General features: G+C 43.6%; 2 protein-coding genes across 2 annotated transcripts; both read left to right on the top strand.

Moving 5' to 3' along the window:
* The first annotated feature begins 23,585 nt into the window (after positions 1–23,585).
* On the top strand, positions 23,586–24,494 carry LOC146041480 (N-formyl peptide receptor 3-like). The gene has a single exon (XM_083161454.1). It carries the CDS (start codon positions 23,586–23,588, stop codon positions 24,492–24,494), a length of 909 nt encoding a protein of 302 aa, XP_083017580.1.
* Positions 24,495–25,444: 950 nt separating this feature from the next.
* On the top strand, positions 25,445–38,393 carry LOC146041479 (N-formyl peptide receptor 3-like). The gene is made up of 2 exons (XM_083161453.1): positions 25,445–25,489; positions 37,710–38,393. The coding sequence occupies exons 1-2, from the start codon at positions 25,445–25,447 to the stop codon at positions 38,391–38,393; spliced, it is 729 nt and encodes a 242-aa protein (XP_083017579.1).
* The last annotated feature ends 33,696 nt before the right edge of the window (positions 38,394–72,089 follow it).

Raw genomic sequence — 72,089 nt, 5'->3', positions numbered from 1 at the left:
TTACTATCTGTTGGGGGACTTATGTGCTGTATTATTATCTGGGGGACGCCGACTTATATGCTATATTAATTTCTGTGGGGACCTACAGTATGTGCTGTATTATTATCTTTGGGGGATGACACTACCTATATGTTTTATTATCTTGGGAGGGGCAACGTCTATGTGTTATTATCTATGTTAATATAGCCACAAACTGTCCCCGAAGCAGTTTGGCTTGAAGTCTTGTAACCATGCATTGTTATTTATTATTTATTAACAGTTTCTTATATAGCGCACACATATTCCGCAGCGCTTTACAGAGAATATTGGAACATTCACATCAGTCCCTGCCCCAGTGGAGCTTACAATCTATGTTCCCTATCACTTGTACACGCACACAGACATTCTAGGGTTGATTTTTTTTTTATGGGAGCCAATTAGCCTACCAATATATTTTTGGATTGTGTGTGGAAACCCGAGTACCCGGAGTAAACCCACGCAAGTACGGAGAGAATATACAAACTCTGCACAGTTAGAGCCATGGTGGGAATAGAACCCATGACCTCTGTCCTGTGAGGCAGTAATGCTAACCATTACACCATCAATACTGCCCTGTTGTTCTTGCAGTGTGACATGGGACTGATGTACACTAAGAGTGGGAATTTTCAAGGGGTATTAATCATGAAAGAAAATACAGCGCTATATATTGTTTGAGGGATGGGGGCCCCGAGCCTGTATCTTGCCAAAGGGCCCTATGAGATCTAAATCCGGTGCCGGCTCCATTGCCCCTGCAGTTCAGGCCCCGTTTCCACACACGTTACTGCACCCTGTGTGATGCGATGTTGTCACATCATGCGCACGGCCACCCAAGGTGCCACACCTCACGCCAACTTGCCGAGTAGGAGCTAGTCAGTGTTCCTCTTAGGAGAACTAAACTACAGACGCAGCCTGTGAAGTTGGATCATTTTTTAGGCAAACAGTTAAGATGGAAATAAAAATAGAATTATTAAATAAATGTGACTGACACTGACTTTACTATGGTGGGCAGGGCAGCCAAAAGCAGTCACTGAGTGCCTACTGCAGGTGGCCTGTTTGGGGGGGGGGGGGGGGGCATGTAATATATAGTTATTCCATAGTAAACCATTCATTTTTCAATACATTTGCATTGATGCCCGGTAGGTGTGATAGACACGCCCAGTAGGCGGTGATAGACACGCCCAGTAGGCAGTGATAGACACACCCCCTCCAATTGTGCACCCTCTAATAAAATGGGCTGCGCACGCCTATGCTGTCTGCTGCTATCTGTCCAGATACAAATCTACAGATATAATCTGTAAGAACTACAGCAGCTGTTTCTTTGATAGATAATAATTCCCATGGTTAGAACCGTCATAAAATCTTAGAACAGAATCTCCCATCTGTACCACACAATTATGAACGCTGAAGTTTTGGAGAAAACAGAACTGTGAAAGTTACAAGGATTGTGAGGAGATAGAGAGGTAAGAACATTAGTACGGGTTATACAGGTGGGTCCTAATATATACTGTAGGTGGCCTCATCTATAGCCAGGAGGAAGGTCAGCAGCAGGGAGCTCTCACTCAGCTGGACGCACCCTGTGATACATGAGTATTATGCTTCTGTTTTCATGCATGGAAATTACTAGCTGTTTGTGTAGTTGTAGTTCTTCAATTGTGTGGGGCAATTAGATACCATCTAATATATTCTAGATGAAGGTGCTATATAAATATGAAGTACATTCTGGTTGGTTGCCCATAGCAACATCTCATCTTTCCCCCTGTGTGTTCCATTTCACACTTTCCACAACAATATACTGTACAGCAGAGACTGAGGGGAAAATATACAGAACCTTCTAAAAATGAAGAGGTGATGTTGCCCATAGGAACAATCAGATTCTGTGTATAATTTCTCTATTGCATCCTAGAATAGGATAGGCAGAATCTGATTGGTTGCTAAGGGCAACATCACCTCTTCATTTATAGAAGCGTTAGTAAATGTACTCCTGAATATGTATAGCTAAAGGTCACCGTTACTGGGATACCATTTTTCTTGCATGTCCCATTTTTCTTGCATGTTAATTAGCCAATGGTCCATCTGATTTTCTTTCTATCCAACTCCTACAAATAGGTAAAATGCATATACTGTCCCTGTCCCCAACATTCTAAAAGGCCACAGTAACAAAAATAAGTGTATATAATAACGCTAATTGGGGTGGGTATACTGTATCACTGCATCTTGTGTCTGATGTACAGTACGAGTGCATTTACTAAGATGGGAGTTCTGTAGAAGATGGGATATTGCCCATACCAACCAATCTGATTCTTTCTTTTATCTTCTAGAAGGTGCTAAATAAAAAAGAAGTATTTTCTGATTGGTTGCTACATCTCATCCTCAGTAGAAATCCCATCTTGGATTCGTTTTCTGCATTAGCCACCTCTGCGGTGCAATATGTTCAGTTGAGCTGCAAGGGGGGCACCTATGGGAATTATTGTGCAGGGGAGGGGGGGGGGATGGATTAACCCTTTGAGTGCCAATGTTGCTGTGAGATAAAAATGCCAGCGCCGCTCACGGCGACTGTTCTTTTCAGTATAAATAAATTCAATACGGCCAAGTCAATGAATTGGAGTTTAGTTAAATATCGCACCCAAAAAAAGAACAGTCGCTGGCATTTTTAGCAGATCGCTCACAGCAATGTCGGCACTCGAAGGGTTAATAAAAAAAAGTTTGCTTGCCAATTTTCACACCTATTTTGACAAATTCCCTTGACTATCCATGGGTCAAGAATACTGACAGTCAAAATAATTATCATAAACTAGAAATGGAGTAAAATTAGGTACTCGGCACGTTTGACCATAAATGATGGTTAGCCAAGCCTGTAAACATGGGACCCTACCACTCCCCCCCCTCTCCCTTTAGATGGGCTTTCATGTCCCAATCCAACATTGGGCCGGTGCATTGTGGGCATACACACTTTTAAGCTATCAGCCCAAATGTAAAATGATACAAATAGCAACATTTTGTCAAGAGAATAGTAATACAATTTTAATGCCTACAGTACGATACTACATTTGGCAACCGTGTGGCCAGCTGGTGGTCAATATATATATGTGGAGACCTCGAGCTAATTCTCCATCTGCCCCATTGTCCTGAGGAGGGTTTAGCTGAGGAAATTAGGTTTTATGTTGTAGGTCAACCGACAGGTGTAGGGGTGGACTGGATGAAAAAAAAAAAACAGAATGAGACAGGGTTTTTTAAAGCCTTGACCAACGGACAAATACCATGCACGATAATTGTTAAAAAAAAGCAATTTAAATGATTGTCATACAGTGTATGCCCCAATTCATTCTAGTACCGTGTATAATGAGTCCAGGTATTAAAAACTATGGGGGAAATTTACTAAGATGTGTAAAGTACTTCACATGTGATATTGTATTGCATAGGTAACTAAAACAACTATTACTCTCATCGAATGCAAAGGAAATAGGATTGTAATGAATATCAGAATTGTATTGCATAGGTAACTGGAAGTGGGACTTTTTTTTGTTTGTTATTTCCTTTGTTTAGATTTTGTTGTCTGCAATGCTTGTTTGTTGAAGCTAATTCGTATTGGGTGGAGTTTGCAATCATTGCATTCACATGGCGAGCTTTCCTATTTAAAGTTTAGTATAGGCTGTAAGCCATAGGCTGTTAGTGCTTCCATAGAAGTGCTGACAGAAAAGTGCTATTATATTAATCATTTTCTCATTATACCTGCATTAAACAAAAGGTAATCAAGTACAAACCAACAATCAGAGGCGTAGCTAGGGTGGCGCCGGTGGAGCTTGCGCCCCCCTGCTGTGCCCTGTGCTGTGCGTGCCACTGCTAGCCTATGTGTGCTTACTGGGTCACCACAACCCGGCTGCACACTGAGACTACAGACGCAGCGGTCCCCATGAACGGCGGACACATAGCCCCCAGCAATGGCTCAGCACTGCAGTGTGGACGGTACCTGGTGACGTAACCACCTGGCGCCTCCTGGGTGCCGGTCCTCAAGGTGCACGCTGAGTAACAGAGTGCCCTGCTGGACGCTGCACATCCAAAACTATTCCTCACCGCACACAGTCTCCGGGGCTCCGGAGCTGTGGAGAGACCAGTGACTTCTGATGCCATCTGACAGCAAGCTGACCGCCCCTGGCAGGTTGCCAGAAATCCCAGAGTACCCCTTTAGCTCATACAGGTGGGAACAGCATCGAGGGGGCGGGGGGCAAGGGGGGCGGTGTGACATGGGCTTTCCGGGTGCCCTGGCTGCACCCTACACCACTGCCAACAATAGCACACATGGACTGCACTGATACCTCAAAAGTATGTAATTCATCTCCAATATGTTCTCTACATTTCTGAGTTATGCAAACTCTTGTATGATTAGAAACATTTTGATGTAATGAATTGATTGTAATTGTAATTGGAAGTTGTTCAGTGAAGCATAGTTTAGTGTTGCATTCTGCCTGATGTCTACTCAAACACAATGCAAATTATCTCCTTTGACCATTTGGCCATTAATGTTCAAGTGTAGCCTTACTTGAACAGACTCACTGGGTGAGATTTAATAGGATGAGAGATTCAGAAAGCGAGAGATTTGGTAAGAAATCTCCAGGTTTTTTTTAAGGCGGCAATCATTTACACTGCAAAACCAGTTTGAGATTGCAGAGTAAATGATTGCCGCTTTTAAAAAAAACTGGAAATTTCTTACCAAATCCCTAATTTTCAACTTTAGACTTGAATTTTTGTACTGTCTGAACATGGCTAGGAATAACAGATGCACAGGCAAAATTTTTAAAGCTGCATGTGCAAACACTAGAAGCCTAGGAGACAAAATTCCTGAGCTAATTGCAATAATGACAAGGGATTACCTAGACATTGTGGCTATTACAGAGACATGGTGTAATGAGAAGCATGACTGGGACATAGCTATACCAGGATACAATTTATTTAAGAAGGACAGAATGGGAAGAATCAGAGGAGGGGTAGAAATGTATGTAAAGAAAAGCATAAATGCTACTTTAATATAAAACATTGAAGAAAAAACTGAGGCCCTTTGGGTAACCATATAAATGGGGGAGAGGGACACTATTCGCACTGGGGTAATCTATAGGCCACCAGGCCAGGGGCAGGATTTGGACACTAAATTGGCTTTAAAGGGAGAGGTCATAATCATGAGAGACTTTAATCTACCTGATGTGAATTGGGAGGAGTCTTTTGCAAGATCAACTACAAGTGGCAAATTTCTAAATTCCCTACAGAGAGCCTCTCTCAAGCAATTGGTGAGGGAGCCTACTCGCAAAGACTCAATATTAGATTTAATACTCACAAATGGTGACAGGATATCAGACATATATCTGGGTGAGAACATAGGATCCAGTGATCATCAAGCAGTATGGTTTAGTATCAAGGCAGGGTCCAACTCCAGTCACACAAAAACTAAGGTGTTGGATTTTAGGAAGGCTGACTTTGCAAAAATGGGGAGATGTTTAAGCGATTCATTAGCAGATTGGAGAAACTTGAAAGGAGTGCAGAAGAGGTGGAAAAAATTAAAAAGAGCAATACTAAAGGCAACAGACCTTTGTATCAAAAGGGTTAAGAAAAGCACCAGGACAAGAAAACCAGTGTGGTTTACAAAAGAGGTATCAACTAGTGTAAAAACAAAAAAGTTGGCCTTTAGGACATACAAGCAGACTCAAAATAATAACGACAAAGAGGTGTATCTTGCCAGATGCAAGGAGGCTAAGAAAGTGATCAGGCGTGCCAAGGCACAAGCTGAGGAGAAAATGGCTCAGTCAGTAGATAAAGGAAGCAAAACTTTTTTTTAAGTATATAAGTGAAAGGAGAAAATCAAATGGAGGAATAATAAGACTTCGGACAGACACTGAGAATTTGGTGGAGGGAGACAAGGCAATTGCAGATCATCTAAATAATTATTTTTGCTCCGTATTCACTATAGAAGGAGAAGGGAAGGGACCACAGTTAAGTTGCAAGGACAGTCATAAAAATAAGGTATATGAAAATACATTTACTAAGGAGAAAGTCCTAACAGAACTCTCAAGACTGAAAGTGGATAAATCAATGGGGCCAGATGGAATACATCCAAGGATACTAAAAGACCTAAAAGATGTGCTGGTAGTGCCATTAACAGATTTATTCAACCAGTCACTAGATACAGGTGCAGTTCCGGAGGACTGGAAAAGAGAAAATGTAGTTCCACTGCACAAAAGCGGAAGCAAAAAAGAAGCAAGTAACTACAGACCAGTGAGCCTTACATCAGTAGTAGGGAAATTAATGGAAACTCTATTAAAATAATTAATAGTGGAATATCTTAAATTAAACAATTTACAGGATCCAAAACAGCCAAAATAATAGATGAAGGAGGGGCCGTAGATGTGGCATATCTAGACATTAGTAAGGCATTTGACACTGTCCCACATCGCAGACTAAATAAACTTGAAAGTGTGGGATTGGATTATAAAACAATTAAATGGATAAGAACCTGGTTGCAGGATAGGAAACAGACAGTCGTAGTAAATGGAGTGCATTCTATGGAGGTACATGTTACCAGTGGAGTACCCCAGGGATCTGTACTTGGACCAGTGCTCTTTAATATCTTTGTTAGTGACATTACAAAAGGTATTGAAGGGAAATTATGCCGTTTTGCAGATGACAAAAAGATATGCAACAGAGTAGACACACCAGGAAGGGTAAATCAAATGAGTGATGATCTAGGTAAACTTGAGAATTGGTCAAGAGCATGGCAACTACAGTTTAATGCTAAAAAATGCAAAATTATGCACTTGGGACTCAAAAACCCAAAGGCTCAATATAGTATTAAGGGTACTATAATAGAAATTATTGAGGAGGAAAAGGATCTAGGAGTCACTATGTCAAGTGACTTAAAGGCAGGAAAGCAATGTAGCAAAGCAATGAGTAAGGCTAGTCAGATGCTTGGTTGCATAGGGAGAGGAATCAGTAGCAGAAAAAAAGAAGTAATAATGCCACTTTATAGGTCATTGGTACGGCCCCATCTGGAATACTGTGTCCAGTTCTGGAGACCATATCTTCAGAAGCATATAAATACATTAGTGAGTTATTAAAATCCATAATTTAATAATCCAGTGGACAATATTGTAGTTACGCTGTATTCATTACCTTCTAACTCATGCATACTGTTACCCCTGGCAACCGCATTCTGACACTGTGATGTTAGCAATCAATAGTTCTGAGAGAGTGAAGCTTTCTCCATTCACTGACAATGTGAATGGTTGCAAAACACATTTGCATATGAATAGATGCTGTGGACTCCATTGTATTGTCCTAACAAGTTTAACCTATTCACTGACTTTATAAGAGTTAAACCTCTTTACACAGTGTCTTATTTTGTTATCTATATAATAAGTTGAAGAGTCTGTGTGCGTGTGGGTGTGTGCGCGTGTCCGTCGCATTGCGGACACACCGTGGCACTCAGAGACACCAAATTTGGCAACAAGATACCTCTGGACCCGGTGGTGTGCACCTCGAAGCCGTTTTTGGGAAATTTCACTTAGAATTTTAAAAAACACCAAGTTTTAATTTTCCTTCATTGATGATCTGGGGAAAAGATCGACGATCTGGGAAACCGTGGACGAAGGAACAACTCCACACCTGATTTCATTGCTGTCATTGGGCGGTATTCAATGAGAATACCTGCGAGGTGCAGCGAATCCTTTTTAGGATTCGCTGCACAATCGCCACGTTCTGGAGCCGGCGGGCTCCGGTATTCAACGTGTCAGGGGCTCGCTGCCCCTCACTGGCGAATATGAGCTCCTGCGGCGAATGCCGCAGGGAGCCTGAGGACGGTGGCAGGCAGAGAGATGGAAGCAGGGGACCGTATATTATTTATTTATTTATTTACAGTTTCTTATATAGCGCAGCAGATTCCGTTGCGCTTTACAATAGTAGACAGTGATAAGACAAACTGGGTAACAACAGACAGACTTGGAGGTAGGAGAGCCCTGCTGCAAGCTTACAATCTATAGGGTGCAGTGAATATATGAATATCTAATGTGCGGCTCGGCTCCGGCGCCCCCTGCTGGCTGCTGTTTAAAAAAATAAATAAATAAATAAATAAATAAATATATATATATATATATATATATATATATATATATATTTTTTTTTTTTTTTTTAAATTTAATATATATTCATGTGCTTACAGCACATGAATAAAAATAGCATGCCCCTCCTCAGAATAAAATTCCTGATTTTTTTACACCAAATGTAAAAAACAAAACACTTTATTTTAAAAGTTCACATTCCACTTCTCCATAAAAAGATAGCGATTGCTACTCGGTGAATCATGGCGAAAAAAACCTTCAAATGTATTCGCCATGTGGTCATTGAATAGGGTGATTAACCGTTTTAGTAAAAAATTCGCCAAACAGCACAAATTCGCCATAAAAACTTGGCGAATCAGGCTCATTGAATACCGCCCATTGAGTATGACATACACATTCTAACATTATGGTGAAGTCTTTAAACAATTAGGAAATAATTGCGGATATACATAGACCACATATAACACACACACGTACACATTGTACACGCACACACACACACATAGTACACCACATACGCACACAACACACACATTTATACGTAGAGCACCTCACACACTTAAGCTGTGTACACACGGGGGAGATAGGGGCTGAAATCGCTGGCGGGGGGCGCCCCAAACCAAGCTACGCCACTGAGAACACACACTTAAACATTGCCAGGATATGCACAGCACACTACACACACATATATACGTAGCGCACCTCACAAACTTACACATTCGGCAGATATAAACACAACACACACACACATAACACACAACTCACAGTACAACACACACCAACATTCACTACAACACACACCCAAAAAAACAGTACAATACACAGAACACATACTTAAACATTGCACAGATACACACACATAACATACCTCTAACAGCACAACACACACCCACATTCACCACACACACCCAAAAAACAGTACAACACACACAAAACACACATTTAAACTTTGCACAGATACACAAAGACACAACACACACATACTGTATATATATAGCACCCCTCACACACTTACGCATTGGACAGATACATACAATATAACACACAAAACCACATACATTATAACACACACACAAAAACAGTACAACACACACAAACACACAGAACACATAAAAAATAATTTGCCGTTTATTTAACAGTCTGTACCGGCAAATAAAAACTGTACCTAATGTACCATTTCTACTTTGTTCCCCATATCCGTTTCTCCAGTCCTCCAGTTGCACTGAGAAATCTGTGTCCTGGCCAATGCACCCATTGATCAATACAAAGTGGGTACACTGCACTCACCCTGTTAGTCATTTGGATATCAGGCACTGCTCTGCCTTAAGGGTTCCCCAGACTCTTTTGGTTCATAGATAATGTTTGGTCGATGGGCATGAGCGCTGCATGCATTTGTTTGAATGTTATGAGTGTAAGAAGTTGAAGAATAAGACTGAGATGAAGATTTGTCATGTTATAGTGTACAATTTACTCAATAAATCGTGATAAAAATATGTGTACATAGAAGTACAATCAAAAAATGAAAGTAGGATTAAAAAATAAATTATGATTCAAACTGATAATTGTTTGGATGGCGGTGGGTTGCGAAACAAATCTATAGGTGGAGGGGGTATGGATATTGTGGGCATAATTGGTGTTTGGTACACGTACAGGGGGTACCCAGATGATGAGAAATTTTCACTACAGTGTCACCGTAGGGGGATTTCCAATTGGGGTTCAAGTGGTCTTTTAGGGACCCCTTTACAATCCTGTTGGTCTCTTCTCCTGGAGCCTATGGTCTCCCTCAGTGATTGACTATCATTAAGGGAGACTGTAAGCTCAAGAAGAGACCTACAGGATTGTAAAGGGTCCCTAAAAGACCACCTGGACCCCAATTGGGAATCCCCCTATGGTGACAATGTGACCGTGACACTGTAGTGAAAATCCCATCAATTGAGGGCCCCATGTAGGTGTAACAAACACCAATTATGCCCACAATATCCATACCCCCACCTATAGATTTGTTTCACAACCCACCCCATCCAAACAATTATCAGTTTGAATCAGAACTTATTTTTTAATCCTACTTTCATTTCTTGATTGTACTTCTATGTACACTTACATTTTTTTCACGATTTATTGAGTAAATTGTACACTTTGTAACATGGCAATTCTTTTTCTCAGTCTTATTCTTCCACTTCTTACACTCAAACCTTATCAATGCACCCATTGATGATTGTGATGGCTGGATCAGTGGATTGGCTCAGCGGGTGTAGGGAAGAATTTGGCCCATTGCACCCATTCCCAGTGGGGCATTACAGTGGTGCGGGTAGCATGCGTTGCGTCATGACATCATGTGGCCAGGCCCGTGGACCTGCTCCCACACTCAGGGGCTGCCCCACTGTTTGGTATAGATGCCCGGTGCATGTGCTTTACAGATCCCCAGACCTCAGAGACTGCTGCAGGTTCGGTGAGGGGAGTGGCAGTGGCAGGGAGCAGTGAATTTTTAATTAATTATGGCGGGGTAAGTAACGCCCACCCCGGTCCCTTCGCACTCAGCGCCTGTAATTACACACCCTAGAAACTGTTCAATTTGAAAGTATAGAAATGGAGGTGTGGCCACGTCCCTTTCTGATTTTGTACCGATTTCTGACCCTCAGATGTTGGAGGATATGTCATACAGTAGGTGCTAAATCTCAGGAGTGGATGTGGAATTCATCAACACATACAAGTTATCAACTCAGGAGCGTTGTGTTTCAAACAACAACACCACACCTGATTTCATTGCCGTCATTGAGTATCAATGCAAACACATTCTAACATTATGGTGGAATCTATAGCAAATTACAATCTTAGGTCTTTGGCACAGCATATTGTAAGATAACATTTTTCAGCAATTTTGGAAATAAAGAAACCCCAAGGTTTTTCCGGGCAACGCCGGGCGGGTCAGCTAGTATACTTATATATATATGAAATCTATACTGTATGACTAATGCAGCTGCACATGTAATTATGCATGTGAACTGAGACTCCTAAGAATATCTAATGAGAAATACAATACAATAAAGCTTTCAGGTTACTGACCATTATCTTTACAATGCCATACAATGCAGTGGTATACGATTTTAAATTGTATAAGCACCCTAATGGATGCTTTCAATGTTAAATGGCCTCTCTATAAGATTATTAATTGTATAAGCACTGTAATGGTTGCTTACAATGTTAAAAGTACCCCCATGACACCCCCACTATCAATGCCAACCCGAAGCGTGGCGAGCGGATGTGGAATACATGTGAAGTAATATGCAGCCCCTCGAGGGGCTCGCTGTGCTCGCCACGCTTCGAGCTCGCCACACTAAACAAAATCAACTCCACACCGACGTGGATAGTGGCTGTATGAAAAGGTCAGAGGATGCGTACCGCTGCCTCTCACTGGCTTGCTGCGCTCGCCACGCTTCGGGTTGGCGTTGATAGTGGGGGTGCATTTAACATTGTAAGCACCCTTTAGGGTGCATATGCAATTTAAAATCGTATAGGGGGAATATTTTACATTGAAAAAACCCATAAGGGTGCTTATACAATTTAATATCGTATTGCATCGCATCGCATGCAGGCATATGGCATGCAATGCGATACAATGCATACAATGCCATACGGCTGAATATCGTGGGCGCCGTGCTAGTAAACAAGTACCATAAATCCTTCCAAAGGACTAATCTATTGTTTTTTACTGTGGCACTACAAGTGCCAGCAAGCCTCCACAGCAAGCTGGGACTTGGAGTACCACAAGTCCCAGCCTGCTGGGCATTAAAGGGCCCGCTGGCACTTGTAGTTCCACAGTTAAAAAAATAGTACACAAAACACACTGACACACTTTTAAAATAAAACTTTAATACATACAAAGCCCACACATACTAACAGGGGCGGATTGGCCCACCGGGAAACAGGGACATTTCCCGGTGGGCCGGACCATAAAGCATTAGAATTGGGCTGGTCAGGCCACGCTCCCCCCCTGGCTGGGCCGCGGACAGCTTGACCGCAGTATCAGCGGTTAGCTGCCGCAGCTCCAGCATTTTTCCCTAATCCAAAATGGCGCCGGTCGGGCTGCTGCAGAAGCCCGGCCGCGCAAAGCTCCTCCCATGGGGCTTTGCGGAGCCCGTGAGTGTCGGCTCACGGCTCCGCCCTCTGATCCCCACGCACAGCTCCTACCGGTCTGCGGCCTGCCGTGTTACTGCCCGCAGCCGCTGACTACGTCTGTCACACAGTGTGACAGATAGCGGCGCTGACAGCAGCTATCTGCAGCTATCCCCCCTCCCTCCCCTATACAGACAGGGGAGATGCACTGCTCTCAAATCTCCTCTGCTACCCCCCTTTCCTCCCCAATTGCAGCAGCCCGGCAGCCACTCCTCCGATGCTCTGTTGCTGAGCATGGTGCACATGTGCACTCACTGGAGGAGCCATAATGCATGGAGAGAGGAGCCAGCCCTACAGCCAGCCACAACAGCACAGATAAGGTATTTGATGTGTGCTGGGAGGGGTGTTAATGTCTTCTGGGGAGGGGGTGGGGTGTGCATATTAATGTGTGCTGGTGAGGAGGGGTGAAGTTAATTTGTACTAGGGGAGGGTCGAAATTTCATGTTTATGTGTGCTGGAATGGGAGGTTAGTGTCATATTAGAAACAGTGGTTATGTTAGGCTGTTTTAGCCCGATTTGCTAGAGGCTCAGGGCGAACTGTGCCCTGCCCCTCTAGCAGCATCCCCTGTTAGAATAGCCTGCCTGTCCATCCCCGCTTCTCTGTGAATAGATGCCATGCCCATGTGCATGGTATCTATTCACATTAACCAGTGCACTTGGGCGAAGGTCAGCATCGCCGCAGCCCCCCAGCGCAGTAACTTCGCTTTTGATGTCGACGGGCCCAGCCTGCCACCCTCACGGATCACCAAGAAATGTGTGCTGCACACTGGAGTGTATGCTGGGAGTGGGGTGCAGTGGTAGCATATTGTGGGTAAGGTAGCGTTGCGGCTGTAATGTATTGCATGCGGGGAGTGGGGTGCAGTGTAGCGGTGATAGCGTATTGTGTGTAAGGTAGCTTTGTGGCTGTAGTGCATTGCATGCGGGGAGTGGGGTGCAGTGTAGCCGTGGTAGCGTATTGTGTGTAAGGTACGGTAGCTACTATAGTGCAGTGTGTGCTGGGAGTGGGGTGCGGTGGTAGAATATTTTGTGTAAGGTAGGGTTGTGGCTGTAGTGTATTACATGCAGGGAGTGGAGTGCAGTGCAGTGGTGGTAGCATATTGTGTGTAATGTAGGGTAGCGACTATAGTGTAGTGTGTGCGGGGCTTGGGGTGCAGTGTAGCGGTGGTAGCGTATTGTGTGAAAGGTAGGGTAGCGGCTATGCAGTGTAGCGGTGGTAGTGTGTAGGGGTTGCTTACCTGACCCTCTCCTTCAGGGAGAAAATGCTCTGTTCCTGGACTTCCATGGTAATCTATGATTGCCAGCACCTGTGGTGACACCTTTCTTATCAATTACCTAGCTCCCCACAGGTGCTGCCAATCATACATTACCAGGGAAGTCCAGGAACAGAGCATTTTCTCCCTGAAGGAGAGGGTCAGGTTGGCAACCCTGGTGTAAGGTAGAGTAGTAGCTGTAGTGCAGAGAGTGGGGTGCAGTGTAGAGGTGGTAGCGGATTGTGTGTGTAAAGTAGGAGGTGTAGGGTAGCGGCATTAGTGTAGTTTGTGTGCGAGGAGTAGGGTGCAATGTAGTGACGTTAGTGTAGTTTGTGCAGGGTGTGGGGTGCAGTGTAGTGGCGTTAGTGTAGTTTGTGAGTGGGGTGCAGTGTAGTGGCGTTAATGTAGTTTGTGCGGGGAGTGGGGTGCAATGTAGTGGCAGTAGTGTTGTTTGTGCGGGGAGTGGGGTGCAGTGTAGTGGCGGTAGTGGTTTGTGGGGTGCAGTGTAGCAGTAGCGTAGTGTGTTAGGGTAGCAGCGGTAGTGTAGTGAGTGTGCTGTGTTTGTAGGAGGGCGTAAAATATATAGTTTGCAGGAGGGCACCTACCATCGGCCCTGTGTGTGACAGCGCCTCTCCTGAGTGGGTGTTACTGCAGCACATCACTTGTTGAGCACAGCCTCCGCCCCGTGACAGCTGCTGCTGCCCCTCACCATGGCTCTAGCAGCACCCCGCTCTGATCATCACTACACGCCGCAGAGTGGGGAGCCCAGTGAGTACCAGGAGATGCGGGGGGAGCTCTGCCACTGTGAGAATGTGCTGTATGCTGGGCAATGCGTTCTGCAACTTCTACTCACTGCTGCTTGTGTGACCAGCAGATGGGCAGGGAGATAGTAAGTAACCAACTGCTCCACTTACTGCTCTGCACTGTGCAGCGCTCACCAGGGGCTCTGTGCCGCTTGCCTGGTTTCTCATATGCTGTGTGACTGACTAATGGGGGGTATGATGCTACTACTGTCAGTGTACACTGTGCTTTCAAAGCAGCAGAACTTACCAGCCCAGCTACATACAGGTGGCAAGCACTGTGCATGAGGTAATGACAGCTTATTTGCCCTACAGTATCAGAGTGTGTACCTCTGGAGGTATCCAGAGCCAGAGTACGATGACATGAGAGGAATCTGGTCCAGTGCATCTCCCTAAAAAGAACGCTCCTTTCATCCACAAGAAGGCCAGGTTAGTAGCTAGTATACACCACCATGAAGCCGGACCTTAATCCTGGACTTCCCTCTTAAAGTGTGATTACCAGCACCTGTTTTAAACAGGTTTATTGACAAGCAAGGTGTTTCCCCACAGGTGATGGCAATCATAAATTAAGAGGAAAGTCCAGGAACAGAGCATTGTGTCCCTCCTGGAGAGGGTCATGTTGGGAGGTATGCTAACCCTATCGATATACACACACATACACACACACACACACACACACACACACACAGGTATCCTAACCCTATCTACACACACACACACCCATAGCCTAACCATACTTGCCTACCTGACCCTCTCCATGAAGGACACAATGCTCTGTACCTGAACTTCCCTGGTAATGTATGATTGTCACCTGTGGTGAAACACCTTTTTTTATCAATTACCTAGCTCAGACAGGTGCTGGCAATCATACATTACCAGGGAAGTCCAGGAACAGAGCATTTTCTCCCTGAAGGAGAGGGTCAGGTAGGCAAGTATGAGTCTAACACTATCTATACACACACACACAGTCAGTCCTTTAGGACCCCACACAGTGCAGGTTTTGCAGGTCTGTGTCAGTCAGTAATGAGTGCACCTGCCAGGTGACCTGGAAAACGTGAACTGTTTGAGGTCCTTAGGACCAAGTTTGAGAACCATTGGCCTAACCCTATCCATTCACCCTCCCCTCCTAAAGTCTAACCCTAAACTTTCATACACCCCGGACTGCAGCATAGCTGTGGTGGGGAAATCTGGTGAGGGGGCGTGGTCAGCCAGGGTGGGAAGGAGTGATATATGAGGTGGGAGTAGCCCCACCCCCTTGGCTGAGCACGCCCCCTCACAAGATCCCACCCCCATTAGGGCTGCTTTGAGAAATTTCCCGGGCTGGTTTAAAATCCCAATCCGCCCCTGCATACTAATACTTACCTATCTTCTTCCCGTAGGTATCCCTGGTCCTGTGTCGTCTTCTGGTCCTCCTGTGTCGTCTTCTGGTCCATGTCGACGTCTTCTGGATCCATTTCGTCCTCGCTGTCGGCGGTCCGGAGTCCAACGAAATCCATGGAGGAAGCTGTGGAAGGAAACCATACTCACCTGTCCCAGCGCGACGTAGTCCAGGTAAGTGTCTTGGCAAAAAAACAAACCGAACACCCCGAAACCAGCCGGACAGGGAGCCGCACGGTGTTTGTGTACATCGTGCGGCTCCGCCTCCCGAATGCCGCTATTGGCCGCCTTGCGGCCTAGCGGCTCCTGATTGGCCGCTAAGCCGCAAGGCGGCCAATAGCGGCATTCGGGAGGCGGAGCCGCACAATGTACACAGAGTACCATGCGGCTCCCTGTCCGGTCTGGTTTCGGGGTGTTCGGTTTGTTTTTTTGCCAAGACACTTACCTGGACTACGTCGCGCTGGGACAGGTGAGTATGGTTTCCTTCCACAGCTTCCTCTGTGGATTTCGTCGGACTCCGGACCGCCGACAGCGAGGACGACATGGATCCAGAAGACGTCGACATGGACCAGAAGACGACACAGGAGGACCAGAAGACGACACAGGACCAGGGATACCTACGGGAAGAAGATAGGTAAGTATTAGTATGTGTGGGCTTTTTTGTATGTATTAAAGTTTTATTTTAAAAGTGTGTCAGTGTGTTTTGTGTACTATTTTTTTAACTGTGGAACTACAAGTGCCAGCGGGCCCTTTAATGCCCAGCAGGCTGGGACTTGTGGTTCTCCAAGTCCCAGCTTGCTGGGGAAGCTTGCTGGCACTTGTAGTGCCACAGTAAAAAACAATAGATTAGTCTTTTTTTTACACCATAATCAGCCCGATGCCCACCGCCCAGGGGCATCGGGGACAGTACCAGGCTTCAGCCTGGTCAGGTAAGTCTTGGAGGGGGGGGACCCCTTTATTGGTGGGGTCCCCACTCCCCCAGGGCCCCTGGCCAGGCTGACCGGTCAGGGGGTTAATGTTTTGGCCGGGGGGACTTGTATAAAAAGTCTCCCCCCGGCTGTGACATTACCCTACGGCTGCTTAGTAAATCAGAAACCACCATTCTTTTAAATGGTGATTTCTGTCGTATCCTATCGATGGTGTAGGACATTCGTATTTGTAAATACAAATACGAATGTTCCATCTTTAGGACTACGAATTGTTGTATTTTTGGGATTGTAAATCCCGAAAATACAAATTCGTAAAAAAAAGGTGTATTTCTCCCTACGAATACACCTTTTTTCTACGAATCCATTTTGGTAAATGTCCCCCTATGTTGCTATGTGCAACCAATCAGATTCTGTCTACGATTTTCTAGGAGGTGCTAAATAAATAATAAATAGATTCTGATTGGTTGCCCATAGCAATATCACATGTGAAGTAGTTACATTTTAGTAAATTTCCCCCTATATCTATATCTGTGGTAATTACACTGTTCCTAATAGATTTATTAAGTTCATTATATTATAATTCTGTTTACAGTGGAAGAACATTCATGAGGACCTCTTCAATGGATAATATAATAGCACGTTTTTTGGAGAATAGGACCTTATATAATATGACGATGCATCATTCCTCCACGTATGTTTTACAGTTTATCTAATTATTTTGTACATAATCTGTTTCCCAATATTTTGTAGTGCTCCTGTTCAGATGGCTGCTGTTAGATACAGTATAGACAAATAAAATCATTATTTGTGCTATGAGGATACATTGTGCAGCATTGTTAATTAGATTTCTCTAAATACAATACCCTAATACAGTACATCAATACAGTAGACTAATATACAGTAGTACACCAATACAGTGCAATCTCCTCCGTTCGGGCCCCTCCTCTCTCCTGAGCGCCGTGGCCCACCATGCATATCAATAGAGTCTGAGCTCTAGAAGGCTCAGACTCTATTGCGCATGCTCAAACCTTATTCAGTATGCAATTTAGCACACGAATACAATACACTAATACAGCACACGAATACAGTACACTAATACAGCACACGAATACAGTACACTAATACAGCACACCAATACAATACACTAATACAGCACACCAATACAGTACACTAATACAGCACACCAATACAATACACTAATACAGCACACCAATACAGTACACTAATACAGCACACCAATACAGTACACTAATATAGCACACCAATACAGTACACTAATACAGCACACGAATACAATACACTAAAACAGCACACGAATACAGTACACTAATACAGCACATGAATACAGTACACTAATACAGCACACCAATACATTACACTAATACAGCACACTAATACAGTACACTAATACAGCACACCAATACAGCAAACCAATACAATACACTAATACAGCACACGAATACAGTACACTAATACAGCACACCAATACAATACACTATTACAGCACACTAATACAGCAGACCAATACAATACACTAGTACAGCACACAAATACAGTACGCTAATACAGCACACCAATACAATACACTAATACAGCACACAAATACAGTACACTAATACAGCACACCAATACAATACACTAATACAGCACACCAATACAGTACACTAATACAGCACACCAATACAATACACTAATACAGCACACCAATACAGTACGCTAATACAGCACACAGATACAGTACTACACTAATACAGCACACTGATACAGTACGCTAATACAGCAGACCAATACAGTATGCTAATAAAGCACACCAATACAGTACGCTAATACAGCACACCAATACAGTACGCTAATACAGCACACCGATACAGTACTACACTAATACAGCACACTGATACAGTACGCTAATACAGCACACCAATACAGTACGCTAATAAAGCACACCAATAAAGTACACTAATACAGCATACCAATACAGTACGCTAATACAGCACACCAATACAATACACTAATACAGCACACGAATACAGTACACTAATACAGCACACCAATACAGCACACGAATACAATACACTAATACAGCACACAAATACAGTACACTAATACAGCACACCAATACAATACACTATTACAGCACACTAATACAGCACACCAATACAATACACTAATACAGCATACCAATACAGTACACTAATACAGCACACCAATACAATACACTAATACAGCACACAAATACAGTACGCTAATACAGCACACCAATACAGTACACTAATACAGCACACCAATACAGTTCACTAATACAGCACACCAATACAATACACTAATACAGCACACCAATACAGTACGCTAATACAGCACACCAATACAATACACTAATACAGCACACTAATACAGTACACTAATACAGCACACCAATACAATACACTAATACAGCACACGAATACAGTACACTAATACAGCACACCAATACAATACACTATTACAGCACACTAATACAGCACACCAATACAGTACACTAATACAGCACACAAATACAGTACGCTAATTCAGCACACCAATACAATACACTAATACAGCACACAAATACAGTACACTAATACAGCACACCAATACAATACACTAATACAGCACACCAATACAGTACACTAATACAGCACACCAATACAATACACTAATACAGCACACCAATACAGTACGCTAATACAGCACACAGATACAGTACTACAGTAATACAGCACAGTGATACAGTACGCTAATACAGCAGACCAATACAGTATGCTAATAAAGCACACCAATACAGTACGCTAATACAGCACACCAATACAGTACGCTAATACAGCACACCGATACAGTACTACACTAATACAGCACACTGATACAGTACGCTAATACAGCACACCAATACAGTACGCTAATGAAGCACACCAATACAGTACACTAATACAGCACACCAATACAGTACGCTAATACAGCACACCAATACAGTACACTATTACAGCACACCAATACAGTATGCTAATACAGCACACAAATACCTTACACTAATACAGCACACCAATACAGTACACTAATACAGCACACCAATACAGTATGCTAATGCAGCACACCAATACAGTACACTAAAGCAGCCCATACACGCTGCGATGCCGGGCTGTGCGTTCTGTGCTTTGAGGTGCGCGCTCCCGCGGCACCTCATCACACAGTACAAAAAGTATGTGCTTGCACATACTTGCTCACCTGCCCCCGGCTGTTGGACAGGGGGGGTGCCGGTGATTGCGCTGGCAGCCCGCCGCGGCGTTCCGGGGTGCGGGGTGATGCCCAGTGTGATGCGGCATCATTTCCCGGGGGTGGCGGGGGTTATCGCTGGTGTCACTCACCGCTGCACGGGTCAGGATCCATGCAGCGGTTCCTTCTTCTGCAGCTCAGCTGGTGGGGAGACCCGTCCCTAGTCCCTGCTGCAGCCGCTGACTGCCTAGCGCTGCTGCCACGGAGACACTGTTCCCCACTGACGCCAATGGTGAGGGGCGGGCAGCATCTTCTGGGACCAGTGTCTCACCACCAGTGGTAGCAGCACTAGGATGCCATCGCCAGCAGCAGGGACCAGGGAAGGTTTTTAGAATGGTGCTGGGAAAATAGAGATAGCTATTCCCAGCACCTGCCACAATTATATTTGATTTAATTGTTGGGCTGAAGAGGCGCCCTACAGTGGCCGGCGCCCTAGGCAGCTGCCTAAAGCTGCCTAGTGGTAGCACCGGCCCTGAATACAGCACACCAATACAATACCCTAATACAGCACACCAATACAGTACGCTAATACAGCACACCAATACAGTACACTAATACAGCATACCGATACAGTACACCTATACAGCACACCAATACAGTACACTAATATACCACACCAATGCAGTACACTAATACAGCACACCAATACAGTACGCTAATACAGCACACCAATGCAGTACGCTAATACAGCACACCAATACCGTACACTAATACAGCACACCAATACAGTACGCTAATACAGCACACCAATACAGTACACTAATAGAGCACACCAATACAATACACTAATACAGCACAACAGAGGCAGAACTTTGGGAGGCAATGGAGTCTATTTATTTTAAACATAATATACATAACATACACACATACATACATATATTTATATAAGGTTCTGTGTGGGGGGGCACAAATATTTATTTTGTCTCCAGGCAACTGGGAAGAACTTATGCCACTGCTGCACACCAATACAGTACACTAATACAGCACACCAATACAATACACTAATACAACACACCAATACAATACACTTATATAGCACACTAAAACACAGTACACCAATGCAATACACCATTACAGTACACTAATATAGTAAACCTACATTATGCAATACACTATTACAGTACACTAATACAGTGTACTCATGCAGTACATTCATGCAGTACACTGATATAAAACATAATAGAGCACAGGCTGCTTGTGAATGTTTCTGCGTATTGCACTTTTTCCTTCTCATTCTCCGAAATAGTATTGGTATGATTCAGAGGTAAGGTGACCATACACGTACCGATTCTATGGTAAGTTTTGTGCTAAATAAGCATCGCATTGCACGCACATCGCATGCACAATGCAATGCGATGCTTATTTAGCACAAAACGTACCATAGAATCGGTACGTGTATGGTCACCTTACCTCTGAATCATGCTAATACTATTTTGGAGAATGAGAAGGAAAAAGTGCAGCACATACTTTTTGTACTGTGCGATGAACGCATTGCATTGCACAGACATCACTTGCACAACGCATGCAATGCGATGTGATGCGATGCTTATTAAGCCCAAAACGTGCCATAGAATTGGTACGTGTATGGGCACCTGTAGACACAAAAGCACCCTACAGTATCTACTAGTCTATGTACTAAGCCTTGATAAGTGATACAATAGAGAGTAATAAAGTACCTAACTGCCATGTTACAAGGTATGTTTTGAAAAATGATAGGTTGTCTGGTACTTTTTCTCCCTTTACTTTATCTTTCTCCAATGCTCAGTACATAGACCCCGCACTCAGTGACGTCATATGGGGGAGCGCGGGTTGTGGGCAGAACCTGTATGTGACCCGCCAAGGGTGACACGCAAATGCCGGCTCCTGCTCAGAGACAGGTGCTAAACTGTAACATGACAAGCAGCATGTTGCTCCTGTCACAGTGCAGGGGCCGGCACTGCAGCCAACACTGTCATTGGTGACAAGCCACATCTCTGAGACTCCCGGGGTGACAAAACGAGGAGTTGGGCCATGAGGCCATGCTGCATACAGCAAGCCCATGCCCCCCCCCCATTTTTAGCGGCACAACCGCTTATTAGTTCCTGCAGTCACACCGCATGTCACAAAAGCTAATGATGCCTCTGCCCCTACTCGCTCTAATTATTCATGTTTCTATTGTAGATTCCATTTTTGTTAAATCAATATTAGTGCCTTGATATAAATACCGCTATAAAGCCCTTCCCATGACTACATCCTTGTGTCTGAAGGACTAAAATGTACACTTTAAGTATCTGTACCTACAGTAATACTGTTGGGGGCATCTGACAATGCACCATTGGCTACACCACCAAAATTTGCACCAGCCACATGGTCAGTGTAGCTTTACTGTCCTTCTTTGTAGGAGGTTGATAGGTTGTGTACACAGATTCTTTTTAGTGACACATCCACAACACTTGCCTAAGATGCCCATAAGTCAGGCCATCTTCATGCATGCACTAAGCCATCTCCTATCACTGCCCAGGAACACTCACCACACATTCAATACACTTCTTGCTAAATGCTCTTCAAATTAAACCTGCAACTCTGCATGGGTGTGACTCACTGTAGTAGCATGCCCATAATCAAAGTATTACTTCACTTCATCCGATATTGGCAGTGTGCCACAGTCAGCCCTTGTGTCTCCAGAGTCCACATTTAGTGGGCTTTAGAGAGCTGAGACAATGATAGAGCTGAAATGATGATTTCAGTTCATTATGCTCTGTGGTCATTGTCATTGTCACTATTAGCCACACAAAAATACTCAGCCTCAGTGCCTAGTACACTGGACTATAAGTTACCTAGAGCTGTGCATTTCATTTTTTTGTTTTGTGTTCTAATTAAAATTGATTCAACTATAATTATTGCTAAAGAAATAGATCAAAATAAATAAAAACAGCTAATACCATGTAAATTTTAGTAATCTGAAAACCAAACTGTAGATTTAAAATACACATTTAGAAACATGGGAAGATCCGTACTAGGTTTTGGTTGTGTTTACCGATGTGAATTACTAGAGGATTGAACCACATATCTTTATATGTAACTAAAGGAGTCCATATACCTTCATGCTCAATACATGATCCCATGACCTGCCGATCGGCAGGCATCAATGATTGTGAGGTATATTTAGCACGTAAAAAGGCCCCAATTATGCAATCTCCCCGGGACAGGGAATCTGTGGTTTTAAGCATGTTTGATATCCCCATTCCCCGATGTGTCAGTCAAGAGATCGGGGGATTGCCCCGATACACCGTAGGTGTATGGGAACATTAGACAAAAAAAAAATAGGAAAAAGTAGCAAGGAGGCATCTGCTCTACGAATTGACACCATCTCTTATTCTAGTCTACAGATGCAAATTTAAGGAAATAGCAACACAATGAAGGGGAAATGAGTAGGAATATTTAGTGAATTGAAGTCAACAGTAAAAGGAGTTGGTGGGTAAGAATCAAGCAACAGGATCCACATTTCCATTATTTAAAAAAAAAAATATTTTTAATTTGAATAAACTTATAAGTAAATTGGTTCATTTTATTTTCAGGGACCTTACTGAAGACACCTGGCTCAATTCAAACCTCACCTATGATGACACTTATTTTGAGACAGATCATTGGATCTTCATAAATATTATAAGGGCAATGTCCATCATATGGTACAGTGTGACTTTAATATTGGGGACCATAGGAAATGGTTTGGTCATCTGGATTGCCGGCTTTAAGATGAAAACAGTCAATGCCGTGTGGTTCCTAAACTTGGCTATCGCTGACTTTGTCACATGCATTTCTCTCCCCTTGCGTATATCTGAATGGGCTTTGTATTGGGAAATTCCTTATGATCATTACCTCTGTAAGGCTGGTATAACAATTCTCTTCATAAACATGTTGAGCAGTGTCTATTTCATGACCGTCATCAGCATTGACCGATTTGTCTCCATTTTTTGGCCAATTTGGACCAAAATACACAGGACGCCCAAGTTGGCCACCATCATAGCTGTAATGGTGTGGTTGCTTTGCCTACTTACTAGTGTCCCTTATCTGGTGTTTAACCATGGGCATGAGGGTGTCACTGAATGTTTTCCTAAATATTATTCATATGGAAAGCCCAAAGCCATTTATATCACAAGAAACATCTGCATGTTTTCATTTCCTTTCAGCATTTTCTTGTTATCTTATGGCTTCATTTTTGCCAAAATCAGAGGAATTAGAAAATCAAATCGTTCTCATAGACCCATTCGTGTTATCACCGCTGTAATAGTCTGCTTCTTCATCTGCTGGTTTCCATATAACACTTGGCCATTAATAACTCTAAATATAAAATACGAGCAAATTGATATTGTCATTACAGAAGTTTCCGTCTGCTTGGCTTACTTCAGCAGCTGCATCAATCCCTTGCTCTATGTCTTCTTCACCCATGATTTCAAGAAAAGTTTTATAATCTCCATACCAGCCGTGTTAGAAAATGCATTAAATGAGCCGGCTGACTTCAACTGCTTGGACAATCCCACGGCCACATTTCAATCTCCAAATTTGGATTCTTCATTATTATAATTTTTTTCCTGAATGGATACAATAAAATGTTGTATGGATGATATTGGTAAAAAAAAATGTAAATACACTACCGTTCAAAAGCTTGGGTCACTTAGAAATGTCCTTATTTTTGAAAGAAATGGGCTTTTTTTTTTTTTTCAATGAAGATAACATTAAATTAATCAGAAATACACTCTACACATTGTTAATGTGGTAAATAACTATACTACCTGCAAATGTCTGTTTTTTAAAGGAATATCTGCATAGGTATTTATTTATTAACAGTTTCTTATACAGAGCACACATATTCTGCAGCACTTTACAGAGAATATTTGAACATTCACATCAGTCCCTGCCCCAGTGAAGCTTATAATCAATATTCCAGGGGCGTGCAGTCAGGGGAGGCAGGGGAGGCAGAGCCTCTCCTGCCATAAATCATAAAATAAAATACAAAGATGATATTTATAACACATATACTGTGTTATAAATATCTTATTTGTATTTTTTTATATCATTTATGGTGTGTGATGCTGTGGGAAGGCTGGGAGGCAGCGGGAGCTGTGCCTCCAGCTGAAAACTGTCAGCAGCAAGGGGCAGGTATAAGTTGTGGGCACAAAAGAGGCTGAAAAGTCCATTAAAAAGACACAGGGAAGCGGCACCTTCACATCTGCATCAGTGACAGGGACGTGCCATCAGCCCCCACCAAAGCACACCCCCTGTCACTGAGACAGATGTGATAGGACAGCGGGTCAGTCTGTCACACACTGACAGACTGATCCACTGTCACATGTGGCTGGGACAGAAGCATGGCTTAGAGCAGAGCCTGGAGGCTTCAGCAGTAACCTGCAGTGCTGGGAGCGGAGGGCGGATGGGGAACTTGTGCGGGACAGGCTCCAGGAGGAGCTGTATTGCCTCCCTTCATCCTCCTGCCGCTGCAGCCTGGGCCAGCTGTATCCCATCCACCTGGTGTCATGGCTGACCTCCCATCTCCCGCCGCCAATGCTGCTGGAGCCCAGGTAGGCTTCAAAAGTATGCTTCAGCCCTTTGTCATCACTGCCACTCTCCCCCAACCCCCACTGTCACTCTACCCCCATCCTCCACTGTCACTCTCCCCCATCCCTTGCTGTCACTCTCCCAAATGTCACTCCTCCCATCCCTCACTGTCACTCTCCCCTATCCCCCCTTGTTACTCTCCTCGCTGTCACTGTCCCTACTTCCCCACTGTCACTGTCCCAAATAACTCCCGCCTCACCTGACACTAACCTCACTGCACGTCACTGCTATATTCCCTACCACATGTACATGCACACACAAACATTCTAGGGTTAATTTGTTAGGAGCCAATTAGCCTACCAGTATATTTTTGGGAGGAAACCAGAGTACAAGCAAGTATGAGGAGAATATACAAACTCTGCACAGTTATAGCCATGGTGGAAATTAAACCCATGACCTCAGCGCTGTGAGGCAGTAATGCTAACTATGACACCATCCGTACTGCCATCCGTAGGTAGATATTCCTCCTTTAATGAACAGCACAAGAAGGGAGTAGTACACACCATTGTAGGAAATGTTCAATTTCTTGGTGATTTTTCGCATTGGAATAGCCTTCCTTTAGAACAGGCGTTCCCAACCACGGTCCTCAAGGCACACCAACAGTGCAGGTTTTAATGATATCCAGGCATCAGCACAGATGGTTTAATCAGAATCACTCAGGTACTAATTAAGTCACCTGTGCTCAAGTCTGGATATCTACAAAACCTGCACTGTTAAGGTGCGTACACACGGGGGCGATTTAGTGCAAAATCGCGGGAAATATGGTCGCTGAGCGACCATATTGCCCGCAATGGGAGTGTGCACCGGCGATATATTGCCAGGTGCGCGCTCCCGTTTTTGCCCCTGTGGTGATCGCTGGTCGCAGGAACATGCTCCTGCGACCAGCTGATTACCACTGCCGGGCTCCCCCCGGCAGTTTCTTTTTCATCAGCGACCATCTCTGGTCGCTGATGTAAAGGAAAAACTGAGCAATATATTGCTCAGCCATATATTGCTCAGCCATATATGGCTGAGCAATATATCTCCCTCGTGTGTACACAGCATTAGTGTGCCTTGAGGACCATGGTTGGGAAAGCCTGATTTAGAAGAAACAGAATAGACTGTCAAGTTTCACATGAAAGTTCTTTTTTTTTTGCAATTTTGAGAGGATAATCGAACCCACAAATGCGATGCTCCAGATACTCAAAAAGCTCAAAGTAAGGTCAGTTTTATAGCTTCTCATGGGATTTTTAATCATCCATTAGCAAACACAATGTGCCATTAGAACACTGGAGTGATGATTGCTGGAAATGGGCCTCTATATACCTATATTGATATTACTTTAAAAACCAGAGGCGAGATGAAAGAGTGCAGATTTAAGACTTTTGCTAAAAAAAAAAATTCCGAAAATCACACTTTTTTTGCCACAAAAAGTGCACATTTTGACCTGCCAATTTATTCTCACACTTCATTTTGCATCCAGATGTTTTCCCATTATAAAGTATACAACTCGCAAATGTACAGTAATAGGCTGAGATTTTTGGTAAGGCTTACCAAAAATCACCCCAAAAATAGACCAGTTTTGGACTGGCGAATTTGACAGAACCATTCAGAGATCATTGAGATCTGTGCATGAATTTTTCTTAAATAAATGTGTAAAACTTAAAATAAAAAAAATGTTGTAGGGTCCCCCCTCCTGAGCATAACCAGCCCCGGGCAGCACCGGGCCCAACCAGCCAGCAGGGTAATGCCACTGCCTGAGAGAGACTTTTTATGGCCAAAGCATTCACCCCCTGACCAATCAGCATGGGCAGGGATCCTGGGGAAGTGGGGACCCCCTCAATGAAGTGGTCCCCCCTCCCAAAATGTTTCCACCCAGGTGGATGCCCGGGGCTGTCTCAATGCCCCTTGGTCGGTGGGAATCAGGCTGATAAGTGGTTAAAAATAGATTAAACTATTGTGCATTGTTGTGGAACTACAAGTCCCAGCAAGCCTGCACTGCATGCAGGGACTTGGGGAACCACAAATCCCAGCATGTGGGGCAGTAAAGGGCACGCTGGAACTTGTAGTTCCACAACAGTACAAACAGTAAAAAATACACAGACACAGACAGTAAAAGTTTATTACACACATAGCCCACTCACACAATACTCACCTACTGTACACTCTCTTGACACAAACGATCGGTCCCCTCAGCCTGTAGAATTCATTGGCTTCTCTGCTTCTCCGGGTCCCCACTAATGCTGTAGTCACTTGCGGGTCTTGTGTTTACATCTGTTGTTCCGCCCAGCAGCCAATCATGTTCGGGCATCGGGATTTTTCCAAACATGATTGGCTGGTGGGCGGGCCTAAATCCCGGTCTGTGGGTGGAGCCACAGATGTGGTCTATTTCTTTAGCGATTTTTGGAAACGTTTAACAAAATTTGCACCATATTAAATTTGCGAATTGTATACATTTTTTAATGTCAAAACGGTACTTGTTTCCTAGCACGGTGCCCGCGATTTTGATTGCATTGATCGCGGCCAAAAAAATTGCATCGTTCGCATCACATGCAACCAAATCGCTTGCGATGCGATCAATGCGATTTTTACATTGGAATCAATGTAAAATGGTCCCTGAGACCCAATTTTACATTGATTCCAATGTAAAAAGCCCTAAAAACCACAATTTTAATTGCCAACCCCCCCTCAGGGTTGAAATGCCCCCCCATTGTTAATGCCACCCCACTATTGACGCCAACACAAAGCGTGGCGAGTGCAGCAAGCCCGCGAGGGGCGGTGGTATGCATCCTCCGATCTTTTCATACCCCCACTATCCACATCGTCTTGGAGTTGATTTTATAAAGTGTGGCGAGCCTGAAGCGTGGCGAGCCCAGCGAGGGGACGCGCATATCTTCACAGGTATACGCGTCCCCTCGCGGGGCTCGCTGCGATCGCCACACTTCGGCTCGCTGCGCTCGCCACACTTTATAATATCAACTCCACGCCGAAGTGGATAGCGGGGGTATGAAAAGGTCAGAGGACGCGTACCGCTGCCCCTCGTGGGCTCGCTGCGCTCGCCACACTTCGGGTTGGCATCAATAGTGGGGTGGCGTTAACAATGGGGGACCATTAATCATACTTAATACCCATGAGGGGGCATGTACAATCAAAAAAAGGGCACATTGGCCCTTTTTACATTTTTCCCTATGTAAAATTGCGTTAATCGCATCGCATGCCACTATAATGCCATGCGATCGACGCGATCAACGCGATTTTAACTTTAAAAGCTCATTTAACATTGACCTCTATGGGAAAATTGCGTTGATCGCGTCGCTCGCATCACATGCCATTATAATTGCATGCGATGACGCGATCAACGTGATTTTCTCATTGCCGGTAATAAAGCCTGCTAATTGACAGAAAATCGCGTCGATCGCATACCTTTAGTACCTTAACTTAAGGTATGCGATCAACCCCGACGGGCGCCGTGCTAGGAAACAAGTACCGGCAAAACATCTGGATGCAAATTGAAGTGTGAGAAAAAATACGAATTGAAGAGTGAGAAAAAAAATCAACAGGTCAAAATGTGCGATTTTCAAGGCAAAAAGTGTGATTTTAGCGCAATTCGCATCCTATTAAATGTGCGATTTTCGGTAAATGCACAAATTCGGCATTAGTTTGTGAAAAAAATGGCAAAAGTCTAAAAATCACACTCTGTTAAATCTCGTCCTTAAAATGTGACAGCAGATAAGAACCACTTGGCCCATCTAGTCTGCCCCCGTTTTCTTTTTAAAAATATTGTTATTCAGACCTGTTCATTTGCAGAGCCCTGCGATCAGTTATATGCAACCCTGCCAGAGTGAATCTCACCTTGTGCAAGCCTGTTAATTGCTTAGCATGGTTTGGAAAATTAGCAGGATCGGCGATTCCTGGCAAATAGACATACAAGCAGCTTTTGCTAAAATGATATGTAGCGTGCCTATTTTCTGTATGTAATTGTGATTTTATCTGCATAAAAAAATATTCAGATACAGTGTTTCCTTGTCAAACAGTGTAACATTATTTGTTATGCACATACAGGGTGCGTTTGGGTACATTCTTACTCATTCGTTATTAGTACATTTCCTTATTAGCGTGTATGCAGCTTTATGATTCTTATGAACTGTACTATTAATGGATTCAGTACTGAATCCCGGCGGTCGGGATCCCGGCGTTCAGAATCCCGACGCCGGAATCCCGACAGCCGAAATGCCGACAAGGGGGGGACGTGGATCGCCCCCCCTTGCGGGCTCGCTGCGCTCGCCACACTTCGGGTTGGCATCAATAGTGGGGTGGCGTTAACAATGGGGGACCATTAATCATACTTAATACCCATGAGGGGGCATATACAATCAAAAAAAGGGCACATTGGCCCTTTTTACATTGTTCCCTATGTAAAATTGCGTTAATCGCATCGCATGCCACTATAATGCCATGCGATCGACGCGATCAACGCGATTTTAACTTTAAAAGCTCATTTAACATTGACCTCTATGGGAAAATTGCGTTGATCGCGTCGCTCGCATCACATGCCATTATAATGGCATGCGATGACGCGATCAACGTGATTTTCTCATTGCCGGTAATAAAGCCTGCTAATTGACAGAAAATCGCGTCGATCGCATACCTTTAGTACCTTAACTTAAGGTATGCGATCAACCCCGACGGGCGCCGTGCTAGGAAACAAGTACCGGCAAAACATCTGGATGCAAATTGAAGTGTGAGAAAAAATACGAATTGAAGAGTGAGAAAAAAAAATCAACAGGTCAAAATGTGCGATTTTCAAGGCAAAAAGTGTGATTTTAGCGCAATTCGCATCCTATTAAATGTGCGATTGTCGGTAAATGCACAAATTCAGCATTAGTTTGTGAAAAAAATGGCAAAAGTCTAAAAATCTCACTCTGTTAAATCTCGTCCATAAAATGTGACAGCAGATAAGAACCACTTGGCCCATCTAGTCTGCCCCCGTTTTCTTTTTAACAATATTGTTATTCAGACCTGTTCATTTGCAGAGCCCTGCGATCAGTTATATGCAACCCTGCCAGAGTCAAATCTCACCTTGTGCAAGCCTGTTAATTGCTTAGCATGGTTTGGAAAATTAGCAGGATCGGCGATTCCTGGCAAATAGACGTACAAGCAGCTTTTGCTAAAATGATATGTAGCGTGCCTATTTTCTGTATGTAATTGTGATTTTATCTGTATAAAAAAATATTCAGATACAGTGTTTCCTTGTCAAACTGTGTAACATTATTTGTTATGCACATACAGGGTGCGTTTAGGTACATTCTTACTCATTCGTTATTAGTAAATTTCCTTATTAGCGTGTATGCAGCTTTATGATTCTTACGAACTGTACAATTAATTGTTGTTAATGTCTGGGGTCCTGTGAAAACAAACAAACCGTGGCAAAACACTTAAAAAAAATTGTTAATTATGTCATTCAGTGCTATCACTGGGACCCCGCTGAACATGCAGTCACTGATGGTATCGTCAGACTGGGTGGTGAAAGAGACAACAAGGTACTCTTTACCTAGATGGGCGCCCGTCGTGGTGATCGCGGGTACATTTATGTCTGGCCGCGACGCGACCGACGCGATGCCCGCGATTTCCCATTGAAACCCATGTTAAACATGGAAATCGCGTCGGTCGCGTCGGGGCCGGCCATAAATGTACCCGCGATGCCCGCGACGCGATGCTCCCGATTTGCCATAGGAATCAATGTTAAAAGGCCCGATGGACACGATTTTACTGTTAAATGCCTCAATGGACCCGATTTGGCCATAGGAATCAATGTTAAATGGGCCACAGAGCCCAAATAAGCACAATTAACCCTTAAATGTCCCCCCAAATTTTTAACGCCACCCCACGATCCACGCCAACCCGAAGCGTGGCGAGCGCAGCGAGCCCGCGAGGGGCGGCGGTACGCGTCCTCCGACCTTTTCATGCCCTACTATCCACTAGGGCGTGGAGTGAGAATAGAATAGTGTGGCGAGCGCAGCGAGCCACCGAGCCCGAAGCGCGGCGAGCGCAGCGAGCCCCGCGAGGGGACGCGGATACCTTCACAGGTATCCGCGTCCCCTCGCAGCCTTCACAGGTGTCCGCGTCGCCACGGACACCTGTGAAGCCCGCGAGGGGACGCGTATAACTGTGAAGGTATCCGCGTCCCCTCGCGGGGCTCGCTGCGCTCGCCACGCTTCGGGCTCGGTGGCTCGCTGCGCTCGCCACTCTATTCTATTCTCACTCCACGCCCTAGTGGATAGTAGGGCATGAAAAGGTCGGAGGACGCGTACCGCCGCCCCTCGCGGGCTCGCTGCGCTCGCCACGCTTCGGGTTAGCGTGGATCGTGGGGTGGCGTTAAAAATTTGGGGGGACATTTAAGGGTTAATTGTGCCTATTTGGGCTCTGTAGCCCATTTAACATTGATTCCTATGGCCAAATCGCGGGCATTGAGGCATTTTACATGAAAATCTCGCTCAATCAGCCTTTTTAACATTGTTCCCTATGGGAAAATCGCGATTTACCCGCGATGCCCGCGATGACCGCGATTTTTACCCCCGACGCCCGCGATTTCAATCGCTGGCGCCCATCTAGGTAAAGAGTACCGACAACAATATAATAATCATGAGAGAAGCCATTTTGTCTCTTCTTTTAGGAGTTATAATAAATTCTGACACTCTGTATTCTAGTCCTGAAACAGTAAATTTATAGACTCCCACCCCCCACTTTACGATCAAGATAACATGAAGAAAGTCTCAGAGCATAGGAATGTCTTGGTACCAACAGACAGCAAAAGAGGAGGGCGGGCAGGAGGGTGAGCAGGACCCTGAAACAAAGAATCAGTCTCATGTATTTCTTATCTAAATATGACGTATGAAAACTGTATATGCATGTATATATCCCTGGACAAAATAAACGAGAAGCCAGACGTGTTTTGGAATCGCAACCTGTGTGTGCGCACTTCATTCGTCCCTCAATCGATTGATATCAGTCTTACAGATCTATGAAGAACCTTGATTTAAAGTGAAGTTTATCTTCCACAGTGGCATGTTCAAATGATCAGGGTTATTAAGTGGCAAACGTAGGATTTTTAGAGAGTATTTCCAAATGTAATAAATATATCTCCCATTGGAGTAAGTACGGGAGTCTGGCGGTGTAGTATTGGTCTTTTTAAACAAAGGATACTGTATGGAACCCAGTATTAATATTTAAGAGTACAGATGGTCTATAGCAGGGCTGGGCAACACCGGCCCTCCAGATGTTAGTGAACTACACATCCCAGCATGCCTTGCATCAGTTTTAGCATGGCCACATAGCAAAACTAATGCAAAGCATCCTGGGATGTGTAGTTCACTAACATCTGGAGGGCCGGTGTTGCCCAGCCCTGGTCTATAGTATAGGATATTTTAAACATTTACATAAGTTAAGTGGTCAGGAAAAGGTTAAACATATCATAATGAATAAATACTTACACATATTATTTATTACCAGTTTCTTATATAGCGCATACATATTCCGCAGAGAATATTTGAACATTCACATCAGTCCCTGCCCCAGTGGAGCTTACAATCTATATTCCCTACCACATGTACATGCACACAGACATTCTAGGGTTAATTTTTGAGGAGCCAATTAGCCTACCCGTATATTTTTGGATTGTGGGAGGAAACCGGAGTACCCGGAGAAAACCCACACAAGTTTGGGGAGAATATACAAACTCCTCACAGTGAGGGCCATGGTGGGATTAGAACCCATGACCTCAGTGTTGTGAGGCAGTAATGCAAACCATTACACCATCTGTTCTGCCATAATAGATCCAGTACTGCACTTTCTAAGCTCACAATGTTCCAGTTCCTGGTAAGGCTCCTGTCTCTTCCTCCTGGCAGCTGCTCTCTGGTCCATTGTGATGTTTGAGGGCTCAGATCCACACATACAGTAAATGTGGTATGTCACGTTTCCGGTAGCACCGGCTGGAGTGAAACGGAGGCTAGGTGCTTTGATATATGATTTTTGCATAGATGACAGAAGGGAGGACGGCAATTGGATAAAAGCAAAACCAGTGTTAATAAAGATACGATGGTACAGAGGATGAGGAATGGCACAAGGATAATACTGTAGATAATGAGTAAACAAAGTCAATGATATGCAACACTTATTGTTGAGCTTGCAGGTGATTGGGATGAAGAGATGACTAGACTTGAAGGTTTGAAGAAATAAATTAAAACTTGAAGAATTGGATGACTGGATTGCCGAATTGGATGATTGAATGAAAGGTTGGATGGTTGAACGATTGGGTGATTGGATGGTTGGATGATTGGATGAATCCGGGAAGGGTGTGCTGACAACCCTAATAGCTGTAACCAGGAGGGATCACAGAGGAATAACCGTCAGGCTGGAGAAAGGATGACCCCTTTGGGGGCTAACCTTGTCCGGTCCGTTAAGGCGGCAGCAGGGGTGTGCGATGTGAAGGTTGAAGACAGCGGGTGTAGCAGGATACCGGATAGAGTCTCTGGAACAAGAAGTAGCAGCGCTACCAGCAGCAAGGAGAGTCAGATGCCTAGCATAAGGACATCATTGTACTGACTGCTGGTTTGGCCCAGCAAGTCAGTATTTGAAGGGAGAGCTGCACTGTGATTGGTTGAATGGAAATTGGCAGTGCAGCCTGATAGGAGAAACCAACAAGATGGCCGCCGCCAGGGAGGGCGACAGGTTTCAGAAGCAGGAAGTGTATGCAGCATACACCAGCCAGCGTGTCCAGCCAGACCAAGACAGGACACAGAACACTATGGCAACTCAGGCCCCACGCCGTCCAGGCCCTGCATGTCACCGGCGCGCACGCTACCACTGTCACCATGAGATGAAAGCGTGACATCACGCTACCCCGGGAACAAGGGAACTGACAGCGGAGGTGGGTGCCAGGATCTGAATTACCCTGTTAGGAACCCCAGGGGCAGCCATGGCATGGGAGGCATGAGTGGTAGATATGGTGGTCGTGACATGGTAGAGGAAGCTGGTACACTGGGCATATGCAGGAGCTCTGCACTGTCCCTTCCACTGCATGGTGTGGTAACAGCTGTATTGATCATATTATAAACCAGCTGTTGTTGTCATAATTTAAGTCACTTGCCAAGAGGAAGGGGGTTTCCGGGTAACCAGAACCCCCCCCCCCCCCCTTGTTTGCCTATGTTATTATTAATGATATGCGGAAGCTCGCATCATTAAAGATATAGTGGGTACTATCATTCATTCATGCAGATCGGATACTGTGTACCCAGTTTTAGTCTCCACCACCTCTGATGGGAGGCTATTCTGCTTGTCCACTAACCTTTCTGTGAAGTATTTTTTCCTCAAATGTCCCCTTATGATTCCCTGATGATTGCCCTGTATAATTTACATGGGAGAAATGATGGTGAATTTCTTTAATTGATGATACATAATTGTTCTGTCCAAGTTTTGACCTGTATACAGGTTGAGTATCCCTTATCCAAAATGCTCGGGACCAGGAGAATTTTGGATAACGGATTATTCCGTATTTCGGAATATTTTAATATTTCAATGATGTATTTTGAAGTATCTTGCATTTATGCTGTATAAACACATAATATACACACAAATATATTTTATTACCACATAAAATACACACAAATATATTTTAATTGTTCAAAAAACAAGGTTTCAAAACGTGAAACAAAATGTGTGTACTATCTCAGCACTGAATTTGAATGCCAAGCAATCATTGTCTTGCACATATATAGTGCAAGTTACATATCATGTCCCCAGTGATGCTGTTACAAATGTCCCCAGTGAGTTTTTAGCAAAAAAAAAAAAAATTTTCACTTTCTGGAATGTCTGTATTTCGGAATAATTCGGATAACGGATATTCGGATACGGGATACTCGACCTGTATGTGCTGCGGCTGCCTAGCTTTATACAGTAAATGCAAGTTGTTACTAGAACTGAACAGCACAGAATCCGTTAAATCCACCAAGCTCGGATTTCAAATAGAGGCCAAACGTCATAGTATTGGCTGTAAAGTGTTGTGTCCATTTGAATTAGCTGTCATTGTCATTTTGTCAATGTAAAAAACTAAAAAAAAAAAAAAACATTTTAAGTTTGGCCAATCTGTGTATTTATTATTCATGTACATATAACCCTTTCAACTGCTGCAGTGACATTACAGCTGTGAAGTGAAAAAAAAAAAAGACATTGGAGGTTATTCTGGTTGGTGCGGTTATGTCCGCAAATGTTTTGTGTTTGCGCATGTGCAGAGACATATCTGCGCATGTGTGAAAGGGACATACGTCCAAATTCCGCATGAATTTTTTACACTACGAACAGGGGGACGAGAGGGGTGTGAAGGGCTGTTTGGTCTCATTACCATATGTATGCACCCCGTGTTTCATGGGCATTCCCATGAAAACGCTGGGCGTACGTATGGTAATGCGGCCGTGACGCACGTGTAGGGGGCGGACATATGACATTGCCGGATGTCAGCTGCCCGCCCAGATCCCTGCTTTTGCACAGAGAAATGCCCGAGTGGTCTGAGCTCGCGGAAGCTGCCTGACCACTCGGTCCTGCATTCGATGGTCTGTGACCATCGAATGATGGGGGAGGTTCCCAGAGATGGAGTAGGTGTACACACGAGAAATCCACTCGTGCTCCGTGCGGTCAGCGGCTTACCGCAATCGGACGCAGTGAGCGATCCGTCCGAAAGGCGGGGTTTAGGATGCTCGGTCCTGGCCGCATATTCGGATCCGGCCGCACCAACCAGAATAAGGCCCATTGTTTGTACTGTTTGGTGCGCTTTACTCTATTACCATTGTTTTATGTGCATCTGTAATCCCAGTGACTCCACCCATGTGATGTCAGCTACTAGCCCTGAGCAGGAATGGGCACGCCTGCATCCTGAATTTTCTATGGGCGCATCTACTATTTTTGTGGGCATGCCCATGAAATGCAGGGCGGGCCGCTGCGACCCCCCTCTGTGACCCCCCTCTGCCCACCCCCTGTCTGCCCATTATTGAACGAAGGCCCTGGCGAGTGTGAAACTCGCAGAACGTGGTTGCTTCAGGGGTTTGTGCATGCACATGAGCGACTATGTATATGCACAGACCCCACCATTGGGGAACATTGCTTGAGTTTGGACCTGAGCGATCAGGTCTGAATCGGCCCCATCAGTGTGAGATATAATCAGGCTCTGCCCCAAAGGTGTGAAATGCCTGCGATTTGCAGATTGGCAGATAGGAAGTGGGGTTAAATTATATAATTCTGGATTTATTTTCAAAAAAGGGGGTGGGTTTTGTCAGTCGCACAAGGCTGGAATAATTTGTGGAGGACCCCTAAACCCTATAATGGAGAAGGTTAAATATCAATAATGACATACAAAGGTGGGGATCACACATTAAAACTAAGGTGGCAGGCAGAAGTTGCTGATAGTACAAAAAGACAACTTGTAGAAGAGTTCCAAGGCGCTATAAGTCCTTGCTGCCGTAGACCCAAATGGAGGACCACTGGGTAATCCTCACTGGTAGATACTGGGAAACAAAGGAAGGTCTTGCTGGCGCTGAACTTGTGTGTCCCATGAAAAGGATGATTCTCGTGAAATGGAAAAATGCAAATATATGAAAAATGTGTTAGAATTTCCAAAAATATTCAAGAAGTGTTTATTTAATAAACACTCAAAAAACGGGGAGGGAATTTGTACCCAAACTCACAGGTGAGGGATGTGGTAAAAGTGTGTAAAGGTATCTTTTAAAGGTTCACCCGTGCAAATGCTCTGAAGATGAAATACCAATGTATAAGGTGTGTCCAAACTATGCGTACCGTACTCACTGTATATACAGGAGCTAGACGCCTATAAAGGTTTCTTTATATGTTGACACCATAAGGTATGGAATATTCAATAATGAAGGTGCCTACTGTACTCACTGAGCATGTAGGTGAGATACACATGTAGCGTTTTCTTTGAATGAGGCCTGGTCCTTCAAGTTTTCACTAACCTCATCCCAGAGGTATATATGAAAAAAAGGGAGGAGGAGGACCGGTCTCAGTAAACAAATTTAATAAATCGGTACAAATGCAATGTGGCCAATTGGCCAATAGCCACATACAAATGATCCAATGAACAAAGTAAAAACAAGGTAAAAGTAACTCACTTCTCTGCCAACATGTTTCGGCGGTCGCAAGACCTTGAAAAAGGCCTATTTTATGACCGTCATCAGCATTGACCGATTTGTTTCCATTTTTTGGCAAATTTGGACCAAAATACACAGGACGCCCAAGTTGGCCACCATTATAGCTGTGCTGGTGTGGTTACTGAGCCTACTTAATAGTGTCCCTTATCTGGTGTTTAACCATGGGCCTGAGGATGTCACTGAGTGTTACCCTAAATATCAAATAACTTTTGGAACCAATCTGAAGAGAAAGAAAAAGGCAATGTTTATCACAAAAAATATCTGTATGTTTGCCATCCCATTTTCCGTCATCCTAATATCATATGGCCTTATTTTATTTAAGGTAAAAGCAATTAGGAAATCAAGGTGGTCTCAGAGACCTTTCCGTATTATCACCACTGTCATAGTCTGCTTCTTAATCTGCTGGTTTCCATATAACACATGGCCATTAATAACTCTAAATATAAAATACCAGCAAATTGATATTATCATTACAGAAGTTTCCGTCTGCTTGGCCTACTTCAGCAGCTGCATCAACCCCTTGCTCTATGTCTTCTTCACCCATGATTTCAAGAAAAACTTTGTAAAGTCCATACCAGCCGTGTTGGAAAAAGCTTTTAATGAAAGGTCTGATGTTAATTGTATTGACCACCCCACCACATCTCCAACTGTCTATTTGGATTCATCACCTTTATAGTTTTCTCTTATGGAACATTAAAATGTTTTGCTGGATGATAACTGCACAAAAATTCTACATTGCTTAGTAGAATCATCCAGATGCAAACTTTTTGCTTTTGTTGTCCTATTGTCGTACAGATCTTTGCTGGACCTGCCTTCTGTAAAATGTATGTTTTTGGGGCAGGAATTATGCGATTGCATGGAATTGATTAGACCTGTCAGAGCATCATGGGCAGTGGTGGTTCCAGAAGCGGTGTTTCAGTGCAGCCTACAATTCAAACGCACTCACAGCCAGCAATATCTGGCAGCATTTGGAGTGGCAGTTGGTGGGGCTTCCATATTTGAATTTTGGATAGTGCTGTAGCCCCACCTCTAGAGCCACCACTGGTCAAGGGATTGTGTTGGGCCTGTACTGTAGCTTCAGTTCTGTTTGATTCTATGCGAGTCATAAATAGAATGTCCATTAGCTGCTGCTTGGACCACATTTAGCAGGAAGGGTGGGGAGCAGGAATCAAAGCTCCTGCTACCCATAATCTGACAGGGGGGACCAGTGGAGGCATTGCAGCAAAGGTAGCAGAGCACGATGATCCTGATACCCATAAATTTACAAGGGGAGCTGGCAAAGGTAACGGGAAGCCGCTGCCCGTAGCTCTGAATGGGAATCCAGAAGCTACAGTATACGGAGGGTTAGGATATGTTGTGATAGATACGCATCACTGCAGTACCGCGATATGCTGCCTCCAGCAGCATATTTGTGCTGGCTTCCAGGAATTATCAGTGCTGCTGTTTATCACAGGCATCTCTACAACAGTCAGAGTGTAGCTCTCAGCTTCTCCTGCCTCAGTAACCTGCCCCTAAACTCCCATTGGCCAGTTACACAGGAGTCTAGGTGTGGGATATACAGGAAGGAGAAGTCCCAGCCACTGCATTCTTGGCTATGATATACCATATTTGGTTGACGGATCTACAGTGCCTAGATCGACCACACTTAGTTGAATCGTCTAGTTCAGGCATGTCCAAACTATGACCCTCCAGCTGTTTTGAAACTACACATTCCAGCATGCCTTGTCATAGTTATAGCATTCCCAAATTCCAAAACTGTGGCAAGGCATGATGGGACTTGTAGTTTCACAACAGCTGGAGTGCCATCATTTGAATATGCCTGGTCTAGTTAGATACCTAAAGATAGTCAACAACGTCTAGATCAGCAGTAGTGGAAGTTAGACGCCAGCATTAGATCAACTGTCACATGGTCAACATTAGTTTTTCAAGGTTTTTTTGGTGCTGAACCATGTGACCGTTGAACCAGTTCAACCATGTGACCGTTGACCTCGCTCCCATCACTCTAACTCTGGCACCTAATGGATGATTATCTTTAGGCATCTAACTAGATGGGTTTGACAGGGTGGTCCACCTTAACATGGTCAATCTAGACAGTGTGTGGCATATTGTGTCTGGGGCATTGCGGTATGTGGCATAATGAGTCAGGGGTATTACAGTGTGTGGCATAATTGTGTAAAGGGCATTTTTCGATTACAGGTTGAGTATCCCTTATCCAAATATCCATTATCCAAATTATTCCAAAAACCATACATTCCAGAAAATGTAAAAAAAAAGTGTTCGTTTTTTGTTTTTTTTGCTCAAAACTTACTGGGGACATCTGTAACTGGCACTAATAAGGATGTTGATGTAGGACATGATGTATAACTGGCACTAAATATGTGCTAGACAATGATTGCTTGGCATTTAAATTCAGAGCCTGAGTACATGTTTTGAAACCTTGTTTTATGCACAAATACAATATACTGTATGTGCGTGTACAGGTATTTCACGTGGTCGATGTGTTTATACAGCAAAAATGCAAGATACTTCAAAATACATCATTGAAATATAACATTATTCTGAAATACGGAAAAAATAGCTGCTGTACTGTACATGCAGGTTCCCCTTCCGATCTTGGAGCCTGGAGGCAGACAACTCCATTTTCTGTAGGTGTTCCTTCTGTCACTATATTTTGCAAAGAGTACTGACCAGAACTTTTTATTTTATTATATCACTATTAAATAGAAAACTTAGATGTTTTGTTATGCAGACCTTTATTCAAATACAGTTACCAATAAGCATAAACGGTACTTCTGTAGTTTCACGGCGCCGGAAGTGCAGAGGCTCGCGTGCCGCTCTAGCTATGAAACTTGGCAGAAGTACCGCATAAACTTACTCAACCGCATTGCCAGATGACTGGTTGTAAGTCACAAAAGCAAAGAAGAAAAAAGATTTGTCTTGGTGTGGTGCACCAATGAAAGAAATGGAGTCCTAAAATCTAACTTTTAATTGGTTTTATAATAAAACAAGCGAAATATAAAAAACACATATAACACATACAGAGGGGAAAAGGTATTTATAAAATAGCACGTGCGAGCGTGCCGCATGTGTCAATTTTTATTTGTATAGTGTTTTACACATACATAAACCCGCTATCTCTGTACAAGATGAGCCCGTCAGGGTATAGTCATATTCCTGCAGTAATTCACTGCTGGGTATTTGTATCAATTCGTTACAGAGGGAAATATGTTGCCACTCGTATAAGTTGATACTTTATATTAATGCGAGAGGAGACTGAAAGTGTATGTCTTAGCAAGCCTCTCTACAAATCTCCAGCCCTTATAGCTGAATTAGCGTACACAGGAGGCAGGGACCTAAATGTGTGTTTATTATTATTCACACTGGTATTCACCAATTCACATTTAGCTGGTTCACAAATTCAGTTTTGTCACAAAAATCCTGAGGTCTCTGTTTAATGCTGAGTACATTAACTGTAATGGCATATGGGTTAGAGCCTGGACTCCAGGAGTGTCAGGGAGCGCTGATTAAGCATAATTTCACACTTAATTGGCATATAAACTCAATTAAATCACAGTGCTACTTTTTATTTGTGCATGGATATTTTGCTCAAATACTGGTTATCTTGCTGTATTAATTCACATTATCTCGCGGTATGCGGCTGGACAAAATAGAATATTTTAGCAATGATGCTGTTATTCTCTCAGAGTGTAGATATATATATTACTCACACAATGGAGTCTACGCTCTAGAGATACCAGTGAGAGCTGAATTACGATCTAGCAGGTTATGCCAATATATGATGCCAAATATATCTCCCAATCAGCGTTTGTGACTGCTGTCACTTATTGTATTAGCTATGCAATATACATTTATATAGCAGGCTGCGAGTTTTCAGGCTGATCGCACAGTAACTGACATGGCAGGTTTATGCTGATATGTGATGCCAGATATATCTCTCGATCAGCGTTCCTCACTACTGTCACTTATTGTATTTAGCTATGTGATATACATTCATATAGCAGGCTGCGAGTTTGTCAGGCTGATCGCGCAGCAACTGACAGGCTCCTCTAACTGATAAGGTACGAGTGGTTAGCCCTGAGAAGGGCTGAGTCTGGTCGGGTTAGGTAGGTGTGTGGTCACATAGTATATGCGGCAACATGCGGTAAGCAGACGCTCGCACGGCTAAAGGTGCCGATCGCGCGTTTTCGCTTATCCGCTTCTTCAGGGCAAGCCGCCCTGCAGTTTCCGGAAGATTTAAAAAGGTTTCCATGTTGTGGACATCAGCCAATCAGGTTCAATGAGCGGTGAGTCCCGCCCTCCTGCTGCCCGATGATTGGTCTGTTATTCCCATCCTTCTCCTTTGAGGATTCGTATTGGGTGATTGCGTTTTCTTCATATTTTCACGTAAGCTTGATACTGACATCCAGCAAATGTTTTCTTGCCAATCCGTTAATTAAACTCATATCAATATGTTATGTTCATTGGCTGATTGTCTCTTATTCGTACTGCTATTTGTATCAGCTGGTAGTCGGGTCAGCAGCACATATTTTGACATTGTGATGTTACGTAAGAGGAATATTTAGTACATCGCCCTGTTATTCATTGCCAATTCTTTATCGATCTGAATTAACTAGTTATGTAGTAATATTCATCTAATCAGCTGAGGGATCATTTTGCCAGGTGATCCATAAGATCTTATCATTTGCTAATGTCTGAGACTGAATCTCAAGGTAACGGGGTAATGACCAAAGAAATCCTAGTTTAAAATAGTCGCTTGTGTGATGTGGAGGTTATGTCCACAGTTTGGTACAGTTACATCTGTGTGGTGTCGACAGACAGGTTGATTGCTAAGTGCTCATCCCTATGTTGTGGGTTATGATTTCTAAATTGGTCTATGCTTTAACCCCATCAGAATGTGTATGGGGGATTGATCCTCTATCAATGTCGACATCTTGGATGATGGTGTCGACACTGAGAGGTTAATTTCAATTCCCTCCATATATTGCCAGTAAGTGTTATCATAAGTGGGCTATTAATCAGATCTACTCGAAGATGGAGTTCACTAGTAGTAACTCCTAAACTGCACATTGCTCCATGTATGGTGAAATGGGGTCTATGACATGTGCATCCATCTGTGTGCTGTATATATAACGTGAAGAGAGTCCTGTGCGCCCATTTGTGAACGTGAGTGTGTATACTAGTGACAGATAATATGTTAGTTGCTAGAAAGTAATATTGATATTATCATTAAGGGGTGGGGAGACAAAATGGGACAGTGGAGAACCTTCTCTCCTTTTTAGGGATAATTGTGTCGTGAGGGTTTCGTCGTGAATTCTCAAGGTGTGCCTTTATCTATGCTTACATATAATTGGGTATATATATCTGCAGGTATGTATACGTCTACATGCATATATGAATAGGTAAATAGTGGGGGTGATAGGGAACTGCATGCCCTGTGTTGTGCAAACGTGCAAAAAAATGATTAAGTGCGATTTAAACATGTGATAGAACAAAACTACAAACCAAGAAAGGGGGGTGCAAGATCACAGTAAATATTAGATGCTGCCCGATTATTATATCTCCTTCCATCATATCCATTAGGGATTTCCACAATTGCTGGAAAAAGAAGGGAAAAGAAAGGGGGGGGGGGGGGGGGGGAATTTTGTTGATTCCTGATTATCTGGATTGAGATGTAGATGCATATGCTGGGCGGATATCCCGAACTTCATCAATATGAGTATATTCATATTTCTTGGCAGTCCTCATGTTTAATAGCGATTGGGTGAATCCCAGGGCATATATAGGGGGACAATGAGGGGAGAGAGAAATCTATCTAAATATAGTGACAAATGCTGTTGATATCAAAGGAAATAAATATATTCCCTATTATCATGTGTTGTACTTATCATATGCTTCATAGAAATGTATTCCTCACTCATGTCATTCCTATCTGGAGGGAGACATATGAGGGATAAGGAAGGGTTTTATTCGTGTTGTGTGATGTTGCTGTTTGTAACACACTTGTTGACTGTCTGCAATTTATATGAAGGGCTGTAGAAAGATATTTCTTGGTTGGTTTCAAGAGGAATGGGTGTAATTTTTTGTATGTATGAGGTAGCTGTTATTGATTTATAAGAAGGCTGCGTAGCTATTCTCTTCGTTCAGACCTTTTGGTACCAGTGTATCCATGAGAAAGATGAGTTTTGTTTCCTGTTGGAGCAGTTTTTTATCCAAATTGCCTCTCCTGATGCCCATTTCCACTTTGAGCATCCCATAGGCCTTTAAGCCATTGATTTTACCTTGATGATGTCTGTGAAAATGTTTGGCAATTGGTGTCAAAGTTCTCATGTTTTGTACATCCCTAGCTGCATTTCTAATGCTAGATAAATGTTCTAGCAGTCTTTGTTTGAGAGGCCTCTTGGTTTTGCCAATGTATGAGCGGTTGCATGGGCATGTAAGATTATACACCACCCCCGATGTCTCACAGGTGATGTATTCTTTGATGTTCCATTTCTTGCCGAATTTATCATGGAATTGGTTGGTAGTGCACATTACAGTGCATGCTCTACAGTGGCCACATTTATATGAGCCAGTTTTTTTGCGATGATTGCCGATATTGATTTTATCAAGGTGGCTGTGGACAAGTGTGTCCCTCAGGTTGCTGCTGCGCCTCCAGCTGATTTGTAGCTGGTTCTGTAGGACACTGTTCAGGTCTTTATCTGTTTTCAGGATCTCAAGGTGTTTATTCAAAATGTTCCGGATTTCCCTCCATTCCTTACAGTAGGTTCCAATAAACCGGACTATTTCTTTTGTTTCCTCCATGTTGGTGCTCTTCTTTTTGGGGATCAGGAGTTCATCTCTCGTATATTTTTTGACCTCTGTGGTAGCACTCTTAATTTGGCGCTTACTGTATCCCCTATTCTGGAGTCTCAGTCCTAGTTCTTTTGCTCTGAGATTGAAGGTCTCGGTATTGGAACAATTTCGTTTTGTCCTTAGGAATTCACCTTTCGGTAAGACAAATCTTTTTTCTTCTTTGCTTTTGTGAATTATCTTATTTGTCAGTGGTAGCACACCCCTGAATTATACTAGACACAAGATTGTCACAATTACAAACAGGGGGTCACCTGTATATTTAACCTTACAATTTGAGGATACACCATCTTGTGCGATTGTATCCAAACCCCCTTTGTGTACCTGTAAAACAGTGAACTTGCTTCACATTCTTTTTACAATCAGCACAGATAGGTGTTATATATGTAACATATAACCATCTACCTTACGCCTTGCAGCTCCGGAAGTTTTTTTAGAACTACACAAAACTACAAACATGTCAAACACAGAGTCACTAACATCTGCTGGATCTGGATTCAGCTTAAGCCAGGATCTAACAGATAGACAGACAAAACTTAAAAAATTTTGTGATAACCTACTCACAGGCGACATATCTCAAGTTCAGACTACCGATGATTGGGTCAATGATCTACATTCTTTAAAATTCAATTTGATTAAACAAACAAAATCATTTTGGAATAAAGCAACTTTTGACAGTTATACAAAACAGAGAGTCACTCCAAGGGGCCTGCGTCCCCGTGTATTCCCGTCTTTTGAATTAGCCTCTGACAATCTCAAGCTTGAATGGGAACAAACCCTCACGAATTGTTCCCTCAAACTTATTAACATACTCACTAAACACGAGGAAATCATGTTGGAAAAATATGCAAAGGAAATCTCCCATCTTAGCTCAAAACTAAAAGATTTTGAGGGCTTGGATAAATTCCAGAGAACTTACATGAAATTTAAAGCTGAGATTGACAGTATGGAAAAAGAGATCATTAGTAGGAAGAAGGGGAAGCTACAGAGGGATATACAAGACTTCACATCTAATAATGTATATAGATGGAACAACATGAGAAAAAGACCTCTACATTCCACAAATATGCATTACTCAACATCTGATGTGGATACCTCAGAAAACGAATCAGCATCAGAACAGAGCCGGAATCACAGGAACCCGTTGGATTTTTTAGGGGTTACCCCAAAAGAAACACGAGACAATATAGGAAGGTTTTCCGAAAGATCAGGAGGGGGAAGAAGAAAACGAACTCAAAGAGAATGGAGGGAAGAAAACAGGGATCAGAGGAGATACAGGTACTAACGGAACAAGATACCTTGAGAGTCATCAATCTCACAGACCATATTCTTACACCCTCACAATTAACCGTCCTGGGTAAAGGACTCTCTTTCAGCCCCACACAATCTTTCAATCGTTTCGACATGGAACGGGACATTAATCTCTTTGGGCGCAAACTCATTCTGAAAAAGATATTTCATCAAAAGGAAACATCACAAAACAGACATACTATGAATGATGCGGAAGGAATTGAAAGGGATTCCCAACCAGACATCCATAACTGACTATTTCTCTAGGGAAGACTACGAACCCTCGCTATATTAGAAGAACTATCAGATGAGAACCCACCTAACCCTGACTCTCAGGGTACACAGGAAGAACATGGGAATGCTACGTTACTTAAGAAAAAATCCCAATACTACCAGATTTCAACCTGTGTCCACAAGTGAAAATCTTTTTGGAACTGGTAAGCCGTGACCTGGACACCTTGGAAATGAGCAAACATGCTGTACACTGTAATGACAATATCACAAGAGAGGAGAAAAAGCCCTAGAAGAGATAAAAAATTGGGATGATACCATAATCAAGCCCTCCGATAAAGGGGGGAACATCGTGTTATGGTCAAGATCAGGATATGTACAAGAATTGGAAAAACAACTAAACAACCAATCCTGTTATAAGAAATTAATTTTCAACCCAATGGAAAATTATTTGGAGATATAAAACCACATCCTTTCTGGTGCTCTCAGAGAAGGAACCATCACAAAAATCCCAATATACCTTTCTAAAGACAGATGAACCTAGGGTGGCAACCCTATACCTCTTGCCAAAAAATACACAAGAGCGAAACGACTCACCGGGAAGACCGATAGTATCAGGGATTGGGGGCCTGACAGAAAATGCCAGCAAGTTTGTGGACCACCACCTGAGGAAATTCGTATACACACTTCCATCATTTGTCAGAGACACCATGGATGTCCTGAATAAAATTCAGGACATCGTATTAGGAGAAGAGTGTTGGCTGATTACATGCGATGTGGAAAGCCTCTACACTAGTATTATCCATCAACAAGGGATCACAGCTGTAAAATATTTTCTCAGCATGGAGCGTGACAACCCCCTCAATAACCTTATTGTGAGGCTCCTACAATTTGTCCTGACAAAAAAACTTTTTTGTATGCAATGAGAAATTCTACCTCCAGGTACAGGGGACAGCGATGGGGAGCGCCTGTGCCCCCACGTATGCGAACCTGTACCTGGGGTGGTGGAAAGAGAATGGGTTTTCTGCGAGTCCAATGAGACCTATACAGCACATGTACTCCTTTGGTTGCGATATATCGATGATTTATTGATTATCTGGGAGGGAGATGAGAAACTCTTTGTTCAGTTCATGAATGTCTTAAACACAAACAATCTCAATTTAAAACTTACCTTTGACATGAGCAAAGAAAGTGTGACCTACCTCGATTTGAAACTGACCATCGAAAAGAACGGCACCATATCTAGTGATATGTTCAGAAAGAAAACTGCGACAAACTCCATACTACATCATGACAGCTCGCACTTTCCAGCTGTCATTAGAGGATTACCGAAAGGTGAATTCCTAAGGACAAACGAAATTGTTCCAATACCGAGACCTTCAATCTCAGAGCAAAAGAACTAGGACTGAGACTCCAGAATAGGGGATACAGTAAGCGCCAAATTAAGAGTGCTACCACAGAGGTCAAAAAATATACGAGAGATGAACTCCTGATCCCCAAAAAGAAGAGCACCAACATGGAGGAAACAAAAGAAATAGTCCGGTTTATTGGAACCTACTGTAAGGAATGGAGGGAAATCCGGAACATTTTGAATAAACACCTTGAGATCCTGAAAACAGATAAAGACCTGAACAGTGTCCTACAGAACCAGCTACAAATCAGCTGGAGGCGCAGCAGCAACCTGAGGGACACACTTGTCCACAGCCACCTTGATAAAATCAATATCGGCAATCATCGCAAAAAACTGGCTCATATAAATGTGGCCACTGTAGAGCATGCACTGTAATGTGCACTACCAACCAATTCCATGATAAATTCGGCAAGAAATGGAACATCAAAGAATACATCACCTGTGGAGACATCGGGGGTGGTGTATAATCTTACATGCCCATGCAACCGCTCATACATTGGCAAAACCAAGAGGCCTCTCAAACAAAGACTGCTAGAACATTTATCTAGCATTAGAAATGCAGCTAGGGATGTACAAAACATGAGAACTTTGACACCAATTGCCAAACATTTTCACAGACATCATCAAGGTAAAATCAATGGCTTAAAGGCCTATGGGATGCTCAAAGTGGAAATGGGCATCAGGAGAGGCAATTTGGATAAAAAACTGCTCCAACAGGAAACAAAACTCATCTTTCTCATGGATACACTGGTACCAAAAGGTCTGAACGAAGAGAATAGCTACGCAGCCTTCTTATAAATCAATAACAGCTACCTCATACATACAAAAAATTACACCCATTCCTCTTGAAACCAACCAAGAAATATCTTTCTACAGCCCTTCATATAAATTGCAGACAGTCAACAAGTGTGTTACAAACAGCAACATCACACAACACGAATAAAACCCTTCCTTATCCCTCATATGTCTCCCTCCAGATAGGAATGACATGAGTGAGGAATACATTTCTATGAAGCATATGACAAGTACAACACATGATAATAGGGAATATATTTATTTCCTTTGATATCAACAGCATTTGTCACTATATTTAGATAGATTTCTCTCTCCCCTCATTGTCCCCCTATATATGCCCTGGGATTCACCCAATCGCTATTAAACATGAGGACTGCCAAGAAATATGAATATACTCATATTGATGAAGTTCGGGATATCCGCCCAGCATATGCATCTACATCTCAATCCAGATAATCAGGAATCAACAAAATCCCCCCCCCCCCCCCCCCCCCTTTCTTTTCCCTTCTTTTTCCAGCAATTGTGGAAATCCCTAATGGATATGATGGAAGGAGATATAATAATCGGGCAGCATCTAATATTTACTGTGATCTTGCACCCCCCTTTCTTGGTTTGTAGTTTTGTTCTATCACATGTTTAAATCGCACTTAATCATTTTTTTGCACGTTTGCACAACACAGGGCATGCAGTTCCCTATCACCCCCACTATTTACCTATTCATATATGCATGTAGACGTATACATACCTGCAGATATATATACCCAATTATATGTAAGCATAGATAAAGGCACACCTTGAGAATTCACGACGAAACCCTCACGACACAATTATCCCTAAAAAGGAGAGAAGGTTCTCCACTGTCCCATTTTGTCTCCCCACCCCTTAATGATAATATCAATATTACTTTCTAGCAACTAACATATTATCTGTCACTAGTATACACACTCACGTTCACAAATGGGCGCACAGGACTCTCTTCACGTTATATATACAGCACACAGATGGATGCACATGTCATAGACCCCATTTCACCATACATGGAGCAATGTGCAGTTTAGGAGTTACTACTAGTGAACTCCATCTTCGAGTAGATCTGATTAATAGCCCACTTATGATAACACTTACTGGCAATATATGGAGGGAATTGAAATTAACCTCTCAGTGTCGACACCATCATCCAAGATGTCGACATTGATAGAGGATCAATCCCCCATACACATTCTGATGGGGTTAAAGCATAGACCAATTTAGAAATCATAACCCACAACATAGGGATGAGCACTTAGCAATCAACCTGTCTGTCGACACCACACAGATGTAACTGTACCAAACTGTGGACATAACCTCCACATCACACAAGCGACTATTTTAAACTAGGATTTCTTTGGTCATTACCCCGTTACCTTGAGATTCAGTCTCAGACATTAGCAAATGATAAGATCTTATGGATCACCTGGCAAAATGATCCCTCAGCTGATTAGATGAATATTACTACATAACTAGTTAATTCAGATCGATAAAGAATTGGCAATGAATAACAGGGCGATGTACTAAATATTCCTCTTACGTAACATCACAATGTCAAAATATGTGCTGCTGACCCGACTACCAGCTGATACAAATAGCAGTACGAATAAGAGACAATCAGCCAATGAACATAACATATTGATATGAGTTTAATTAACGGATTGGCAAGAAAACATTTGCTGGATGTCAGTATCAAGCTTACGTGAAAATATGAAGAAAACGCAATCACCCAATACGAATCCTCAAAGGAGAAGGATGGGAATAACAGACCAATCATCGGGCAGCAGGAGGGCGGGACTCACCGCTCATTGAACCTGATTGGCTGATGTCCACAACATGGAAACCTTTTTAAATCTTCCGGAAACTGCAGGGCGGCTTGCCCTGAAGAAGCGGATAAGCGAAAACGCGCGATCGGCACCTTTAGCCGTGCGAGCGTCTGCTTACCGCATGTTGCCGCATATACTATGTGACCACACACCTACCTAACCCGACCAGACTCAGCCCTTCTCAGGGCTAACCACTCGTACCTTATCAGTTAGAGGAGCCTGTCAGTTGCTGCGCGATCAGCCTGACAAACTCGCAGCCTGCTATATGAATGTATATCACATAGCTAAATACAATAAGTGACAGTAGTGAGGAACGCTGATCGAGAGATATATCTGGCATCACATATCAGCATAAACCTGCCATGTCAGTTACTGTGCGATCAGCCTGAAAACTCGCAGCCTGCTATATAAATGTATATTGCATAGCTAATACAATAAGTGACAGCAGTCACAAACGCTGATTGGGAGATATATTTGGCATCATATATTGGCATAACCTGCTAGATCGTAATTCAGCTCTCACTGGTATCTCTAGAGCGTAGACTCCATTGTGTGAGTAATATATATATCTACACTCTGAGAGAATAACAGCATCATTGCTAAAATATTCTATTTTGTCCAGCCGCATACCGCGAGATAATGTAAATTAATACAGCAAGATAACCAGTATTTGAGCAAAATATCCATGCACAAATAAAAAGTAGCACTGTGATTTAATTGAGTTTATATGCCAATTAAGTGTGAAATTATGCTTAATCAGCGCTCCCTGACACTCCTGGAGTCCAGGCTCTAACCCATATGCCATTACAGTTAATGTACTCAGCATTAAACAGAGACCTCAGGATTTTTGTGACAAAACTGAATTTGTGAACCAGCTAAATGTGAATTGGTGAATACCAGTGTGAATAATAATAAACACACATTTAGGTCCCTGCCTCCTGTGTACGCTAATTCAGCTATAAGGGCTGGAGATTTGTAGAGAGGCTTGCTAAGACATACACTTTCAGTCTCCTCTCGCATTAATATAAAGTATCAACTTATACGAGTGGCAACATATTTCCCTCTGTAACGAATTGATACAAATACCCAGCAGTGAATTACTGCAGGAATATGACTATACCCTGACGGGCTCATCTTGTACAGAGATAGCGGGTTTATGTATGTGTAAAACACTATACAAATAAAAATTGACACATGCGGCACGCTCGCACGTGCTATTTTATAAATACCTTTTCCCCTCTGTATGTGTTATATGTGTTTTTTATATTTCGCTTGTTTTATTATAAAACCAATTAAAAGTTAGATTTTAGGACTCCATTTCTTTCATTGGTGCACCACACCAAGACAAATCTTTTTTCTTCTTTGCTTTTGTGAATTATCTTATTTGTCAGTGGTAGCACACCCCTGAATTATACTAGACACAAGATTGTCACAATTACAAACAGGGGGTCACCTGTATATTTAACCTTACAATTTGAGGATACACCATCTTGTGCGATTGTATCCAAACCCCCTTTGTGTGACTGGTTGTAAGCTCTGGGCCAGTATCTCCAAATGCTCGTCACTTCGAGAAGTGGTTGCTGTCTGTACTAGTTTCCCTTCCAAAAATCCCAAGCATGCACAATCACCTGGAGAAGATCAAAGTAGGGATGGCCGTCACTGTGTTAACCATAAATGGTCACCATTAATGGTATAAATGCTGGTTAACCTTATTGGTATAAAATGAATGACACGGGAAACATTGATGGTTTCACCCACTGATGGTTATGTCTGCACTGTTACTCTCCAGGCTGTGGGACAAATAGAGTTTGGGTTTAGGCATCACAAGTTTCATTAGGGTAAGAGGTATCTCTGTGTCCTGGCACAAATGCAATAATAAAACAGCAGGGGGCCGTGTACCACTGATGGCAAAACTGTCTACCATTGACGGTTAACCATCAATGGTTTTTCACCGTTGAAGTATGATGGACAACCCTAGATAACAATGCTGACACAGGTCTATATTGGCCAAAGTCTGACACAGAGTCAAACAATCATCAGATGCAAGAAAATTGCACACAAAGTTACACTAACACACATCAGTGTCTAACAAGGCAATCCATGTTGTAACTTAAAGAATCTCAGTAGGAAGCCCGTTGGATGAGAGGATCACTATCCTGCTGAGATGCCCACAAGATGAAGTCACAGCGTAGGTCCACTATGGGGAATAGAATTTAGGGCCTAATGCCACAGTCAAGGGGTATCCTACTGAGATGCCCACTAGCTGCAACTCTAATACGCAGAAGAAGTTGTACTAACAGTTACACTATCAGACACTGCACCAACCCTATAGAGGAGCAGAATGACCTTCGAACATGGCCACCAAAATCAGTCCAGTTGTGGAATAATTTGCTGGCCGCTAGTTAATAATAAATAAATGGTCATTTAATTTCAAGTATAAATCGTCATAATTACTGTAATAATAAATATATAGTACTGTAGTACAATAAAAAATCATGAGGTTTCAGGAAATTGCTGATCATGCGGATACAAATAATATCTACAACCTGCGTAGAGTTTTTGTCTCAATGGGGGTTATTTTGGTTCACTCTTTCTGACAAAATTCTTCTTAGATGGACAACACCATGTGCACTGCAGGGGGGCAGATGTTACTTGTGCAGAGAGAATTCGATTTGGGTGGGGTTTTACTTCAAAGTGAGATCTATGTTGCAGTGTAAAAATAAAGCAGTCCGTATTTTCCCTGCACAGAAAACAAAATAACTCACCCAAATCTAACTCTCTCTGCCCATTTTACATCTGCCCCCCCTGCAATACACATGGTTTTGTCCATCTAAGAAGGATTTTGTCAGAAAGAGTGAAACAAAATAACCCCCAATGTTCCTATTGAGATAGCAGCAAGTTGGAATATCAAATAGTGTACTGTGAGGAACCACAAGGTTCAGGTTGTGTATTTATATTGGCACAGTCTCAGAACAATGAATGCGGGACATTATTACATTGTTACCAGACTACTGTTACTGTTGATAATCACAAGTCCTGGACATGCCCAGCCGGCCACTTAATCATAGTTGCCTACCCTCCCGCATTCTGCAGGAGACTCCCTGATATAGCAGTAATCTCCCTCTCTCCCTCATTAGTCTAGCAATCTCCCTCATGTCACCTAGCCCACATTACACCGTTACATCATAGTTACCTCCCATCCTGCATTCTGCAGGAGACTCCCTGATATAGCAGCAATCTCCCTCTCTCCCTCATTAGTCTAGAAATATCCCTCATGTCACCTAGCCCACATTACACTGTTACATCATAGTTTCCTCCCCTCCTGCATTCTGCAGGAGACTCCCTGATATAGCAGCAATCTCCCTCTCTCCCTCATTAGTCTAGCAATCTCCCTCATGTCACCTAGCCCACATTACACCGTTACATCATAGTTGCCTACCCTCCCGCATTCTGCAGGAGACTCCCTGATATAGCAGTAATCTCCCTCTCTCCCTCATTAGTCTAGCAATCTCCCTCATGTCACCTAGCCCACATTACACCGTTACATCATAGTTACCTCCCATCCTGCATTCTGCAGGAGACTCCCTGATATAGCAGCAATCTCCCTCTCTCCCTCATTAGTCTAGCAATCTCCCTCATGTCACCTAGCCCACATTACACTGTTGCATTTTTGGGAAAAAAAGGAATGAGAGATACATTTACATTGAATCATCAGCACCATTTCCCAGCACTTTAGCAAGTATAGTATCTCTTACTAACTGCTTTTGGGGCTCATTTTGATATAAGTCATTTTAAAAGATTCCTCTCATATGTAGCATTACACACCCATGCTTCTAGGTGCCACGTTCACAATTTCTTTCCACAATCTCACCATATATAGAACTAGACACGCCCTAGAGCACATGTCTTTAACCTGTGGCCCTCCAGATGTTGTAGAACTACATGTCCCAGCATGCCCTGACAGTTTTGGCATGCTCTCATAGGAAAACATGTGGCAATGCATGTTGGAACATGTAGTTTCACAACATCTGGAGGGCAACAGGTTGAAGACCCATGCCCTAGAGCATGACACGCCCCCTCAATGGAGCGCTGTGCAAAATGCTTCTACCAACTATAATCTCCCTCAAACTAGTTTTCAAAAACAGGTAAGTATGCACTTAATATAACATATTAATTAGTTTCCTTTCTAAAAATACTATCAGTTATAAATTTGAATTCAGAATGTATTGTTAAGTCTAGTTTTTGACCTACATTACTTTCAGAACTTCAGTATTATAGGGGTCTTTTCACACTCACATAGCGATCCCTAGGCATTTTCTAAGGGATCCGACGCCTGTGGTTTTCCATCTATCACTTTTTTTGTCTGCAGTTTTGTGTGGACAAAAAGTTCTGGTGAAAGTCCATTGTATGCACCCATCTTGTATTTTAAATTTTATTTTTAAGGAGTAAAATGGTATTTCACTATTAACAGCAAATTTCTGTTTTCTCCACATGGTGACTTATTCGTAAGGGACAGAGGATCGGAGTTTGTAGATAATCCCTCCTCCCCATTGAGCGCAGATTGTCTACTTGAAATAAGTGGACAATAACAGAGGGTGCGGTTCCCTACTTAGGGATTTTATGTGTTTTGTCCATAAGATTAGGGTAATACACTATGTATGGTTTTTCTCTCTTTCATGCACATTGAGAGATATCAGCAGAAATTGGACGTGAGAGACCAACTTATGAGTTAGGAGCGCCTTAAAAAACTGTCTGTATTTTCTTCTCTAAGAAAATGCCCCTACATCGCTTCATTGTAGGGTATCTAGCGTCACCCAGAACACTTAACTCCCTCATTTCCCCGTGTGTGGATGCCCTGGCTACTGTTGATAATCACAAGTCCTGGACATGCCCAGCCGGCCACTTAATATAAAATACTGTATTCATTTGTTTCCTTTCTAAAAGTAGTCGTAAGTTATGAGTATGAATTCAGAATGGTTTTGTTACTGTAAGTATATTTTTTGAGCTACACTACTTTCAGTACTATAGGGGTCTATGAACTAATATATATATATATATATATATATATATATCTCACAAACATATTCCGCAGCGCTTTACAGAGTATAGGTGAACATTCACAACAGTCCCGGCCCCAGTGGAGCTTACAATCTATGTTCCCTACCACATCAGTCCCCTTCACATCAGTCCCTGCCCCAGTGGAGCTTACAATCTATGTTCCCGCACACACAGACATTCTAGAGTTCATTTTTTGGGAGCCAATTAGCCTACCAGTATATTTTTGGATTGTAGGAGGAAATTGGAATAGCCGGAGTAAACCCACTAAAGTACCGGGAGAATATATAAACTCTTCACAGTTAGAGCCATGGTGGAAATCAAACCCACGACCTCAGTGCAGTGAGGCAATAATGCTAAACATTACACCATCCGTACTGCCCCAAGTAATGGGACCTACACACACATAGCAATCCCTGGACATTTTCTAAGTGATATGACTAGAATATGCCCTGTGCATAGGGGATCTAGCATCACTCAGATTGCTTATCTCCACTCATCTCCCCATGTGTAGGGGATCTAGCATCACTCAGATTGCTCATCTCCCCTCATCTCCCCTTGTGTAGGGGATCTAGCATCACTCAGATTGCTCATCTTCCCTCATCTCCCCGTGTGTAGGGGATCTAGCATCACTCAGATTGCTTATCTTCCCTCATCTCCCCGTGTGTAGGGGATCTAGCATCACTCAGATTGCTCATCTCCACTCATCTCCCTGTGTGTGGGGATCTAGCATCACTCAGATTGCTCATCTTCCCTCATCTCCCCGTGTGTAGGCCGCAGGGCCGGTGCTAGGGTGTCCGGCGCCCTCCTGCAAACCATACATTTTGCGCCCTTTCACATTGCCATTGCAACAAGCTGCAGCCTGATTGTGGGAGTGTAATCCTATGGAGGATCTCGGGTACATGTATGCATACACCATCTCGGTGCTGTGTCCGCAAAATGTTGCTGGCACTAAAGGTGCCCATACGCCCTGCGAGAATCGCATACGTTATGGGCTAGATCGCATCGCACGACATGCATGCAATGTGTGCGCAATGCGATCCGAAAGCAGTACTCGTGACTGAGGGGGAAAGGAGGGGAAAGAAAGAGGAGAAGGAAGAAGAGGGGAGGAGATAGAGGGGGCGGAGTGTTGAGGACTGGCAGTGGCACTGGCACAGCACACTGAGAATAGGGAAGGAAGGGGAGGCGGCGCTGCTGCCTGTTCGTCATTTGATTGACAGTTGAGTGAGGAAGAGGGGGCAGGTCCCAGGAGGAGGACAGTGTGTGCGCGGTGCAGGGAGCTGCTCAGCCTCTCCATACTGCCGCTCGCTGTCAGACATGCACTGCGGGCGGCATGCAGGCTGTGTGCACTCGCGGTGCAGGGAGCAAATCTTTATACTGCCGCCCGCCCGTGGGCGGCGTGCAAGAGGCAGTGACAGTGAGGGCTGAGGCAGCTTTAGCAGAGCAGGGCGGAAGACAGCGCCTTTCCAGCATGGCGCCTCCCTGCTTTGCAGGAGCTGCTGAGTGGGTAGCGCCGGCCCTGGTAGGCCGCTTTAGGTCAGCAAGTTCATTCACTGTCTGCCATAGGCATGTGCACGGGGGGTGCCCAGGCACCCCCTAATGACTGCCCGCCCATGCAAAATAAATCCCGCATGTTCCCAGCATTGCAGGTGTGGCGCATCATGACATCATGCAGCTACATGGACCGGCTCGCACTCATTTCGCGGCACACAAATATCAAGGCAACAGGGAGGAGGGACTGCCGGCGCCGCACCATCTACAACACGGGGTCCTAAAGCCAGCCAGAGCCTTCCCACACTGAAAGCCCGAACCCAGCTCTGCTACTACAGTACCGAGCATCAACAGGTCAGGCAGTGACTGGCATTTTGTGGCTTAAGTCTCCCTTGCTGCTTTCCTAGCTGGCTGTCTGCTGTTGCTTTGAACATGTAGTGGCTGCTGTGCTGGGATTTTCTCAGCTGGTGGTCTGGTCCCAGGTGCAGGAACACATTTACTCCATCCCTTTGGCCTCCTTTCTGCAAACTGGTGGTGGGTGACTGACCATGTGCTGTATTATTATATTGGATTTTTTTTTGTGGGGGTTGGGGGGGGGTGGGGGTTATAGGCTGTACTATATGTGGGGGAAGGGACCTATGTGCTGTATTATTATCTGGGTGGGGACTTATCATGTGATGTATTATATGTGGGGGGGGGGGGGGCTATGTGCTGTGCTATTATCTCAGTGGGGGGGCCTTACAGTATGTGCTATATTATTATCTGGGGGGTCTATTTGCTGTGTTAGTATCTGTGGGGGGACTTATGTGCTGTGTCATTATCTGGAGGGCCTATTTATTTGCTGTGTTACTATCTGTTGGGGGACTTATGTGCTGTATTATTATCTGGGGGACGCCGACTTATATGCTATATTAATTTCTGTGGGGACCTACAGTATGTGCTGTATTATTATCTTTGGGGGATGACACTACCTATATGTTTTATTATCTTGGGAGGGGCAAAGTCTATGTGTTATTATCTATGTTAATATAGCCACAAACTGTCCCCGAAGCAGTGTGGTTTGAAGTCATGTAACCATGCATTGTTATTTATTATTTATTAACATTCTCTTATATAGCGCACACATATTCCGCAGCGCTTTACAGAGAATATTGGAACATTCACATCAGTCCCTGCCCCAGTGGAGCTTACAATCTATGTTCCCTATCACTTGTACACGCACACACAGACATTCTAGGGTTGATTTTTTTTTTATGGGAGCCAATTAGCCTACCAATATATTTTTGGATTGTGTGTGGAAACCCGAGTACCCGGAGTAAACCCACGCAAGTACGGAGAGAATATACAAACTCTGCACAGTTAGAGCCATGGTGGGAATAGAACCCATGACCTCTGTCCTGTGAGGCAGTAATGCTAACCATTACACCATCAATACTGCCCTGTTGTTCTTGCAGTGTGACATGGGACTGATGTACACTAAGAGTGGGAATTTTCAAGGGGTATTAATCATGAAAGAAAACACAGCGCTATATATTGTTTGAGGGATGGGGGCCCCGAGCCTGTATCTTGCCAAAGGGCCCTATGAGATCTAAATCCGGTGCTGGCTCCATTGCCCCTGCAGGTCAGGCCCCGTTTCCACACACGTTACTGCACCCTGTGTGATGCGATGTTGTCACATCACGCGCACGGCCACCCAGGGTGCCACACCTCACGCCAACTTGCCGAGTAGGAGCTAGTCAGTGTTCCTCTTAGGAGAACTAAACTACAGACGCAGCCTGTGAAGTTGGATCATTTTTTAGGCAAACAGTTAGGATGGAAATAAAAATAGAATTATTAAATAAATGTGACTGACACTGACTTTATATGGTGGGCAGGGCAGCCAAAAGCAGTCACTGAGTGCCTACTGCAGGTGGCCTGTTAGGGGGGGAGGGGCTCGTAATATATAGTTATTCTATAGTAAGCCATTCATTTTTCAATACGTTTGCATTGATGCCCGGTAGGTGTGATAGACACGCCCAGTAGGTGTGATAGACACGCCCAGTAGGCGTGATAGACACGCCCAGTAGGCAGTGATAGACACACCCCCTCCAATTGTGCACCCTCTAATAAAATGGGCTGCACACGCCTATGCTGTCTGCTGCTATCTGTCCAGATACAAATCTACAGATATAATCTGTAAGAACTACAGCAGCTGTTTCCTTGATAGATAATAATTCCCATGGTTGGAACCGTCATTTAAATCTTAGAACAGAATCTCCCATCTGTACCACACAATTATGAACGCTGAAGTTTTGGAGAAAACAGAACTGTGAAAGTTACAAGGATTGTGAGGAGATAGAGAGGTAAGAACATTAGTACGGGTTATACAGGTGGGTCCTAATATATACTGTAGGTGGCCTCATCTATAGCCAGGAGAAAGGTCAGCAGCAGGGAGCTCTCACTCAGCTGGACGCACCCTGTGATACATGAGTATTATTATGCTTCTGTTTTCATGCATGGAAATTACTAGCTGTTTGTGTAGTTGTAGTTCTTCAATTGTGTGGGGCATTTACATACCATCTAATATCTTCTAGATGAAGGTGCTAAATAAATATGAAGTACATTGTGGTTGGTTGCCCATAGCAACATCTCATCTTAGTAAATTTCCCCCTGTGTGTTCCATTTCACACTTTCCACAACAATATACTGTACAGCAGAGACTGAGGGGGAAATATACAGAACCTTCTAAAAATGAAGAGGTGATGTTGCCCATAGGAACAATCAGATTCTGTGTATAATTTCTCGGTACTTGTGTATTTTGGCGGCGCCCGATTTCAGGATCGTGCGATGAACGCGTCGCATCGCATGCCATGTACCCGATGGCATGCGATGCGCTGCGACGCAATTTTGACCCCCTATGCGATGAAAAATCGTATAAGCAACCTAATGGGTGCTTACAATGTTAAATGCACCCCCACGCCACCCCCCCACTATAAACGTGAACCCGAAGCGTGGTCAGCGCAGCGAGCGCAGCGAGGGGCGGCGGTACGCGTCCTACGACCTTTTCATACCCCCACTATCCACGTCGGCGAGGAGTTGAGAATAGATTAGTGTGGCGAGCGCAGCGGGCCACCGAGCCCCACGAGGGGATGCGGATACCTTCACAGGTAAACGCGTCCCTTTGCAGGCTTCACGGGTATCCGCGTCCCCTCGCGGGGCTCGCTGCGCTCGCCACGTTTCAGGCTCGGTGGCTCGCTGCGCTCGCCACACTAATCTATTCTCAACTCCACGCCGACGTGGATAGTGGGGGTATGAAAAGGTCGTAGGACGCGTACCGCCGCCCCTCGCGGGCTCGCTGCGCTCGCCACGCTTCGGGTTCACGTTTATAGTGGGGGGGGTGGCGTGGGGGTGCATTTAACATTGTAAGCACCCATTAGGGTGCTTATACAATGTTTAATCGCATCGCATCGTATGGCATTGTATGCCATGTACAATGGCATACAATTTGAAAATTGTATGCCATCGCACACTAACCAACGAAATCGCGTCGCATCGCATACCATCGCATGCGTTATGGTATGCGATGCGATGGGCGCCACCAAAATACACAAGTACCAATTTCTCTATTGCATCCTAGAATAGGATAGGCAGAATCTGATTGGTTGCTAAGGGCAACATCACCTCTTCATTTATAGAAGTGTTAGTCAATTTACTCCTGAATATGTATAGCTAAAGCTCACCGTTACTGGGATACCATTTTTCTTGCATGTCCCATTTTTCTTGCATGTTAATTAGCCAATGGTCCATCTGATTTTCTTTCTATCCAACTCCTACAAATAGGTAAAATGCATATACTGTCCCTGTCCCCAACATTCTAAAAGGCCACAGTAACGAAAATAAGTGTATATAATAACGCTAATTGGGGTGGGTATACTGTATCACTGCATCTTGTGTCTGATGTACAGTACGAGTGCATTTACTAAGATGGGAGTTCTGTAGAAGATGGAATATTGCCCATACCAACCAATCTGATTCTTTCTTTTATCTTCTAGAAGGTGCTAAATAAAAAAGAAGTATTTTCTGATTGGTTGCTACATCTCATCCTCAGTAGAAATCCCATCTTAGATTTGTTTTCTGCATTAGACACCTCTGCGGTGCAATATGTTCTGTTGAGCAGCAAGGGGGGCACCTATGGGAATTATTGTGCAGGGGGGGGGGGATGCATTAACCCTTTGTGTGCCAATGTTGCTGTGAGATAAAAATGCCAGCGCCGCTCACGGCGACTGTTCTTTTCAGTATAAATAAATTCAATACGGCCAAGTCAATGAATTGGAGTTTAGTTAAATATCGCACCCAAAAAAAGAACAGTCGCTGGCATTTTTAGCAGATCGCTCACAGCAACGTCGGCACTCAAAGGGTTAATAAAAAAGGTTTGCTTGCCAATTTTCACACCTATTTTGACAAATTACCCTTGACTATCCATGGGTCAAGAATACTGACAGTCAAAATAATTATCATAAACTAGAAATTGAGTAAAATTAGGTACTCGGCACGTTTGACCATAAATGATGGTTAGCCAAGCCTGTAAACATGGGACCCTACCACTCCCCCCTCTCCCTTTAGATGGGCTTTCATGTCCCAATCCAACATTGGGCCGGTGCATTGTGAGCATACACACTTTTAAGCTATCAGCCCAAATGTAAAATGATACAAATAGCAACATTTTGTCAAGAGAATAGTAATACAATTTTAATACCTACAGTACGATACTACATTTGGCAACCGTGTGGCCAGCTGGTGGTCAATATGCTATACAGTATATATGTGGAGACCTCAAGCTAATTCTCCATCTGCCCCATTGTCCTGAGGAGGGTTTAGCTGAGGAAATTAGGTTTTATGTTGTAGGTCAACCGACAGGTGTAGGGGTGGACTGGATGAAAAAAAAAAAAAACAGAATGAGACAGGGTTTTTTAAAGCCTTGACCAACGGACAAATACCATGCACAATAATTGTTAAATGATAAATGATTGTCATACAGTGTATGCCCCAATTCATTCTAGTACCGTGTATAATGAGTCCAGGTATTAAAAACTATGGGGGAAATTTACTAAGATGTGTAAAGTACTTCACATGTGATATTGTATTGCATAGGTAACTAAAACAACTATTACTCTCATCAAATGCAAAGGAAATAGGATTGTAATGAATATCAGAATTGTATTGCATAGGTAACTAAAACAACTAACTCTTATCGGATGTAAATGAATTAGGATTGTAATGAATATCAGAATTGTATTGCATAGGTAACTGGAAGTGGGACTTTTTTTTTTTTGTTATTTCCTTTGTTAAGATTTTGTTGTCTGCAATGCTTGTTTGTTGAAGCTAATTTGTATTGGGTGGAGTTTGCAATCATTGCATTCACATGGCGAGCTTTCCTATTTAAAGTTTAGTATAGGCTGTAAGCCATAGGCTGTTAGTGCTTCCATAGAAGTGCTGACATAAAAGTGCTATTATATTAATCATTTTATCATTATACCTGCGTTAAACAAAAGGTAATCAAGTACAAACCAACAATCAGAGGCGTAGCTAGGGTGGCGCCGGTGGAGCTTGCGCCCCCCTGCTGTGTCCTGTGCGGTGCGTGCCACTGCAAGCCTATGTGTGCTTACTGGGTCACCGCAACCCGGCTGCACACTGAGACTCCAGACACAGCGGTCCCCATGAACGGCGGACACATAGCCCCCAGCAATGGCTCAGCACTGCAGTGTGGACGGTACCTGGTGACGTAACCACCTGGCGCCTCCTGGGTGCCGGTCCTCAAGGTGCACGCTGAGTAACAGAGTGCCCTGCTGGACGCTGCACATCCAAAACTAATCCTCACCGCACACAGTCTCCGGGGCTCCGGAGCTGTGGAGAGACCAGTGACTTCTGACGCCATCTGACAGCAAGCTGACCGCCCCTGGCAGGCTGCCAGAAATCCCAGAGTACCCCTTTAGCTCATACAGGTGGGAACAGCATCGAGGGGGTGGGGGGCGAGGGGGGGGGTGTGTGACATGGGCTTTCCGGGTGCCCTGGCTGCACCCTACACCACTGCCAACAATAGCACACATGGACTGCACTGATACCTCAAAAGTATGTAATTCATCTCCAATATGTTCTCTACATTTCTGAGTTATGCAAACTCTTGTATGATTAGAAACATTTTGATGTAATGAATTGATTGTAATTGTAATTGGAAGTTGTTCAGTGAAGCATAGTTTAGTGTTGCATTCTGCCTGATGTCTACTCAAACACAATGCAAATTATCTCCTTTGACCATTTGGCCATTAATGTTCAAGTGTAGCCTGACCTGAACAGACTCACTGGGTGAGATTTAGGGGGAAATTTACTAAAGGAAATTTGTAAAAATATAGGTGTATTTGTATCCAGAAATACACTTATTTTTGACATTTACTATCCCGAAAATATGGCAATTCGTATTCGTATTGATAGCACATCAATACGAATACGAATAGACGTATTTTTGTGATAGTAAATGTCAAAAATAAGTGTATTTCTGGATACAAATACACCTATTTTTTACAAATTTCCTTTAGTAAATTTCCCCCTTAATAGGATGAGAGATTCAGAAAGCGAGAGATTTGGTAAGAAATCTCCAGTTTTTTTTAAAGCGGCAATCATTTACACTGCAAAACCAGTTTGATGTTGCAGTGTAAATGATTGCCGCTTTTAAAAAAAACTGGAGATTTCTTACCAAATCTCTAATTTTCTGAATCTCTCATCCTATTAAATCTCACCCACTATATGTTTAGATTTAGTGAATTGCATCTGTGTTGTAACTGATAAAGTGAATTTCTGAACAGTAAAAAAGGGAAAAAAAAACAGACATTGAACAACATCATCAAACAGGTAATTTCAACTTTAGACTTGAATTTTTGTACTGTATGAACATGGCTAGGAATAACAGATGTACAGGCAAAATTTTTAGCTGCGTGTGCAAACGCTAGAAGCCTAGGAGACAAAATTCCTGAGCTATTTGCAATAATGACAAGGGATGACCTAGACATTGTGGCTATTACAGAGACATGGTGTAATGAGAAGCATGACTGGGAGATAGCTATACCAGGATACAATTTATTTAAGAAGGACAGAATGGGAAGAATCAGAGGAGGGGTAGCAATGTATGTAAAGAAAAGCATAAATGCTACTTTAATATAAAACATTGAAGAAAAAACTGAGGCCCTTTGGGTAACCATATAAATGGGGGAGAAGGACACTATTCGCACTGGGGTAATCTATAGGCCACCAGGCCAGGGGCAGGATTTGGACACTAAATTGGCTTTAAAAGGAGAGGTCATAATCATGAGAGACTTTAATCTACCTGATGTGAATTGGGAGGAGTCTTTTGCAAGATCAACTACAAGTGGCAAATTTCTAAATTCCCTACAGGGAGCCTCTCTCAAGCAATTGGTGAGGGAGCCTACTCGCAAAGACTCAATATTAGATTTAATACTCACAAATGGTGACAGGATATCAGACATATATGTGGGTGAGAACCTAGGATCCAGTGATCATCAAGCAGTATGGTTTAGTATCAAGGCAGGGTCCAACTCCAGTCACACAAAAACTAAGGTGTTGGATTTTAGGAAGGCTGACTTTGCAAAAATGGGGAGATGTTTAAGCGATTTATTAGCAGATTGGAGAAACTTGAAAGGAGTGCAGGAGAGGTGGAGAAAATTAAAAAGTGCAATACTAAAGGCAACAGACCTTTGTATCAAAAGGGTTAAGAAAAGCACCAGGACAAGAAAACCAGTGTTGTTTACAAAAGAGGTATCAACTAGTGTAAAAACAAAAAAGTTGGCCTTTAGGACATACAAGCAGACTCAAAATAATAACGACAAAGAGGTGTATCTTGCCAGATGCAAGGAGGCTAAGAAAGTGATCAGGCGTGCCAAGGCACAAGCTGAGGAGAAAATGGCTCAGTCAGTAGATAAAGGAAGCAAAACTTTTTTTGGTACTTGTGGAGTATCACGGCTCCCATCGCATGCCATATGTAGTGACATGAGACGGCATGCGATGAGATGCGATTTTTGTCTTTTTTTTTAGCTATTTTTAGCAAAAATCGCATCGCATCGCATGCAATCAAATCGCATGCGATGCGATTGCATGCATTTTTGCACTGAAATGCATCCATGTTAAATGCCCCCAAATGTCATTTTTCAGAGTGTACCACCCCCACTATCAACGCGAACCCGAAGCATGGCGAGCGGCGGCGGTACGCGTCCTACGACCTTTTCATACCCCACTATCCACGTCGGCGTGGAGTAGAGAATAGAAAGTGTGGCGAGCGAAGCGAGCCACCGAGCCCGAAGCATGGCGAGCGCAGCGAGCCCCGCGCGGGGACGCGTTTACCTGTGAAGCCCGCAAGGGGACGCGTTTACCTGTGAAGGTATCCGCGTCCCCTCGCGGGGCTCGATGCACTCGCCATACTTTGGGCTCGGTGGCTCGCTGCGCTCGCCACACTTTCTATTCTCAACTCCATGCCGACGTGGATTTTGGGGGTATGAAAAGGTCGTAGGACGCGTACCGCCGGCGCTCGCCACGCTTCGGGTTCGCGTTGATAGTGGGGGGGGTACACTCTGAAAAATGACATTTGGGGGCATTTAACATGTTTGCTACACATTTCAATGCATTTGGATGCATTTCAGTGCAAAATCGCATGCAATCGCATCGCATGCAATACGATTTTTTTTAGCATGCGATGAACATTGTGGGAGCCGTGATACTCCACAAGTACCCTTTTTTTAAAGTATATAAGTGAAAGGAGAAAATCAAATGAAGGAATAATAAGACTTCGGACAGACATTGAGAATTTGGTGGAGGGAGACAAAGCAATTGCAGATCATCTAAATAATTATTTTTGCTCTGTATTCACTATAGAAGGAGAAGGGAAGGGACCACAGTTAAGTTGCAAGGACAGTCATAAAAATAAGGTATATGGAAGTACATTTACTAAGGAGAAAGTCCTAACAGTACTCTCAAGACTGAAAGTGGATACATCAATGGGGCCAGATGGAATACATCCAAGGATACTAAAAGACCAAAAAGATGTGCTGATAGTGCCATTAACAGATTTATTCAACCAGTCACTAGATACAGGTGCAGTTCCAGAGGACTGGAAAAGAGAAAATGTAGTTCCACTGCACAAAAGCGGAAGCAAAAAAGAAGCAAGTAACTACAGACCAGTTAGCCTTACATCAGTAGTAGGGAAATTAATGGAAACTCTATTAAAAATAAATAATAGTGGAATATCTTAAATTAAACAATTTACAGGATCCAAAACAGCCAAAATAATAGATGAAGGAGGGGCCGTAGATGTGGCATATCTAGACTTTAGTAAGGCATTTGACACTGTCCCACATCGCAGACTAAATAAACTTGAAAGTGTGGAATTGGATTATAAAACAATTAAATGGATAAGAACCTGGTTGCAGGATAGGAAACAGACAGTCGTAGTAAATGGAGTGCATTCTATGGAGGGACATGTTACCAGTGGAGTACCCCAGGGATCTGTACTTGGACCAGTGCTCTTTAATATCTTTGTTAGTGACATTGCAAATGATATTGACGGGAAAGTATGCCTTTTTGCAGATGCAACAGAGTAGACACACCAGGAAGGGTAAATCAAATGAGTAATGATCTAGGTAAACTTGAGAATTGGTCAAGAGCATGGAGACTACAGTTTAATGCTAAAAAATGCAAAATTATGCACTTGGGACTCAAAAACCCAAAGGCTCAATATAGTATTAAGGGTACTATAATGGAAATTACTGAGGAGGAAAAGGATCTAGGAGTCACTATGTCAAGTGACTTAAAGGCAGGAAAGCAATGTAGCAAAGCAATGAGGAAGGCAAGTCAGATGCTTGGTTGCATAGGGAGAGGAATCAGTAGCAGAAAAAAAGAAGTAATAATGCCACTTTATAGGTCATTGGTACGGCCCCATCTGGAATACTGTGTCCAGTTCTGGAGACCATATCTTCAGAAGCATATAAATACATTAGTGAGTTATTAAAATCCATAATTTAATAATCCAGTGGACAATATTGTAGTTACGCTGTATTCATTACCTTCTAACTCATGCATACTGTTACCCCTGGCAACCGCATTCTGACACTGTGATGTTAGCAATCAATAGTTCTGAGAGAGTGAAGCTTTCTCCATTCACTGACAATGTGAATGGTTGCAAAAATACATTTGCATATGACTAGATGCTGTGGACTCCATTGTATTGTCCTAACAAGTTTAACCTATTCACTGACTTTACAAGAGTTAAACCTCTTTACACAGTGTCTTATTTTGTTATATACTTATATATATGAAATCTATACTGTATGACTAATGCAGCTGCACATGTAATTATGCGGACTGAGACTCCTAAGAATATCTAATGAGAAATACAATACAATAAAGCTTTCAGGTTACTGACCATTATCTTTCAGTGAAAATCACTATCCAAACTTATAATAATAAATCCGGTACTTGTTTCCTAGCACGACGCCCATCGCATCGTATACCATAAGCCATACAATGGTATGCGATGCGACGAGATGGCACCCGATGTCATAAAATTTTAAAATTGTATACCATTGTATATGGCATACAATGCCATACAATGCAGTGGTATACGATTTAAAATTGTATAAGCACCCTAATGGATGCTTTCAATGTTAAATGGCCCCTCTATAAGATTATTAATTGTATAAGCACTGTAATGGTTGCTTACAATGTTAAAAGCACCCCCATGACACCCCCACTATCAATGCCAACCCGAAGCATGGCGAGCGGACGCGGAATACATGTAAAGTAATATGCAGCCCCTCGCGGGGCTCGCTGTGCTCGCCACGCTTAGAGCTCGCCACACTAAATAAAATCAACTCCACGCCGACGTGGATAGTGGCGGTATGAAAAGGTCGGAGGACGCGTACCGCCGCCCCTCACGTGCTCGCTGCGCTCGCCACGCTTCGGGTTGGCGTTGATAGTGGGGGTGCATTTAACATTGTAAGCACCCTTTAGGGTGCTTATACAATTTAAAATCATAAAGGGGGAATATTTTACATTGAAAAAAAACATTAGGGTGCTTATACAATTTAACATCGTATTGCATTGCATGCGGGCATATGGCATGCGATGCGATAAAATGCATACAATGCCATACGGCTGAATATCGTGGGCGCCGTGCTAGGAAACAAGTACCATAAATCCTTCCAAAGCGTCTGAGCCGCCATTATATTTATAAAGAAATTGTGCACATAGACACACAGTTATGTTTGAGATCACAGGTCTAACTCCGTGTCGTAGTATATTGAAGTCCGTAGTGGACATAGGGGATTACAAGATAACAAACAATATATAAACTATAGACTTATGCAGTACAGCTTATACAGGAAAATGAAGCATCACTACAAAGGGTACAAATGCAGGTACAACTAACATGAAACAACTAACACATATAAGGATAACAATTACCCCCCACAGGGCCAGGGAACCAGATCTTAGAGTCCTTCTTAGGTCACATCTTCAAGGTGTGTGTGTTAACAGGAGAGTCCCAGAAAACACAGTGTTTGTTCGTTTAAAAGATGAGGGCGGGAGAGTCAATCTTGGTGGTCATTGGGTAAGATAAAGATACTGGGCATCTTCTCATTGGTTCTTCCTTGTACAGGGATGTCTTCCTGTCCACATATAATTTCCTGTGGGTGCTTCCTTAGATATGAGCAAGAGGGAAAACTAGTTTCTACTGGAATTATAGTCCATTGTCTCTTGCTCACATATTGGTTCAAGAGATACCATTGTCCAGGTATCTCTAAGGTCATGTATGGTGATTGTATCAGTATACTGACCTTGCGATTGTGACGCCAATTGTAACAAGGTTAAACAAAACTAAGGGCCTTATTTTGGTTCATTCTTTCTGACAAAATCCTTCTTAGATGGGCAAAACCATGTGCACTGCAGGTGGGGCAGGTGTTACTTGTGCAGAGAGAATTAGATTTGGGTGGGGTTTTACTTCAAAGTGAGATCTATATTGCAGTGTAAAAATAAAGCAGTCAGTATTTTCCCTGCACAGAAACAAAATTACTCACACAAATCGAATTCTCTCTGCACATGTTACATCTGCCCCCCTGCAGTGCACATGGTTTTGTCCATCTAAGAAGGATTTTGTCAGAAAGAATGAACCAAAATAAGGCCCTAAGTATGGACGATCAGATTCCAATACTTGGGACAGTTCACATAGAAACAAATAAAGGGGGAACATAATATAAAGATTTAACCATTAATTAATTTCCACGTCCATCCTGGATCGATTAACGATTCTTTTTGAATAAAACTAGAACTACGCGGGACTTCCGGTGGGCGGGCCAACTAGAGTGGCCGCATTTTAGCTCAGCTCCGTGGCTTCGTTCCCTAATTCATCTACAACGAAAACACACATCCATTAAAGTGACGAAAATAGAGCTACAACTGCTCCTTACCATCTAGGGAACAATCTGACTTGCCACGCGAGCTGAAAAACCTCATCTTTGACCCCGGAGTCCGGCCTGCAGCATGCGCAGGCCTGCATGAACGCCAGCACCGACATCGGCGTTGGCGCGAACAGCGAGTGGAGAGAGAGCCGGTGACGGAACAACCCGCTAACTGTCTGCGGGTCCCCGGGAGAGGAGAACCATACTGTTTGGACGCAGGCTGCTCCAAGAACCCGGTAGGGACTCCCCCACCCGCTCCCGCTGCCCAGTGTTGGGCTCTGCACCAGCCGGACACCACACGGTCGCTAGGTGCGCAGGAACCATCTTCCCGACACCCGACAGCATAGGCGCAGCAGCAGCACTCCTGACCCGCACTACTCACTGGTGGGGTGCGGACCGGCAGAACTCTCCCCACCCATAACACCTCGGTGCGTGGCGGGAGTCGACACGGAATCACTGCCCCAGCATCCAACTACTCTGTGTCGGGTCTCTCACCTGCTGGGCATCGCGCGAGCTCCCCTGCTCCTAACACCTCCAGAGAAGCTACTCCCTCGGCAACATGGGGATCCAGAATCATACTACACAACATCACTAGCTGGTGGATTCTGCAGCTCAGGTGCCCTAGCACAGCCATTTGCGGAGTGCTACATCAGGAGGATCCTGCCTGACATATCCCAGGACTACTAACGCCCGCTGCCACCTTATGGACTGAATCAAGCAATTTATTAATTGGGCTTAAAGGGAAACACTATCCCTCCTCAATAGTCGCTAAAAGACTGCTGCCTCAGCCCAGATTCCCCCCTCCCCCCCTCCCCCCCCCCAAGACCAGTTGAACAGTGCTGCCGGGACTTCATCTCTATTCCATCGTTGCCCCGGGGAGAAGAGCAGTGTGACTCACGACTGGCTGCCTCTCTGAGATTGCCCCCAACACAGGACATTTCATAACAGGAGAGGAGAGAGTCTGCTCGTTCTAGCCCAGCTGCTGCCACTTTATGGACTGAATCAAGCAACATATTAATTGGGCTTAAAGGGAAACACTATCCCTCCTCAATAGTCGGTAAAAGACTGCTGCCTCAGCCCAGATTCCCCCCTCCCCCCTCCCTCCCCCCAAGTCCAGTTGAACAGTGCTGCCGGGACTTCATCTCTATTACACCGCTGCCCCGGGGAGAAGAGCAGTGTGACTCACGACCGGCTACCTCTCTAAGATTGCCCCCAACACAGGACATTTCATAACAGGGGAGGAGAGAGTCTGCTCGATCCAGCCCAGCTGCTGGGCTGAAGCTACCAGCTGGTTGGAAACTCTGCATTTGACTGCCCAGAACCAACACCTCTACAATATATGTAAGCTTGATCCTAGCCGCAATTCTTGAGACTCTCACTGTAGACATTTGGCTAATTCATTAGATTAGTTTTACAAGGTTGTAGCACCACCTACTGGTCACTTATACACCTCACCTGAGAACAACTCTACACTCTTGATATTGAAATACTGTGCTACATCTGGTGAACTAGTTACAGTAATTCAAATTTAAGCGACTTCGGTCCCCCCTATACACCGTTTAAATTCTGTCAAACAAAGGTGACCACATAAATACAAATACATCGTCATTACGCTGTAAAGACGGTTCCTCATTATATAAATGTTGCACAAAAGATCCGAAACACTTTTTGTGCGCCTTAAGTGAGATATTACTGATAACATACCTGGTGCTCCCTCTTATTGCTCGCATCCCCCTTCCCCTACTTCCCCCCCCCCCCCCCCCCCTCTCTTTATTTATTTATTTTATATATTTTTTTGTTGTTGTTGTTTTCTTTTTCATATTCTGATGTTGAATTTGGATTCATAATGCCTTCATGATGTGATAAATACCTTAGCAGGTACTGATGTACATCTAATTTAAGGATTACCCACTTTAAAATAGTTATTATAAGGTCTAAAGGGGTCGAGTAAGTTAATATAACTTCTCACACTAATATTGTCCATCTTGGTATGGACAGATTTCTTGAAAGGCCTACCTCATCTCACGATAATATGCCTTCCTCAAGTGCAAAATCTGCAAGCTCCAAAAAAACCTCCGCCAATAAATCAATGGCTGGAACCTTCTCCTCATCCCCCCCATCGCCATTGAGTAGGCAAGATACCACGTCATTTGACGTATCCACGGTCACAGGCTTTCCTACCCCAGCCGAGACTGCAAAAGAAGTAATAAATCTTTTAATGCCCTTAATGGACAAAAAATTCGAGGATTTACAGGCGAGGCTGGATGCCTCCCTGGCTAGAATAGACTCGAATACTTCTAGAATCAATACCTTAGAGCAAAGAACAAGTGACTCCGAGGACACACTCCACACTCTCCAGCAAGAGTTAGATTCTAAATCGCAAACAATACAATCTATGGCAGAGAAGTTAGACTCACTGGAGAATCACAATAGACGAAGTAACCTTCGCTTCATTGGCATTCCAGAAGCGATCAGCGACGCCCAACTACAAAGATACGTTGGGGTGTTGATCCCAAAAGCCCTGGGTCTCCTTGACTCAGATACCCCAATACCAATAGAAAGAGTCCATAGACTTGGGGCTAATCGTGGGGAAAGGGACACCCGTTCTAGGCCAACAATAGCCAAATTTCTCGATTACAGGGATAAGGAAAAAATCCTAAGAGCATACCGCTCCCTCCCTGAACTCAAAATCGATGACCAACGTATTATGGTGTTTCAGGATTTTTCTGCCCTAGTTTCTCAGAAAAGAAAAGCCTTCTCAGGGGTGTGCAAAATACTTGTTGACAAGCAGATTAAATTTGCTTTGCTCTTCCCCGCCAAATTAAGGGTCATGGAAAATGGCAAACCACGTTTCTTTGAGGACCCCCAGACAGCAAAAAATT

The sequence above is a fragment of the Crinia signifera genome, chromosome 19 (genome assembly GCF_055691185.1).
Source record: "Crinia signifera chromosome 19, ASM5569118v1, whole genome shotgun sequence".
NCBI classification, from domain to species: domain Eukaryota; kingdom Metazoa; phylum Chordata; class Amphibia; order Anura; family Myobatrachidae; genus Crinia; species Crinia signifera.
The sequence above is the reverse complement of the archived record's forward strand: the minus strand, read 5'-3'. Positions and strand labels throughout refer to the sequence as shown.

What these genes read in the sequence shown, in the direction of transcription:
- LOC146041480 (XM_083161454.1), top strand. Translation starts at nt 23,586, where the DNA reads ATGTCCATCATATGGTACAGTGTGACTTTAATATTGGGGACCATAGGA.
- LOC146041479 (XM_083161453.1), top strand. Translation starts at nt 25,445, where the DNA reads ATGGCTGACCTCCCATCTCCCGCCGCCAATGCTGCTGGAGCCCAG. An exon ending in CCAATGCTGCTGGAGCCCAG is followed by an intron (nt 25,490 to 37,709) that starts GTAGGCTTCAAA and finishes GGCGGTCGCAAG; the next exon opens with ACCTTGAAAAAGGCCTATTT.